General features: G+C 45.9%; 4 protein-coding genes and 1 pseudogene across 4 annotated transcripts; 3 read left to right on the plus strand and 2 right to left on the minus strand.

Annotated features, from left to right (window-relative positions):
- Positions 1 to 17,874: 17,874 nt before the first annotated feature.
- Positions 17,875 to 33,634, minus strand: LOC116968600 (histone H2B-like). The gene is made up of 2 exons (XM_033015366.1): positions 33,622 to 33,634; positions 17,875 to 18,309 (listed from the first exon to the last, which is right to left on the minus strand). The coding sequence occupies exon 2, from the start codon at positions 18,280 to 18,282 to the stop codon at positions 17,908 to 17,910; it is 375 nt and encodes a 124-aa protein (XP_032871257.1). The 5' UTR covers positions 18,283 to 18,309; positions 33,622 to 33,634; the 3' UTR covers positions 17,875 to 17,907.
- Positions 33,509 to 34,060, plus strand: LOC116968536 (histone H2B-like). The gene is made up of 2 exons (XM_033015303.1): positions 33,509 to 33,561; positions 33,622 to 34,060. The coding sequence occupies exons 1-2, from the start codon at positions 33,537 to 33,539 to the stop codon at positions 33,999 to 34,001; spliced, it is 405 nt and encodes a 134-aa protein (XP_032871194.1). The 5' UTR covers positions 33,509 to 33,536; the 3' UTR covers positions 34,002 to 34,060.
- Positions 34,061 to 34,994: 934 nt separating this feature from the next.
- On the plus strand, positions 34,995 to 35,593 carry LOC116968545 (late histone H2A.2.2). The gene has a single exon (XM_033015313.1). It carries the CDS (start codon positions 35,021 to 35,023, stop codon positions 35,402 to 35,404), a length of 384 nt encoding a protein of 127 aa, XP_032871204.1. The 5' UTR covers positions 34,995 to 35,020; the 3' UTR covers positions 35,405 to 35,593.
- A 13,996-nt stretch (positions 35,594 to 49,589) lies between these two features.
- LOC116968404 lies at positions 49,590 to 49,921 on the plus strand (annotated as a pseudogene).
- Positions 49,922 to 58,381: 8,460 nt separating this feature from the next.
- On the minus strand, positions 58,382 to 66,719 carry LOC116968405 (histone H4-like). The gene is made up of 2 exons (XM_033015181.1): positions 66,612 to 66,719; positions 58,382 to 58,606 (listed from the first exon to the last, which is right to left on the minus strand). The coding sequence occupies exons 1-2, from the start codon at positions 66,717 to 66,719 to the stop codon at positions 58,382 to 58,384; spliced, it is 333 nt and encodes a 110-aa protein (XP_032871072.1).
- Positions 66,720 to 72,089: the final 5,370 nt, after the last annotated feature.

Consider the following 72,089-nt stretch of genomic DNA (forward strand, 5'->3'; position numbering starts at 1 on the left):
GTGCCACCCTTTGCTCTCATTGAGATCTATGATTTCCGGGGACCATAAGTACAATCTTACTTGTATGCATTGACTATTTTTCCCAAGGAGGCCAGAGTCACATTCATGTCTGTTTTTTTGCCCTCAAGGCTGCTCCTGGCAGATCTTCACATCGCACTCTGCTGCTCATGTCAGTGTTAGGGGGCTTGCTCTAATCTCATTATCAAAGATATCATACTTCATCTGCTTTTATTTCAGTCCATGGGAGTAGGTAGAGTGGGCGAAGGCATTTACCTGCATTGCAGACATCTCCAAAGTACGTGCATCTGTGTCCTCACCTGGACCTCCCTGTCACCGCCTTCCGCATGGCTGTTGCACTGTAGTGCCCCTTGCATAAACGTCATGCTTCCTGTAGGCATTGTTCTTAACACTCATAGTGTGGTCTCACTAACTCTTGCATAGCTTAAAAATGGCATCCCAACTATTATAATCAAAACCTTCAGCGATAAAGGGACGCATGCCAAATATTGTCTTTACGTCTGTCTTGCCGCTTTCAAGCAATGTTGCCGCTATATCCCCGGGTCTCCTCTGCTCTACAACACTCCACTGAGCCCTGCCATTTACAGGCATGTTCTCTGGAATCATACTGGTGGTGTAGACAGATACCACTAGTAGGAAATATCTCCCTCATGTTAAATAGAAATGAACAATGGCACTTAGTAAACAAAAATTGGTACGTAGTACATAGAACAGAAGAGCACAATACAAGAACCGACCCTTCGGTCCACAATGTCTATGCCGAACATGATGTCAAGACGATCACTGATATACCTGCACATAACCCACATCCGTCCATTCCCTATAAATCCATTTGCCCATGCAAAAGCATTTTAAATGTGACTATCATAACTCCTACTTCAACAAGAACCTGGACCCAGTACAATTTGCCTACTGCCACAATTGTTTAATGGAGGATGCGATCTCACTGGCTCTCCACTCCGAACTGGAACACTTGCACAATAAAATCACATGCGTAAGGCTGTTTATAGAATACACTTCGGCATTCAACTCAATCATCCCTTCCAAGCTGGTTACTAAGCTCACAGAACTGGGTCTTTGCACATTCCTCTGCAACTGGATCCTCGACTTCCTCGTCAACAGAACACAACCTGTATGAATTGGCAGCAACACTTCCTCTTCTATAACTATCAGTACGGGAGCACCTTAAGGCTGTGTGTTCAACCCCCTGTTCTACTCACTCTACTCACGACTGTGTAGCCGGACACAGATCCTATTCCATCTTCAAGTTTGCTAACAACACCACCATTGTTGGACAAATTACAGATAACAATGAGTCAGAGTATAGGAGGGAGATCAATCTACTGACCAAATGGTGCCAGCATTACAACCTTGCTCGCAACATCAGTAAAACTAAGGAACTGATTATGGCCTTTGGAAGAGAAAGGTGGTGGAGAGAGTCACAAACTAGGTGTGTTTATCTCTGAAGATCTGTCCTCTACCCAGCACATTGATGCAATCATAAAGAAAGCTGAACAATGCCTCTACTTCCTTAGATTAAGGATATTTGGTATGTCAACGAAAACTTTCTTTAACTTCTACAGCTGTACAAAAGAGAGAATATTGACTGGTTGCGTCATGGCCTGGAACCCCCAGGAACGATGATGCCTGCAGAAAGTGGTGAACACTGGCTTGTCCATCATGGGTTCTGAACTCCCCACCATCGAAGGAATCTACAGGAGTCGCTGCCTCAAAAAGGCAGCCAGCATCATCCGAGACCCGCACCAACATGACCACACACTCATTTCACCCCTGCCATCGGGAAGAAGGTACAGGAGCCTGACAACTATAACGTCCAGCTTCTTCTCCACAGCCATGAAGCTATTAAACACTACAACTTCCAACTAAGCTCAGAACCACATAGATTTGCGGGCATTGTTGTTTTTTAATTTTTGTTTATTATTAGCGTGTTTACAGAGTACTACAGTGTGTTCACATGTTGTATTGTGCTGCTGCAAGTAAGAATTTCATTGTTCCGTTTTGGTATATCTGATAATAAAACACTTTTGACTCTCGATTTGTATTGCTTCAATCACCATTCCCAGCACTGCATTGCAGACATTCACCATGCTGTGTGAAAATCCTGTCCTGCATATCCCCTTTCAACATTACCTCTGTCACATTCATTCTATGCCCACTAGTATTTGATTTTTCCATCCTGGGAAAAGGATTCTGACTTTCTAACCCAACCTTACCTCCCTTAACTTTATATACTTTTATCAGGTTTCCCTGTAGTCTCTAGCATTCCACATAAAACAATCCATGTCTGTCTAACCTCTCCCTATCGCTGATCCCTCCTAAGTGAAGAAAGCGAATGGCATGTTGGCCTTTATAACAAGAGGAGTTGAGAATAGGAGCAAAGAGGTCCTTCTGCAATTGTATTGGGCCCTAGTGAGACCACACCTGGAGTATAGTGTGCAGTTTTGGTCCCCTAATTTGAGGAAGGACATTCTTGCTATTGAGGGAGTGCAGCGTAGGTTCACAAGGTTAATTCCCGTGATGGCAGGACTGTCATATGCTGAGAGATTGGAGCAGCTGGGCTTGTACACTCTTGAGTTTAGAAGGATGAAAGGGGTTCTTATTGAAACATATAAGATTATTAAGGGTTTGAACATGATAGACGGAGGAAACATGGTCCCGATGTTGGGGGAGTCCAGAACCAGGGGCCACAGTTCAAGAATAAGGGGTAAGCCATTTAGAGCGGAGACAAGGAAACACTTTTTCTCACAGAGAGTTGTGAGTCTGTGGAATTCTCTGCCTCAGAGGGTGGTGGAGGCTCATTCTCTGGATACATTCAAGAGAGAGCTAGATAGGGCTATTAAAGAAAGCAGAGTCAGGGGATATGGGGAGAAGGCAGGAAAGGGGTAGTGATTGGGGATGATCAGCCTTGATCACATTGAATGGCGTGCTGGCTCGAAAGGCCGAATAACCTACCCCTGCACCTATTGTCTATTGTCTATTGTCTAAACCAGGCAGCATTCTGGCAAACCTTCTCTCCCCCTTTCCAAAGTCTCCAAATCCTTCCTGTAATAGCATGCCAAGAACTGTCTCCTCTACACCCTGCATTTCCTCGCCCCTATCCTCCGTCCAGACACTAAATGGCAGTCGGTGTTGTCTTTTGGCCGCGAGGCGCCCCCCCCCCCCCCCCCCCCCGCCCTCAGTGGGGTCCCTCTATGCAGGGATTCTCCCTCTCTACATCGGGGAACTGGGGTGGAGGGTACTTGCAACCTGTTTCTCTCACGGTTTACAGACTAGTCAGTCGCCTGCCACTTTTGCGGGCTGGAAGACTCAGTGAAACACGTGTATATGGAGTGTGTGATATCTAATGGGGCTGCTCCTTGCCTTCTGGGTGAACATCACACCCATCATTCTCATCTTTGGACATTCTGTGCATAGGGGAGAGGGAAGAGCTAAAGATGTCCTGGTTGGGTTGCTCCCGGGCCTGGCCAAGATGACCATCTGTGAGTCACGCCATCAGGCGGAAGAGGGCTCTGCCCGAGCCGGCTGCTTGCCCCTTTTCCGGGGTTACATCTGCGCCCGAGTGGTGTTAGAGAGGGACTACACGCTGTCCATGGGCACCATGAGGGGTGGAATGTATCCTTGAAAAGGATTGTAAGATAGTTGTTTGATACTCAGTATATTTGATATTTAAGACTATTCGTTTCACTTTGTACTGTGTTGGTGGGTTTGTTGGTATTGTTTTGTACATATTATTCTTGGATTAATTGATTACATTTATTTTTGATTAAAAAAAAGGCACAATACTGAGATAATTTGGAACTGTTGTTTGGATGATTGTTGGTCGACACCAACACCAAAGAGTTCATTTCCATATTGGTAGTAATCATCAGTACAGAATATCTGGTAGGCTAACACATCCAAAGTCCCAAGATGCTGGATAATTGGTGCTGAATTGTATGAGTTGAGGTCATGTTATAATTAATGTTTAAAGCAGCATAAGGTACAAATTAGTCATAGAAACATACAGCACAGAAACAGGCCCTTGCCGATCAAAATGCCCCATCTACACAAGGAAAATTACAGAGGTCATATTGGAGTACGACAGTTTATAGTATTTTAAATCATATAACATCAAATGATGGCATTTGCTTTGTTTAAATAAAGTAAGTAAAATAATTTTGCATCGTGCTGCTCTGAAAGAGTTGACGAGCATTTAACAACATTGGCACTTTCAGCACAGTTTTGCACAGGGAAACTAACAAGGCTGTTCCTTGAACTTCACAATTAAAGATTTTCCTCCTTATATGATGTTTCAAAATAGTGCTACACTATCCCATAACAGCATTATAACACAACTACTGACTTAGTAAAGCTACCTAGAGGCCCAGATCCCATTATCTGTCTCCCATCTCTTAATCATTTGCCGACTTGTGTTACAAAGTTACACACTTTCCTCATTTTTGCTAATAATCTCTTGTATGACATCTAAATCCATTCCAGAAATCCACGTACACTCTGCCCAATCTACAATGCTACTAAACACCTAAAATAACACATTTACTGTTGAATAATTAGACATGATATCATCCTCACAAAGTCAATGCCAATTCTTTCCCATCAGCTCATGCTAGGCTAGGTGTTCAGACAAAACAGCGACATGTGAATATTGTCATAAGATAGACGTGTGACGTGTTGCATTTTGGAGCGTCTAACAACGGCAGGACCTGCATACTAAACGGTAGGCCTCTGGGTAGTGTTGTAGAGCAGAGGGATCTAAGAGTACAGGTACATGGTTCCTTGAAGGTCTAGTCGCAGGTGGATAAGGTGGTGAAAAAGGCTTTTGGCACTTTGGCCTTCATCAGTCAGAGTATTGAGTCTAGAAGTTGGAAGTTGGAAGGTCATGTTGCAGTTGTATAAGACGTTGGTGAGAACGCATTTGGAATATTGTGTTCAGTTCTGGGCACCATGTTATTGGAAATATATTGTCAGGCTTGAAAGGGTTCAGAAAAGATTTACAAGGATGTTGCCAGGACTAGAGGGTGTGAGCTATAGAGAGAGGTTGAGTAGGCTGGGTCTCTATTCGTTGGAGTACAGGAGGATGACGGGAGATTTTATAGCGGTGTACAAAATCATGAGAGGAATAGATCGGGTAGATGCACAGAGTCTTTTGCCCAGAGTAGAGAATCGAGGACTGGAGGACACAGGTTCAAGGTGAAGGGCAAAAGGTTTAATAGGAATCTGAGGGGTAACTTTTTCACACAAAGGGTGGTGGGTGTATGGAACAAGCTGCCAGAGGAGGTAGTTGAGGCTGGGACTATCCCATCATTTAATAAACAATTCTCAACCAGAAATGTTACCCATCCTTCTATCCAGAGATACTGCCTGTTCCGTTGAATTACTCCAGCATTTTATGTCTATCTTCAATGTAAACCAGCATCTGCAGTTCCAGCGTACACAATTTGTTTCTTTTTGATGCCTGGCACTAAGCAAAATTAAATCATATATTGCATATGTGTCAGAATGTAAACTTCTCGCAAATTGTCCACAAACTTTATTAAAAATACATTGATTTAATTAACTTGAGGAAACATAAATAGACCCCTCTATCTGCAGTTTCCTGTGGAAATCCTATCACTCCATAAAAGGAAAAGAAACTTACAGAAGTTGTATGTAGAAATCAAGAACGGAACATTCAGTGGCTCCACCAGTATCTAAGGTCAAAAACAATTTTACTTCGGAGTAACATGAGTGACTACGTGAAAAAGGCAGTCCAGGCGCCCGCGCGTCATCTCGTCAGACGCATTGCACTGCGACCGCGGTAGGAGGTGTGGAACCTCCAAGCGGTGAGTGAAAGAAAACCTGAATGTAAGTATTTTCTACTTTTACTTTCAGGCTGCTTTTCTTCGGAGACTGCGTGCAGAGACACAGGCAAGTCTTATGTATGGACAAAGGTGGGAGGAAGAATAGTAAGCGCACCGCAGTAAGCACTCAATAAGACAAAGTGTCTGAGAGTAGCGGGCGCCCGACTAAAAAGTTGATTGTAAAGAAATAACTATTTTACACAGGGTGGGGGGGGGGGTGTCCCGTTAAAACTCCCACAGGGAGCAAGGCCATAAAGAAATAATAGGCCTGGAAGACTCGGAGGAGTCTGAACTATAGAATTTATAAACTGGAATTCCTCATGGGTAATACAAACTTCAGAAGGAGTATAAAAAACCGCGGGCTTAAAGAGCAACCGCATGGAACACCCAGAAGAGGTTCTGGGAAACATTGGCACAATTTGAGCCAGCGACTGAAATGCCTGATGATAAAGATAAATAAATGGGCTGACCTGACATGGAGGCAGCACCAGAAATGTCTGAAAGACAATACAGGCGTTGGTCTACAGGAGACCCAGAATATGGAGCAGCACCCAAAAGTGGGCTGCCAATATACAGCTCAATGGAAGAGCTTGATGTACCCCAAAGAGGGACAAAAAAGCGTAGGCCTATCATAGAGCCATTGCATGTAATACCAGATATGAAAATCCAGGTGAAACTCATTATGAGGAGGAATATCCAGAATACTCTGATAACGAATCAGTTGAGGACCAGAGCCCAATGCAAAAAAGAAAAGTGCCAGGGCTGGCCCAAAAGTTCTCTAGTCCCACAAACAAGGGACAACCTCTAATAGAGGAGATAGCAGAGAGTATAAATTACCTGCTTTCCCATCAGTTGGAAGACCAACGATGGATGAAATTGAGAACAAATATAAAATCCCGCAGAACTGTGCGGTTAGGAGTTCCAGCTATTAACAAAGAAGTGTGGAATCATATGGGCACTGCAGTAAGGTCTCAAGAAATGAGACTACAGCGGGTATTAAAATTAATGTGGTCAAGCATTACGGCATTTGCCAGAGATCTGGAAGAAGGAAATGTGACAATGTTACAACAGGATGTGATGGGAATGATGTGTAATGCACATTTTGGAGTAAATCTGTGATAAGACCTAACATACATCCTAAGTTTGCAGGGTTGTGTAAACCATCTAATATATAATTGCCACACTTACTCTTTGGAGTGGTGCTTGCCAAAAAAAAACAAACAAAAAAAAAACTGAAGGTTCTCAACAACGAATCAATAACCATCGGGATGATGAAGCCACCGATGTTTGGCAGCACAGCTAGAAGGCAATATCCATACCGAAGGGGAACTGGTGAAGGAACAAGTCGCTCGTACTCGCATTCAAGATATGGGCATACAACCCCAGGACGTGGAGGATATGGTATTTCCACAAGGGGCTAGGTACGGAAAGTGACACCAGTAAACCCTGAGGTAGGTGGTTCTGGTTCTGAAAGAAACATATCAGATGTATCCTACTTATAAATTGGGGGTAGGTTACAATTATTTTTAAAAGAATGGAAGCTAATAACATCTGATGCATATATACTGTGCAGTATAATGGGGTTTAGAATTGAATTTTACCAGAATGAAAATCCCCCTACTCAACATACTCCAAAAAGAATATATTCCTTCTCTAAAGAAGAGATTAGAATAATTCAAATAGAAATTGAGATTTTGAGTAAAAAAGGGTTAATAGAGAAAACAACATAAAAACCATCAGTTGATATCTAGTATTTTCTCTAGACCAAAAAAGGATGGGGGTAGTAGGATAATTTTGGACCTCACAAGTCTTAACCCTTTTGTACAGTATAAACATTTCAAAATGGAGACATTTACTAATGCTTCACAATTAATTTCAACAGAATGCTATATGGCAAGCATAGATCTCCAATATGCATATTACTGTGGCCGTGCATGTTAAACATCGCAGATATTTAAAATTGTCTGGATGAGTCAATAGTGGCAATTCAAAGCATTGCCTAATGGGTTAACTTCAGCTCCCAGATTGTTTACAAAACTGCTGAAACCAATCTTAGGATTGTTAAGAGCTCAAGGCCATTTGATAATGGCTTATTTGGATGACATTTTAATTGTGGGAGATACTGAAGCCAAAGTAAAACTTACATTTCACAAAATGGGATTTGTGATTCACCCAGAGAAATCCAGATTGACACCTAACAAAATAATTGATTACTTGGGGTTCAATATTAACTCGGGCCACATGATAGTGAGTTTACCCAAGGACAAAAAGCTGCAATTGATTGAGGGTTGTAAGGAGCTAATTGCAGGCAAACAATCATCAATCAGGCAAGTAGCAAGTCTACTGGGCAAGTTAATTACTTCATTTCCAGCTGTTCAGCTTAGACCACTGCATTATCAGCAGCTGCAGAGAGCAGAGATTGCAGCATTGAAAAGACATGCTGGACATTTCGATAGACCTATGCAACTACCTAACACAGCAATTGAGGATATAAAATGGTGGATTAAAAATGTGGATTGCTCTTACAGGAAAATTCTGATTGAATCACCAGCTACCATTTTACAAACAGATGCAAGTGCACTGGGATGGGGAGCTGCGGATGCCATCTCAAGCTGTGGAGGTAGATGGAATGCAGAGGAAGAAACTTTGCTCGAGACACATGGCATTAATTATCTGGAATTACTAAGTGTATTGCATGGGTTGATAGCCCTTTGCAGAAAGGTACAACATTTTCATGTACAGGTTCAGATTGACAACACTACGGCAGTGGCATATGTCAATCACATGGGTGGAATCAAGTCAGAAGCATGTGACAGATTGGCAAATATGATTTGGCACTGGTGCATTGAGAAAGATATTTGGTTTTCTGCAATTTACCTACCAGGTAAATTCAACATATTTGCAGATACTAGATCAAGAAATTTCAATGACAATAAAGAATGGATGTTAAATCGTGACTTTTCCACAAAATTGTGAAAAGATTTGGGAAACACCAGGGGTGTTTACGTTAAATTGGGGTGGAATGTTTTGTATGCATTTTCTCCCTTTTGTCTCATCAATAGGTGTCTACAGAAGATCAAACAAGATTATGCTTCAGGATTGTTGGTGGTTCCAGATGGACCCACACAAACATGGTATCCATTAGGGTTAAAAATGGTGACTGAACCCATTATGGATGTCTTTAGACAAGAAAACCTACTTGTGCACCCTGTAACTGGTGAATTTTAGCTCTTAATCCTTTACATGATCGTATTGATTTATTGATTTGCAGATTCTAAAAAGTACCTAGAGCAGTACATTTCTTACATTAAGAAATGGGAACAGTTTCTTCAACACAAAATATTTCTTACCACACTGCAGACGCTTCAGATGGGGTAGAAATTTGTCAAAATTACATTTTGATGATAATTTAAGCTGTAGTGCGATCAACATAGCAAGGAATGCTTTGTCGGCATACTTATCGAGACCATCGGAACATCAAGTTCTAGGATCACACCCTTTGATTTGTAGATGCATGAAGGGCATCTTTAATGTTAAACCTCCCAGACCGAGATTTACGGAAATCTGGAATATGAGGGATGTATTATCACTACTTAGAGATTGTGACCCCATCTCAAATTTGTGGTTAGACAAAATTACGATGAAAGTAGTCATGTTAATGGCTTTAGTATCAGCTTAAAGAGTACAAACATGACACAAGTTAAGGATAGACAGAATGGGAATGAAAACAGAGGAATTTACATTCTATGTCTATGACCTGCTAAACAGAGCAGACCAGGTGTCTTGGGGTGTAAATTGATTTTCAGCTTATCCTGTAGTTACATATTTAAAATACTACATTGAGACTACCAAACATCTTAGAGGTGTAGAATCTGGATTATTCATCAGCCATAAAAGTCACACAAAAAAGTGACAAAACAAACAATTTCAAGATGGCTGAAGAAGGTGTTATTGGATGCAGGAATTGATACTGACAAATTTAAATCTCATTCCACCAGGGCGGCGGCAACATTGGCGGCCAAGGATTTGGACGTTCCAATAGACCATATACTTGCGGCCACAGGTTGGGAAAATGAAAGGATGTTGCACAAGTATTATCACAAAGAAATTGCAGACCCTGGTGTATTTGGTGGTACTGTTTTGAATTCAGTATTAAATGTCTCTAGAGATTAAAATGGGACACATAATGTTACCATAAAATAAACCATTAATTAATTAAACAAGTATGATGGTTTGCATGTTATTGACTGTTTTTCACTCATAGAGTCAAGCAAAATGCAGTGATACGCCGGAACCCAATCTACGGCCTGAAATCACAGAAGCTTTAAAATCTTCACGTAGTCACTCACGTGACTCCGAAGTAAAATAGTAAAATTAAACGAGAACTTACCAGTTTGAAGTTTGATCTTTATTTTAAGAGGAGTTACGTCGAGGGACTACGTGCCCTCCGCTCCCACCCTAATAAGATCAAAGGTAAGTTAAGTTTGTATCACGTAGCTTACTATTATGCTTCGGAGTGTATCATCTGTGATTTCACACCGCTGCTTTGAAGCTTGAAGCACGTGCACCTGGACGGCCTTCTTCACGTAGTCCCTCGACGTAACTCCTCATAAAATAAAGATCAAACTTCAAACTGGTAAGTTCTCGTTTAAGCTTACTATTAAAATGCACTTTCACCTGAAGAGATGCCTTCAGAATTCAATTATTGACTTTTGGCTGCTCATCAATAGAATTAGAATTCACCAGCCAATTTTCACTGCATATAAAGGCCATACGTGTCTCTTCAGGTGAAAAATACATAGACAGATACGGGTAATTGGACCAGAATATAGCAGTATCTTTGCATCCCCATTTTAAATTCACAAGCACATTTTCTATTTTATGCAGTTCCCTAGTTTAATATGATTATTCAAAGTTAAATTAAGTTTTATGTTTAACCAATCCATTTGGGAAGTAAATTAGTCTGTCTAATAATTGGATTCATTTGTACACATTTTTTGTGAGCAAATTACACACAAAAATATTTTATCCAGCATTGATCATGCAGGTGATCACTTCTGAGTGAAATGAACACTGTTACGAAATTGGCCTTAACACCTATATACAATGGCTGACACTTTCCCATTGCCGAATTATACATCACACATCTCCTCGGTGATAACGTAAATTGGGTTTTTGAGTACAACCTATGACAATTGTTGATCAGTGAAACTTAAAGTGCATGATAATATTTTCCTGCATTTGGTGAAGTGTCTCTAGCAGCCTCAAATCTCACTGCAAGCTTCTCTAAATGGAAGAGATTAACTTCAGTGGTCGACTTTGAATTGTGATGCTGAAAACATCTCTTCTCTAGGTCAGTGGGTGCAGGAGCGAAGGAATAGGCAACGTTTCGTGCCAAAACCCTTCTTCAGACTAATGTAGGGTGGGGGGGGGGGGGGGGGGAGAAGATAGGAGAAAGGAGAAAGGAAGAGGATGAGTCCGAGGGCTGAGGGAGAGCTGAGAAGGGGAGAAGACAGCAAGGGCTACCGGAAATTGGAGAAGTCAATGTTTATGCCGCTAGGGTGCAAACTGCACAAGCAGCATAACTGCCCAAGGTGCTGCTCCTCCAATTTCCGGTGGTGCTCACTCTGGCCATGGACGAGGCCCAGGACAGAAATGTCAGATTCGGAATGGGAAGGGGAGTTGAAGTGCTGAGCCACAGAGAGATCAGGTTGGTTAATGCAGACCGAGTGGAGGTGTTCGGCAAAACGATCGCCAAGCCTACGCTTGGTCTCACCGATGTAGATCAGCTGACATCTAGAGCAGCGGATGCAATAGATGAGGTTGGAGGAGATGCAGGTGAACCTCTGTCGCATCTGGAACAACTGCTTGGGTCCTTGAATGGAGTCGAGGGGGGAGGTAAAGCGACGAGTGTAGCATTTCCTGTGGGTGCATGGGAAAGTGCCCGGGGAGGGGGTGGTGCGGGATGGAAGGAAATAATTGACCAGGGAGTTACGGAGGGAGTGATCTTTGTGGAAAGCAGACAGTGGAGAGAGGGAGATGGTAAGATGTGGTGAGTAGTGCACCACTCGCCACATCTTCCCATCTCCCCCCCCCGTCTGCTTTCCGCACCCCACCACTCGCCACATCTTCTGCAGATTCTCATATATAGGACTGCTCTCAGGTTGACAAGTGGCATATGTGCCTGTAAGGATATGACTGACTCATTCATGCAGATAAATATATTTCCAGCAGAGTAAAATTGGATGAGGTCCTATATGGAAGAGCCCCTTTTAGAAACATAGAAAATAGGTGCAGGACAGGGCCATTCGGCCCTCTGAGCCAGCACCGCCATTCAATATGATTATGGCTGATTATCCAGAAATCATATTGAATTTCTGGATAATCAGCCATTATTATCCTGTTCCTGCTTTCCCCCCATATCCCTTGATTCCGTTAGCCCGAAGAGCTATGTCCAACTCTCTCTTGAATACATCATATACCATGCAACCATTGCAGTGTTGTTTCTAACATCCATTTCCAAATTCAACAATATCGTGAGGGCAATGAATGAACTTGAGTGATCTACATAACAAGTATGCAACGTACCCCCAAAAAACTGAAATCTAATTAATCCCCATAGATTTGATTGAAGCACAGAAACATCAGCAGGGAGAGATAAAAACTAAAGCACTCTGGCACCACCTATTGTCGAGAGAAGAAAACTAGGCTTTCAATATGGTGGAATAACACTAAGATTATGAGGGTAGTTCATACTCTTTACAGGCAACTTGGTGACTGTGATAATCAGATATTGTCACCAAAAAGACATGGAAACAACATATATTTAAACAGAGTATCTAACCAAAAAACAAGCTTCCCTGACTGTTGGTGCTTGCGTCTATCACTTAGATCTGTAATAGACAATAGGTGCAGGAGTAGGCTACTTGGCCCTTCGAGCCAATTCAATGTGATCATGGCTGATCATCCCCAATCAGTAACCCGTTCCTGCCTTCTTCCCATATCCCCAGACACCGCTATCTTTAAGAGCCCTATCTATCATCCCCAGACACCTGCAACTGGCCGTCCGCAACGACGAGGAGCTCAACAAGCTGCTGGGAGGGGTGACCATCGCTCAAGGCGGGGTGCTGCCCAATATCCAGGCCGTGTTGTTGCCCAAGAAAACCGGCGCAGCCTCTGGCACCAAGAGCAAGTAGATCAGCGAAACCTCAATCTAACGACCCAAAGGCTCTTTTCAGAGCCACTACAGTGTCTATCAAAGGGCTGAGCACCGGCTGGGTATTTCCGTTCAGAGGACCGCTTCGTATGTCTTGTGTGGACGAGCCTCCACTTGAGCGTCTTGTTATAGAAACATAGAAACATAGAAATTAGGTGCAGGAGTAGGCCATTCGGCCCTTCGAGCCTGCACCGCCATTCAATATGATCATGGCTGATCATCCAACTCAGTATCCTGTACCTGCCTTCTCTCCATACCCTCTGATCCCCTTAGCCACAAGGGCCACATCTAACTCCCTCTTAAATATAGCCAATGAACTGGCCTCGACTACCCTCAGTGGCAGAGAGTTCCAGAGATTCACCACTCTGTGTGTGAAAAAAGTTCTTCTCATCTCGGTTTTAAAGGATTTTCCCCTTATCCTTAAGCTGTGACCCCTTGTCCTGGACTTCCCCAACATCGGGAGCAATCTTCCTGCATCTAGCCTGTCCAACCCCTTAAGAATTTTGTAAGTTTCTATAAGATCCCCTCTCAATCTCCTAAATTATAGAGAGTATAAACCAAGTCTATCCAGTCTTTCTTCATAAGACAGTCCTGACATCCCAGGAATCAGTCTGGTGAACCTTCTCTGCACTCCCTCTATGGCAATAATGTCCTTCCTCAGATTTGGAGACCAAAACTGTACGCAATACTCCAGGTGTGGTCTCACCAAGGCCCTGTACAACTGCAGTAGAACCTCCCTGCTCCTATACTCAAATCCTTTTGCTATGAAAGCTAACATACCATTCGCTTTCTTCACTGCCTGCTGCACCTGCATGCCTACTTTCAATGACTGGTGTACCATGACACCCAGGTCTCGCTGCATCTCGCCTTTTCCTAGTCGGCCTCCATTTAGATAAGTCTGCTTTCCTGTTTTTGCCACCAAAATGGATAACCTCACATTTATCCACATTATACTGCATCAGCCAAACATTTGCCCACTCACCCAGCCTATCCAAGTCACCTTGCAGTCTCCTAGCATCCTCCTCACAGCTAACCCTGCCCCCCAGCTTAGTGTCATCCGCAAACTTGGAGATATTGCCTTCAATTCCCTCATCCAGATCATTAATATATATTGTAAATAGCTGGGGTCCCAGCACTGAGCCTTGCGGTACCCCACTAGTCACTGCCTGCCATTGTGAAAAGGACCCGTTTACTCCTACTCTTTGCTTCCTGTTTGCCAGCCAGTTCTCTATCCACATCAATACTGAACACCCAATGCCGTGTGCTTTAAGTTTGTATACTAATCTCTTATGTGGGACCTTGTCGAAAGCCTTCTGGAAGTCCAGATACACCACATCCACTGGTTCTCCCCTATCCACGCTACTAGTTACATCCTCGAAGAATTCTATAAGATTCGTCAGACATGATTTACCTTTTGTAAATCCATGCTGACTTTGTCCAATGATTTCACCACTTTCCAAATGTGCTGCTATCCCATCTTTAATAACTGACTAGCAGTTTCCCCACTACCGATGTTAGACTAACTGGTCTAATTCCCCGTTTTCTCTCTCCCTCCCTTCTTAAAAAGTGGGGTTACGTTTGCTACCCGCCAATCCTCAGGAACTACTCCAGAATCTAAAGAGTTTTGAAAGATTATTACTAATGCATCCACTATTTCTGGAGCTACTTCCTTAAGTACTCTGGGATGCAGCCTATCTGGCCCTGGGGATTTATCGGCCTTTAATCCATTCAATTTACCCAACACCACTTCCCGGCTAACCTGGATTTCACTCAATTCCTCCAACTCCTTTGACCCACGGTCCCCTGCTATTTCCGGCAGATTATTTATGTCTTCCTTAGCGAAGACGGAACCAAAGTAGTTATTCAATTGGTCTGCCATATCCTTGTTCCCCATGATCAACTCACCTGTTTCTGACTGCAAGGGACCTACATTTGTTTTTAAATTTAAATTAAATTAAATTTCTTTATTTATATAGCACATTTTTAGTCAACTTGAATTGACCCCAAAGTGCTTCACATAATTACATCCACACACACAGGCAAAGGTGGGTGAAGTGTCTTGCCCAAGGACACACACAGGCAAAGGTGGGTGAAGTGTCTTGCCCAAGGACACAACGACAGTATGCACTCCAAGCGGGATTCGAACCAGCTACCTTTCGGTTGCCAGCCGAACACTGGCCCATTGTGCCATCTGTCGTCCCGACTAATCTCTTTCTTTTCACATATCTATAAAAACTTTTGCAGTCAGTTTTTATGTTCCCTGCCAGTTTTCTTTCATAATCTATTTTTCCTTTCCTAATTAAGCCCTTTGTCCGCCTCTGCTGGTCTCTGAATTTCTCCCAGTATGCTGCTTTTTCTGGCTAATTTGTACGCATCATCCTTCGCTTTGATACTATCCCTGATTTCCCTTGTTATCCACGGATGCACTACTTTCCCTGATTTATTCTTTTGCCAAACTGGGATGAACAATTTTTGCAGTTCATCCATGCAGTCTTTAAATGTCTTCCATTGCATATCCACCGTCAACCCTTTTAGAATTAATTGCCAGTCAATCTTGGCCAATTCACGTCTCATACCCTCAAAGTTACCTTTCTTTAAGTTCAGAACCATTGTTTCTGAATTAACAATGTCACTCTCCTTCCTAATGAAGAACTCAACCATATTATGGTCACTCTTGCCCAAGGGGGCACGTGCAACAAGACTGCTAACTAACCCTTCCTCATTACTCAATACCCAGTCTAAAATAGCCTGCTCTCTCGTTGGTTCCTCTACATGTTGATTTAGATAACTATCCCGCATACATTCCAAGAAATCCTCTTCCTCAGCACCCCAGCTAATTTGATTTACCTAATCTATATGTAGATTGAAGTCACCCATTATAACTGTTTTGCCTTTGTCGCACGCAATTCTAATTTCGTTTGATATCATCTCCAACTTCACTACTACTGTTAGGTGGCCTGTACACAACATCCACCAGCGTTTTCTGCCCCTTAGTGTTTTGCAGCTCTACCCATACCGATTCCACATCCTCCAAACTAATGTCCTTCCTTTCCATTGCGTTAATCTCCTCTCTAATCAGCAACGCTACCCCACCTCCTTTTCCTTTCTCTCTATCCTTCCTGAATATTGAATATCCCTGGATGTTCAGCTCCCAGCCTTGGTCACCCTGGAGCCATGTCTCCGTGATCCCAACTATATCATAGTCATTAATAGCTATCTGCACATTCAACTCATCCACCTTATTATGAATGCTCCTTGCATTAAGACACAAAGCCTTCAGGCTTGTTTTTACAACACTCTTACCCCTTATACAATTATGTTGAAAAGTGGCCCTTTCTGATTTTTGCCCTGGTTTTGTCTGCCTGCCACTTTCACCTTGCTACCTATTGCTTCTACCCTCATTTTACACCCCTCTGTCTCTACGCTCACACATTTAAGAAACCCTTTCCCTTTAACTCCATCCTCCACTATCCCATTCAACACCCCACCCCCCTTATTCAGTTTAAAACCACCCGTGTAGCAGTGGCAAACCTGCCTGCCAGAATGCTGGTCCCACACCTGTTAAGATGCAATCTGTCCCTTTTGTACAGTTCCCCCTTACCCCAAAACAGATCCCAGTGATCTAAGAATCTAAATCCCTGCCCCGTGCACCAGTTCCTCAGCCACACGTTCAGGTCCCGTATCTCCCTGTTCCTGCTCTCGCCAGCACGAGGAACTGGAAGCAAACCGGAGATAACAACCCTGGAGGTCCTGCTTTTCAGCATTTCTCCGAGCTCTCTAAAGTCACGCTGCAGAATATTCATCCCCTTCTTTCCGACATCGTTTGTGCCGACATGCACTACCACTTCCGGATGTTCACCTTCGCCCTTGAGGATTTTCTGCACTCTGTCCGTGACATCCTAGATCCTGGCACCAGGAAGGCAGCACACCATCCTCGCATCCCGTCTGTTGCCGCAGAAACCCCTGTCCGTACCTCTCACAATGGAGTCTCCCAGTACAATGGCGTTGCCTGCCTTAGGCCTTTTTGGTTTTGGCTCAACAGCCCTATTCGCATCACAAGCCAGTCCGCCGCCCAGTGTAAACATCTCTTCTGTCCCGACAGCTTCTAAGTGGGTGAACCTGTTCACAAGAGGTACAACACCCGGGGATGTTGGCATTCCATGCTTCCCTCCCGTTCTCACTGTCTCCCACCTTCTCTCTTCCAGTACCTTAGATGTAACAATCGTACTGTAGGACTTGTCGAGGAACGACTCCGTTTCTCGGACGAACCGGAGGTCATCCACTTGCTTCTTCAGTTCCCCAACACGGCCCTTCAGGAGCTCTACCTGGAACCACCCGGGCTAACTCTCGCCCCCCATTACGTCCTCATGAATAAAGCCAGCATCTACAGCAAACAACGACCCACTACTGTCCGGGTTCCAGAATCACAGATGTATAGAGATGTGTTTATTGTTAAATAAATGAGGACAAAAGTTAATAAACCGCAATCCCATCAACAAATAAAACAGCAACAATAGCACTAATCGGCTCCCCGTGGACACAACTATGATGACTGGCACAAACTGATTCGAAGGGGATGAAGCTTCATGTCTGGTTGATGGCCGGGAATGTAACCGAGACACCAGGAATGTCCGGGGTACTGAAACCACATTTAATCAGTAAACAGCATCTGAAATAACTAAGATAACATTCAGAAAGTATTCTGCTGTAATTCAATGTCGAAATATTACTGCAACACTTGTAAGTGAAAATGTGAGTGGCTCTTAAAAGAGCCTTTGGGTTTTCAGTGTTTCGTCAGCATTGAGTGGATGTTTACTTGGAGCTGGTGTACTTGGTTACAGCCTTTGTCCCTTCCGACACGGCGTGCTTAGCCAGTTCCCCGGGCAGCAGCAGGCGCACGGCGGTCTGAATCTCCCTGGAGCTGATGGTCGCCCGTTTGTTGTAATGGGCCAGGCGGGAAGCCTCGCCCGCGATGCGCTCGAAAATATCGTTCACGAACGAGTTCATGATGCCCATGGCCTTAGAGGAGATGCCGGTATCCGGGTGAACCTGCTTCATCACTTTGTAGATGTAGATGGAGTAACTCTCCTTCCTTGACCTCCTGCGCTTCTTGCCCGCCTTGCCTGCAGCCGGTTTCGCCAATGCTTTCTTGGCGCCCTTCTTGGCTGTTGGTTTCGGTTCAGGCATTTCCTCGGTGAATTTCAAACACAAAAGTAACCAAAGATACTTCGCTCTATGATCCTCTATGAAGTGACCAGAAGCCGTTCGGAGCGCGAATTAAATAGGCAGCGGCGTCACCCTATGCTAATGAGGGATGGAGCAGGAGCGGATCGTCATTGGGTGGTCGGTGACATGAATCACACTTCGCTATAAACCTTCTGATTGGATATCTGCGGTGAAACATTGCAATCCCTCGCTCCCCCAATCAGAAGCCGCTTCCACTGCCCCGTTCGCGTCACACCAAGCTCCAGTATCTTTGGCGTGACACTACATTTACATGGATAGGAAAGGTTTATAGGGATACTAGACGAAGTGGGACCCGTTGGGTCCCATGTTCACACTGGAGGGCTGGTCCCCCAACGCAATATTCCACCTCTCCACCAATTCCAATATTGGTGGTCAGTGGGGAGGGGGCTTTCTGGAGCGCTAGTATGGGTGTTGTGGGCTGAAGGGACTGGTTTCCAGAGGGCTAGTATGGACATTGTGGGCCGAATGGATTCTTGGGCTGGCAGCTCAGTCACTCAGGCCTGGTGGGCTGGCAGCTCAGTCACTCAGGCCTGGTGGGAAACTGCCAGAAATTCTGCCAAAACAGATGAGAGACTCCAGTCAGCATGCTCTCTACTGTGCACCTTTAGAAGTTCGAGAGAGTCCTCTTTCACATACCGACACTCCGTAATATTCTCAGGAAGTAGAGGCACTGATGTGCTTTCTTTATAATTGCATCAGTGTGCTGGGACCAGGAAAGAACTTCGGAAATATGCACGCCCACGAATTTGATGTTCTTGACCCTTTTCACCATCGTCCCGTTGATATAAACAGGATTGTGAGTCCCTATCCTACCCCTCCCTAAGTCAGTTCCTTGGTTTTGCTGGTGTTGAGAGCCAGGTTATTGTGCTGGCACCATTTGGTCAATAGGTCGATCTCACTTCTATACTCTGACTCGTCACCATCGGTGATTCCTCCCACAACAGTGGTGTCATCGGCGAACTTGATGATGGAGTTCGCACTATGTCCGGCTACGCTGTCATGAGTATAGAGTGAGTAAAGCAGGGGCTGAGCACGCAGCCTTGAGGTGCTCGCATGCTGATTGTTATCGAGGATGACACATTTCCACCAATATGGACATTCCGTGGTCTGTGGATGAGGAAGTCGAGGATCCAATTGTGGAGGGATGCGCAGAGACCCAGATCTGAGAGCTTGGTAACCAGCTTGGAGGGGATGATGGTATTAAATGCCGAGCTGTAGTCAATGACTAACAGTCTGACATATGAGTTTTTGTTGTCCAAGTGGTCCAGAGCGGAGTGGAGAGCCAGTGATATCGCATCTACCGTTGATATGTTGTGGCGGTAAGCGAACTGCAGTGGGTCCAGGTTCTTGTTGAGGTAGGAGTTGATGTGCACCATAATCAACCTCTCAAAGCACTTCATCACCACACACGTTAGTGCCACTGGTCGATAGTCATTGAGGCACGTCACCTTGCTCTTCTTGGGCACCGGTATTATTGATGCCCTTTTAAAGCAGGTGGGAACCTCAGACCGCAGAAGTGAGAGGTTGAAAATGTCCGTCAAAACTCCAGTCAGTTGGTCCGTACAGGTTTTTAGAACACGACCGGATATGCCATCAGGCCCAGGCGCTTTCCGAGGGTTCACCCCCCTGAAGGATCTTCTGACATCGGCCTCTGTGACTGTGACTGAAACACCACCACTGCGAATGGGGGCTCGGGAAGGCACATCAGTGTTCTCCCTATCAAACCGTGCGTAAAACGCATTGAGCTCATCAGGGAGTGATGCTTCGCTGACAATTGAGCTGCCTCCTGATTTTGCCTTATAGAAGGTGATGGCATTCAAGCCCTGCCACAGTTGCCGAACATCCGTCTCATCCTCCAGCTTGGAGCAGAAGTCCCTTTTGGCCTTTTTGATGTTCTTACCAAGGTCGTATCTGGACTTCTTGTAGACCTCTGCATCTCCAGACCTGAATGCCCGGGATCTGGACTTCAGAAGAGTGCGTATCACATGATTCATCCAAGGCTTCAGGTTAGGAAACACTCAGAAGGTTTTTGTAGGGATGCAGTCCTCCACACATTTATTTATGAAGTCTGTAACGACTGTAGCGTATTCATTCAGGTCCATTGCCAAGTCCCTGAACATTGCCCAGTCTACAGACTCCAAACAGTCCTGGAGTTGTTCCTCTGTAGTTCAGGAGAAAATGTGTATTTTGCCCTGTGACTAGGATTTGTGATCAGTGTAGAGATATCTCATTGGGATCACGTGGAGACCTGGTAAGACGGCATCTTGTATGTTATGTCCAGGTCTATCATAGGAAGAATGTGTGTGCAATAGAGGGAGTGCAGTGACTGTTCACACAGTGTGTCTGGTCTGTGGGGTTGGAAATTGAAGGGGTTTGAAGGACAGTTGATCTGAAGAAATCTGAATATTTTATGATGTTTGTGCATCCAAGATGGTTGATTTGCACATTGGCGCATAGTGTGACAAATCAGGTTGATCTGAGGAGTGAAAACATGGCATCTGTGTGACGTGCAAGTTTATCCCAAGACTGTGTCAGTGACAGGATTGAGTACAGTTGTTGACAAATGCTTTAGTGCCCGACGGCTGCTGGCAGTGGGACTCACTGGGAACTTGTGTCATGGCCGTGCTGTTGATGAGAAGCGACAACTCTGATGTCAATGTGAAGAAATGTTGGACATGGTGGAAAACTCAGCAGGTCAGACAGCATCTGTGGAAAGAGAAATGGCTGACATTTTAACTCTGACATGCTTGATTGGAACAGAGGAAGAAAGAAATGTGTCTCAGCAGCAGAGAGGGCTGGGGAGGGCAGTGGGTGGAACAGAGTGAAGTTCGCTGATAGTTGCACCAGGGCTACTCAGTAGTTAATCTAGTGATGCAGGGGGCTGGGATCCACAGTGACTCTGATCAGGTGGGCTATGTAGATAATGGGACAGTAAAATCCAGTGGGATGAGTAGACAGAGACAGGAGGGGAATCTCGCGAAGGGCCGGTGAGGTTAACTGCATTTACTTGAATGAAAGGAGCCTCACGGGTAAGATGTGTGAGCTGAGAGTTTGTGGATCAGCACATGGGAGAATACTGTTGTTGCAATCACAGAAACATGACTGAATGAAGGGCAGGACTGGCAGCTCCATGTCCCTTTGAGGAGAAGTTAAATTCTCCCTGGGTGAATTCAGAGCCGGGTGCAAAAGGGCAGAAGCTTTGCATTTCTAATCAGGGAGAGCATTACAGCAGTACCAAAGATCCTATAGAGATCCTATAGCGGAGCAAGATAGGCTACTCCTGCGAAATGCAATGGACTGACGTGTAGTACGCTATGGAGGGGATCATGGGCATTTTTCCACGCCCATTTTAGTAACCTGAGCCTACCTGACCCGACCTGACTCGCAGTGTAATCAATGTTGTGGGGCAACAGTTTGTGTGGGTTAGATTCATAAATCTGTCAGTTCATACTTCTTGTCAACAATAAAATTTGATTCTGGTAATTGTCTTTTTTAATGTTTTTTAAATAATTTCTTTTTAAATGGTTCACAAGCAGTGTTTGAGTTGATTTTGTAGTAACCGGAACCGACCCGACTCGCAGGGTAATTGACATTGCGGGGGAAGTTTTTGTGCGTGATATAGGGTTAGATTCATAATTCTGTTAGTTCATAATTCTGTTAATTCTTGTTAAAGAATAAAATGTTTATAAACACACATACATGAAAATTATATAAATGTATATAATCATATAACACACACAATTATATTTCTTCTGATCCAATAATGAACTTTATTTCAGACTAGACAAGGGACATTAAATAAGAAACATTGTAAACCTCCCCTCAACTTCACACACACTAGGCCTTATCCCTCCCGGCACTCCCTCGCCTGCCCCCACACTACAATGTCTCCCCCCCTCCTATGCCCCTCTCCCCGCTGCCCCGGTCCCCACACTTTCTCTCCCCGCTGTCCCGGGTCCCGCACTCTCTCTCTCCGCTGCCCCGGGCCCCACACTCCCTCTCCCCACTGTCCCGGGCCCCACACTCCCTCTCCCCCGGGCCCCACACTCCCTCACCCCGCTGCCCCGGACCCCACACTCCCTCTCCCCGCTGCCCCGGGCCCCGCACTCCCTCTCCCACTGCCCCGGGCTTTTTAATGTTTTTTAATTGGATCCCGCACTCCTTCTCCCTGCTGCGGATCCAATCTTTGGCCGGAACAAGATGGCGGGGGCTGGTCGCTAAAATGAATCATATAATCACCCATGAATCCGCCCATGAGCGGACTACACATTTGCGTGAGAGTAATCCATCTTGCTCTGCTATAAGATCTGCCAAAGATGGATTACTCTTTGGCAAACGTGTAGTCCGTTCATGGGCGGATTCATGGGCGATTATATGATTCATTTTAGCGACCAGCCCCCGCCATCTTGTTCCGCCATCTTGTTCCGCCATTTTGCTTCCGGCCAAAGATTGGATCCGCAGCGAGGAGAGAGAGTGTGGGGCCCGGGGCAGCGAGGAGACAGAGTGTGTGGCCCGGGGCAGCGGGGAGAGCGAGTGTGGGGCCCGGGGCAGCGAGGAGAGAGAGTGTGGGGCCCGGGGCAGCGGGGAGAGGGAGTGTGGGGCCCGGGGCAGCGGGGAAAGGGAGTGTGGGGCCCGGGGCAGCGGGGAGAGGGAGTGTGGGGCCCGGGGCAGCGGGGAGAGGGAGTGTGGGGCCCGGGGCAGCGGGGAGAGGGAGTGTGGGGCCCGGGGCAGCGGGGAGAGGGAGTGTGGGGTCCGGGGCAGCGGGGAGAGGGAGTGTGGGGTCCGGGGCAGCAGGGAGAGGGAGTGTGGGGCCCGGGGCAGCGGGGAGAGGGAGTGTGGGGCCCGGGGCAGCGGGGAGAGGGAGTGTGGGGCCCGGGCAGCGGGGAGAGGGAGTGTGGGGTCCGGGGCAGCGGGGAGAGGGAGTGTGGGGCCCGGGGCAGCGGGGAGAGAAAGTGTGGGGACCGGGGCAGCGGGGAGAGGGAGTGTGGGGCCCGGGGCAGCGGGGAGAGGGAGTGTGGGGCCCGGGGCAGCGGGGAGAGGGAGTGTGGGGCCCGGGGCAGCGGGGAGAGGGAGTGTGGGGCCCGGGGCAGCGGGGAGAGGGAGTGCAGGGCCCGGGGCAGCGGGAGAGGAGTGCGAGGCCCGGGGCAGCGGGGAGAGGGAGTGCGGGGCAGCGGGGAGAGGGGCATAGGAGGGGGGGGAGACATTGTAGTGAGGGGGCAGGCGAGGGAGTGCCGGGGGGGATAAGGCATAGTGTGTGTGAAGTTGCGGGGAGGTTTACAATGTTTCTTATTTACAATGTTTCTTATTTAATGTCCCTTGTCTAGTCTGAAATAAAGTTCATTATTGGATCAGAAGAAATATAATTGTGTGTGTTATATGATTATATACATTTATATAATTTTCATGTATGTGTGTTTATAAACATTTTATTCTTTAACAAGAATTAACAGAATTATGAACTAACAGAATTATGAATCTAACCCTATATCACACACAAAAAGTTCCCCCGCAATGTCAATCACCCTGCGAGTCGGGTCGGTTCCGGTTACTACAAAATCAACTCAAACACTGCTTGTGGACCATTTAAAAAGAAATGATTTAAAAAACATTAAAAAAGACAATTACCAGAGTCAAATTTTATTCTTGACAAGAAGTATGAACTGACAGATTTATGAATATAACCCACACAAACTGTTGCCCCGCAACATTGATTACACTGCGAGTCGGGTCGGGTGTCGGGTCGGGTCAGGTAGGCTCAGGTTACTAAAATGTGCGGGAAAAATGCCCAGGATCCCCTCCATAGCGTACTACACGTCAGCCCATTGCATTTCGCAGGAGTAGCCTATGTTGCTCCGCTATAAGATCTTTGGTACTGGGGATATCCTGGAGCGATCGACTCATGGGACTTTATGGTTAAAACTTGGGAATAAGAAATGGACAATCACTATGATGGGATTATACTATCTGCCTCTCAATAGTCAGCATGCATGAGGAGACCAGACATGTAGGCTGAATGAGGAATGATGTGAAATCAATGTGTTTGTGGTTGTGGGTCATTTTAACTGTTGGGTGAGGATAAGCAGTGATGTTGCAACAGAAAGCAACATCCAGGTCTGTGCTACTAGGACTGGCTCTGTGGTACAGTGGGGATGAATGAGACCAGTCAGGCGACAATGATAGGATACTTGATAGTCAGGGGAAAAGAAGGAAATTCTGTGAAGATGGGACTGATGAATGCATGGCTGAAAAGTTGGAGCAGGAAGTCAGATTATTGGATTATAGCATTTAAGTAGGAACTGCAGATGCTGGAATTGGATTATAGGGATCTTTTCTGCGGCAGCAGTGACCTGCACAAGAGGGACGGGTTACACCTGAACTGGAGGGTGACCAATATTCTGGCGGGCAGATTTGCTCAGGATACCAGGGAAGATTTTAAATTGATTGGCAGTGGTGTGGGATCTGTGAGATGTAACTCGGTGCTCACAATCACGATGCCAGAGACAAAGTCGTGGAAACAAGAAATTCTTTTATTTACGAGTCTGCAGAGCCGGGTGCCTCCCAATCCGAGACACACCGAGACAAGGAAAAACCCCGCTTTTTATACAGTACATTTCACTGAATCCCCCTCCCCTTCTGGCTCCTTCCAATCAGAGCGCTGACGTGCACAATCTTCCGTCCCGCCCATGTTACCTCCCAGATCATACATCGCATGTTCATGGTAATGAGCAGTTTTCCGATCAGGGGCGTATCTGTAATATTCATTTTCCTCATTAAGCAAGCGCAAAAGTTACCTTGCAGGATTCATTAATCATTTCTTTTGCTGCTTTGACAGTTTCTCTCAATTATAGCGGCCTGTACCCTTTATCTCTGTTCTAGTGCCGTGCTTATCAGTGTTTTACCAAGGGCGGTGGTATTTAATTATCCCGCCCTTCACAATGTGGTTTGATCATCCTGTTCCTCACGATTGATGTGGTTTAATCATCCTCTAACCAGCTGTGGTAGCCAGCATTACCTCATCCTGTTCCTCACGGTTGATGTGGTTTAATCATCCTGTTCCTCACAGATCCAAAGCAGTAGTGAGGCAAGTGGAAGCTGCAAGTTGATTGCAAAGTCAGCAACACCAAGTTCAGTATATGTGTCATGCAGCAACAGGGCAGGGAGCAAGCAAAGGGTGTCAGATTAAATGACATTTATTTCAGTTAAAGAGGCCGGACAGGTGAGGTCATCGAACACTGGACGTGAATAAGTACATGGGATTGGGACATCAAGAAGGCCAAGCACTGCCATAAGCTCAGGATTGAGGAGCACTTCAACAACAACTCCGACCCCCGACGCATGTGGCAAGGCATCCAGGCCATCACGGACTATAGACCCTCCAACACCACCCCCACATCCAGCGACGCCTCCTTCCTTGAGGAGCTTAATCACTTCTATGGCCGCTACGACAGGGACAATCTAGAGACAGCCATCAAGGCTGTGCTACCTGCCGATCACCAACCCCTCACACTCACCCCCTACGACGTATACGTGGCACTGAGTAGGACTAATGCACGTAAGGCTGCTGGCCCTGACGGCATCCCCGGTCGCGTGCTCAGGGCCTGTGCTGCGCAGCTGACAGACGTCTGGACTGACATCTTCAACCTGTCACTTGCCCAAGCAGTTGTCCCCACGTGCCTTAAAACCACCTCCATCGTGCCTGTGCCAAAACACTCCACTGCGGCAAGCCTCAATGACTTCCGCCCAGTTGCACTTACCCCCATCATCACCAAGTGCTTCGAGAGGCTGGTCCTGGCACACCTCAAAAGCTGCCTACCCCCCACACTGGATCCCTATCAGTTTGTCTACCGCAAGAACAGGAGTACGGAGGATGCCATCTCAACGGCACTTCCCACCGCGCTCTCCCACCTCGACAACAGAGACACTTACGTAAGAATGCTGTTCATCGATTACAGCTCAGCATTCAACACCATTATACTATCTAAACTGATCACCAAACTCGGTAACCTGGGCATCGACCCCTCCCTCTGCAACTGGATACTGGACTTTCTAACCAACAGACCACAGTCTGTTAGGTTAGACAAGCACACCTCGTCAACCCTCACCCTGAACACCGGCGTTCCACAGGGCTGTGTGCTGAGCCCACTCCTCTGCTCCCTCTTCACCTATGACTGCACACCTGTACATGGTACTAACACCATCATCAAGTATGCAGATGATACAACGATGATTGGCCTCATCAGCAACAACGATGAGTCGGCCTACAGGGAGGAGGTCCAGCATTTAGCAGCATGGTGCGCTGACAACAACCTGGCCCTTAACTCCAAGAAGACCAAGGAGCTCATTGTAGACTTCAGGAAGTCCAGGGGCAGCACGCACACCCCCATCCACATTAACGGGACGGAGGTGGAACGTGTTTCTAGCTTCAGGTTCCTGGGGGTCAACATCTCCGATGACCTCTCTTGGACCCACAATACCTCAACTCTGATCAAGAAGGCTCACCAGCGTCTCTTCTTCCTGAGGAGACTGAAGAAGGTCCATCTGTCTCCTCAGATCCTGGTGAACTTCTACCGCTGCACCATCGAGAGCATTCTTACCAACTGTATCACAGTATGATATAGCAACTGCTCTGTCTCCGACCGGAAGGCATTGCAGAGGGTGGTGAAAATTGCCCAACACATCACCGGTTCCTCGCTCCCCTCCATTGAGTCTGTCCAAAGCAAGCGTTGTCTGCGGAGGGCGCTTAACATCGCCAAGGACTGCTCTCACCCCAACCATGGACTGTTTACCCTCCTACCATCCGGGAGGCGCTACAGGTCTCTCCGTTGCCGGACCAGCAGGTCCAGGAACAGCTTCTTCCCGGCGGCTGTCACTCTATTCAACAACGTACCTCGGTGACTGCCAATCACCCCCCCCCCCCCCCCCCCCCCCCCCCCCCCCCCGGACACTCCTCCCACAGGAAAAACACTATGTCTGTATATGTGCTAATGTAAATATTTATTCAAATCATATGCTATGTCGCTCTTCCGGGGAGATGCTAAATGCATTTCGTTGTCTCTGTACTGTACACGGACAATGACAATTAAAGTTGAATCTGAATCAGAATCTGATATAACAGCTGCTGCAGAAATATAGTTAATGGAGGGTTGGGCTGGTAGCTTAATGTTCCAGGGTACCAGTGCGATAGGCGAGATGGAGCAGGAGAAAGAGAGGAGAGGTAGTTGAGTTTTTGATGAGGGGGAACATCACGCAGTTATCTAAAATGAAAGTATTGAGGATTAATGAATGGAGCATTGACATATAGGGGTGATCTTGTTGGGAATTAGAGGAGCAAAGATGCAGGATGATTGTATTGTATTGTATTTAATTTATTGTCATTATCTCATATTGGAGACAACAAAATGAATTTTCCTTACATTTAAGTATCATAAAAAATGATACTTGACTGTAAAAACTTGATTGGAGAAAGTTGCAAGAATAACAAAGGCTGTGAAGTGGATTTTACGTTTCTGGATATAGACCTGGACAGCCATGGTGCAAAGGGCTCCGATGGGGTCAGCAAAGCTTAACCTATTCTTGTTAAAACTATAGATGGGGAGGCACTTTAGTTCTATTTGTGTTGATACAGTTATGGTAAAATGCAGAACTGCTCCTCAAGCTAAAGTTATAAACTGCAACTAGACAAATGTTAACAGTATATGACAGAATCTTACAAAAATGACAGGAGTATGTTGTTTGAGTATAAAGGAACGTCCAGCAAGTGAGATAGTGAGCGGTCAAGTTCTGAATATTCCTGTTGGTGTGAAGGGCAGGGCCAGCAGGAGGAGGGAGCTCTGGGTCACAAGAGGTATGGAGGCTCTGGTCAGAAAAAGGGAAGGTGTGTTCAGGTACAGCCAGCTGCTATCAAGTGACCCCTCGATATGTACAGGAGAAGCAGAAGTATGCATGGGATGGAATAAGGGAGTTAAAAAAGGGGGAATGAGATGAAAACACGGAGGTCTTGCTGCAGCTGTACACAGTATTAGTGAGACCACATTTGGAATACTGTGTACAGTTCTGGGGTCCATACTTAAGAAAGGATGTACTAGCCCTGGAGGCAGTGCAGCGAAGGTTTACAAGATTAATTCCTGCAATGAGGGGATTGACATATGAGGAAAGGTTAAGTAGGCTGGAACTCTACTCTTTGGAGTTTAGAAGAATGAGAGGCGATCTCATTGAAACATATAAGATCGTGAGGGGCCTTGATAGGGTGGATGCACCGAGGATGTTCCCAATGATCGGGGAAACTAGAACTAGGGGACATAGTCGCAGAATAAGGGGGGGCTCTTTTAAAACTGAGATGAGGAAGAACTTCTTCACCCAGAGGGTGGTTAATTTATGGAATTCACTGCCCCAGGGAGCAGTGGAAGCAGAAACGTTAAATATATTTAAGTCTAAAATAGATGTTTTTTTAGCTGCCAAGGGGATAAGGGGCTACGGGGAGAGGGCAGGGATATGGACCTAGGTATGGTTAGTATAGTAAGACCTGAGTGATCTCCTGGACAAGTGTCGATCGCCTGGATTGGGGTCGGAGAGGAATTTTCCGGATTTTTTTCCCGAATTGGACCTGGGTTTTTATCCGTTTTTTTTGCCTCCCCCAGGAGATCACGCGGTTCTTGGGGTGGAGAGGGGTGATAGCGGTATAAAGGGGAGGGTAGTGTCTTGTGTTCTGTGTCTTGTGTCTACTGTTTGTGGGTAAGTGTGTCTGTTTAGTGTTCAGCCATGAGCGAATGGCGGTGCGGGCTCGACGGACCTGGTGGTCTACTCTCGCACCTACTTTCTATGTTTCTATGTTTCTATGACTTTGGCATAGAAGTTTAAGGAGATAAATGGAAAAAGTAACTGGAGAGAATGTGGCTCCGTCAAAGACCAAAGTCTATGTGTGGAGCTGCAGGAGGTTGGCAAGGGCCTTGGAGAGTATTTCTCCTCTGTTTTGAATATATATAAAAATACATGACGGTGACGAAGCTTGAAGAATTCACGGGGAAGTCTTCAATATGGTAGAGCAGGTCCTGGATGTATGAAGCAGATCATTCTTTAAGGACTTACAGAAAGAACTGCAGATGGTGGAAAAATCGAAGGTAGACAAAAATGCTGGAGAAACAGCAGGTGAGGCAGCATCTATGGATCGAAGGAATAGGCGCCATTTCGGATCGAGACCCTTCTTCAGACTAATGAACTGATCAGCCATATTCAAGGATACTGTGCAAAGCTGGGGAAGAAATTACATGAACCCTAGCTGAGATTTATCGATCATGATTCCACACGGCAGAGGTACTGGGACACTGGATACTGGTGTCAAGTTGGGAAAAGGAGATGTACAACGGGATCTAGAGGTCCTTCTGCAGTTGTATAGGGCCCTAGTAAGCTTTATGCGTGGGCCAGATATATTGTCAGTGCAGAGGGGCTAGGCACAAGGACAAGTGTGCATCCAGAGTCAAGGTCTGGAATAGTACTAGGTGTGCAGTCAAAGCTGGGACAATGGGAGTGTTCAGCACTGGGAACCTAAGCAGGTAAGCAGATATGATCAGGGTAGAATAGGGGGCCAGGTGCAAGGCTGAACTCAGGGTCAGGACTGAGAGAAGGTATGCAACCGGAGTCAGGATCAGGGGTAGTACCAGGTGTGCAGTGAGACCCAGGATGGTCAACTTGGGCCAAGTGCTTGATTATAATCTGATGTCCATACATGAATACACTAAGATCATTCATGTGCTGCACCTGTTGATCACAGCATGGCTTTACTGTGGAATGTAATTAGGAATGTAATTTAGCCTAACCTTATTCATAGCTAATCCAACTTAAAGCATAAATATTGCATTCAAATGTAGGTTAAAAGACTGGCTACAGTATGCACCAGATTGCACAATTTCAAGCTGAAAAATGCAAAAGCTCCATAACAATGGACGGGGGACACCCCCCTCCCACAGTCTAACCCCATTAACCTCCCACCCACCCCCTCCCACAGTCTAACCCCATTCCCCTCCCCCCCCCCCACCCACCCCCTCGGTGGCTACGCTCCCTCGGACTTTGTCTCTCACAATTTCTCACTCCCAACTCTCACCCAATGTTTACAGCCCTGCTATGCGTCAGAGTATAGAAGTGAGATCGACAAATTGACCAGATGGTACCAGCACAATCACCTGGCTCCCAATACCAGTAAAACCAAGGAACTGGTTGTGGACTTTGGAAGAGGAAGGATGAGGACCCACAATCCTGTTTATATCAATGGGACGATCGTGGAGAGAGTAAAAAACTTCAAATTCCTGTGCATGCATATTTCCGAAGATCTTTCCTGGACCCAGCACACTAATGCAATTATAAAGAAAGCACATCAGTGCCTCTACTCCATAGTCCTACTCTACTCTCTAATTTTAGATAGCCCTTGCTTTCTCCATCCTTCCCCTCCCCGTTCCCAGCTCTCCCACAAAGTCTACTGTCTCCGCCTCTTCCTTTCTTTGCTCTTACCCCCCCCCCCCCCCACGACATTGGGCTGAACAAGGGTCTCGACCCGAAACGTCTCCTATTCCTTCTCTCCATAGATGCTGCCTCACCTGCTGAGTTTCTCCAGCATTTTGTATCTACCTTCAATGTTTCCAGCATCTGCAGTTCTTTTTTAATCATCAGCACCTCCACTTGCTGAGAAGATTACGGAGATTTGGTGTCAAAGGGGATTGTTATGTCAAAGACCAGTGGAAGTGGATTGGGAGCAACGGCTAGAGGGGGAAACGATCTGGTGTGTGGGACGCATTAAACAGTAAGGGAGTACGAGGTCGGAGTCAGCAGGTCCCTGTGAGATAAATAAGCAATTGTGCTTATCTTGGTTTAGTTCTGACTCTCTCCATCCCTCCCCCACCCTAATTCTCTGACTAGTTGCACTGTTGTTCTGATAATTTTACTGATTTTATGCCTCCATGTCACCTTAGCTAACAATGCGCTGGGCCCGGGATATTAACACTGGTGGAACATCTCTAGAATTTCATGGAGCTTTATAGCACAGAAACAGGCCGCCTGGTTCACCTTGGCCATGGTGACCATGTATGCATTCTGGGTCAGTTCCACTTGCCCACATTTGACCCTTAGTTTCTAATCCCTTCCTATCCCAATGTTGGTCAAAATATATTTTAAACATTGTAATTGTACCTGTTTCCTCAACAGCTCATTCCAGATATGAACTACTCTCAGTTAAAATGTTGCCCTGAGGTCCCTCTTCAATCTCTCCTCTCACCTTGGGCCAATGCTTCTAGTTTTAGAATCCTTTATCCTGGGGAAAATAAACTGAGTGTTGAATATTCATGCCCCTCATGATTTTTCACACTTTATTTAGGTCACCCCTCGGCCTCCTATGCTCCCAAATCAATCCTTGCCTATCCAGCCTCTCCCTATAATTCAAACACACGTCCCCAAAACATCTTGGTAAACCTCTTCTGCACCATTTCCAGCATAATGGCATCCTGCTACAGCTGAGCAACTAGAACTACATACACTATTCCAGGTGTAGTCTCACCAATACAAAGCTGCATCATGATATCCAAATCTTTGTATTCAATACCCTTCCCATTGAAGGCAAGTATGGCAAAACCTTCACCACACCATCCGTATTACGATGTTCTAGAAACCATGCACCTGTAATCCGAGATCTCTGTTCTGCAACACTCTCCAATGTTCTACCATTTACTGTGCAAGTCCTACCCTGGATTTGCATATCAGTTTGCAACACCTCACATTTGTCAGAGTTAAATCATATTTGTCATTCCTTGCCCCACCAAACCAACTGATCTAGATCAACATTGTTGGTGTCATCTGCAGATTTACTCACAATGTTACCTGCATTGTCATCCAAAACATTAATGTAGGTAACAAACAACATTGAATTCTGCACCGACACCTGCAGCACAGAACTGATTACAAAATACAACCCTCCATTTATCTTGTGGACCAGGGGTTCCCAACCTTTTTCGTCCCGTTTACCCCTCCAACTTTAATTGCACATAACAATGTTATTTCAGTTATTTATTAACAACTAATGGTGAACAACAATTGTATACCAGAACCAAACACAGTTAGTCAATGAGAAAAAATATGTACAGATCCAGAATCAACAAATGTACCCCCTGGGGGTAAATTTACCCCAGGTTGGGAACCCTTGCTGTGGAATCTTCCCAACAAGTCAATATGATGAGGGTCCACCCTCTCCCACCTATTCAGTGACTTCCTGACCCCACCGTCTTCTGGGTAACATTTCTCTTATCGCCTCTTCTCCCCCCCTCCCCCTCCTCCTCAATTAATCGAATCAACTATGAGAAATGAAAATCTGAAGAATGCTCCCACCCGAAAACATCGTCTGTCCGTGGTGTGCGGTAGCTTTGCTGTCTTACAGCGCCAGAGATATGGGATCGATCCTGACTACGGATCTTTGTACGTTCTCCCCGTGACCTGTGTGGGTTTTCTGTGGGTGCTCGGGTTACCTATCACATTGAAGACGTTCAGGTTGGTAGGTTAATTGGCTTGGTACAATTGTAAATTGTCCCCAGTGTGTAGGATAGTGCTCGTGTAGGGGGATCGCTGGTCGGCGAGTATTCGGTGGGCAGAAGGGCCTGTTTCCGCGCTGTGTCTCTAAAACTAAAGGATGACAAACGACAGCTTTCTGGGACCGGACAGGACACGAACAGTGAGTGAGAGCGGCTTCTGATTGGCGGAGCGAGCGATTATGATTAGATATCATAATATCTAATGTGGTGAATCTCTGGAACTCTCTGCCACAGAGGGTAGTCGAGGCCAGTTCATTGGCTATATTTAAGAGGGAGTTAGATGTGGCCCTTGTGGCTAAGGGGATCAGAGGGTATGGAGAGAAGGCAGGTACGGGATACTGAGTTGGATGATCAGCCATGATCATATTGAATGGCGGTGCAGGCTCGAAGGGCCGAATGACCTACTCCTGCACCTAATTTCAATGTTTCTATGTTTCTATCCAATCAGAGCGTTTACAAGAGAAGTGTCATTAAACATCTCACCGACCGTCCAATGACGATCCGCTCCTGCTCCATCCCTCATTAGCATAGGGTGACGTCACTGCCTATTTAATCCGCGCACCGAGCGGTTTCTGGTCACTTCTGTGCAACGATCGTGTTTTGTTTTTGTGTTTGAAACCCACCGACGAAATGCCTGATCCGCCGAAAACCAAAGATGCTGTAGGATCTTTGCCGAAAACCAAAGATGCTGTAGGATCTTTGCCGAAAACCAAAGATGCTGTAGGATCTTTGCCGAAAACAGCCGCCAAGAAGGGCGCAAAGAAAGCTTTGCCGAAATCCGCAGGCAAAGGGGGCAAGAAGCGCAGGAGGTCGAGGAAGGAGAGTTACTCCATCTACATCTACAAAGTGATGAAGCAGGTTCACCCGGATACCGGCATCTCCTCCAAGGCCATGGGCATCATGAACTCGTTCGTGAACGATATTTTCGAGCGTATCGCGGGTGAGGCTTCCCGCCTGGCGCATTATAACAAGCGGGCGACCATCAGCTCCCGAGAGATTCAGACCGCCGTGCGCCTGCTTCTTCCCGGGGAGCTGGCCAAACATGCCGTGTCGGAAGGGACAAAGGCGGTGACCAAGTACACCAGTTCCAAATAAAGATCCACACATTGTTGAAAAAACACCCAAAACCCAACGGCTCTTATAAGAGCCACCCACATTTTCGCAGAAAGAGTTGTACTAATGTTTCGACATTGAATCGCAGCAGAATTGTTTCAGAATATTTCTATTTGGCGAATTAATTTCACATTCTGTTTAGTGATTAAATTAAAGTCCAATATACGCGGGATATTCCCGGTATCCATGTTGCATTCCTGTCCATCAAACAGAAGTAAAACTCCTTTTCCTTCACGTCAGCTTGTCCCAGTCATCATAAATTGTGCCCACGGCCAGTCGACTAGTGCTGCTGTTACTGTTTTATTTGCTGTGTGTATTGGGGTTTATGAACTCCTGTCTTCATCTCTGTACCTGTTCTGAATTGCATTTCTACTCGGCAATTCGTCCAGTTTTTCCAAGGAGGAACATTTCACACTGTCGCCCAAACTCCGACTTTTATAAACATAAACATATAAACAAGACTATAATCCGACACCGTTTACATAGTGACCGATCGCTAATTGATGCCGATGGTCGATTTTTATTGTAATCGGTTACCGGCCCAAATAAATCGTAAATTAAATGTGTTGTGCTGTATTGCCCGGGGTTCAAGGTGGTCAACAATCAAGAGTATTTAATTGTCCTATGTATCGTGTGCGGAACAATGAAATTCTTACTCGCAGCAGTATAATTAACATCTTAACGCAATGCGCTTACATAAACAATGATAATCAAAAAAGCAATGATTATGTGATGTAGCAAATTGTATTGACATACAGATTTATAGTTTGGCGGCTATTTCAAAGTTCGAGTTTTGGAGGGACTGGCAGTTATTTTCAGCGCTTTTCTGTTGTGGGTTTTGATTGGTAGATAAAACAGTTCTGTGATTGGGTCATTCTTCACACCAATGAGATTATGTCCTTTTTCACCAATCACCAGCGGTTCTCTGGATTCCTCAAACAGGTATAAGAAAGGCGAGTCTGTGACCATTTTCTCATTCTGCGTGTACAAAACATCAGGAGATGTCTGGACGAGGAAAAACCAGCGGCGGCAAAGCTCGGGCCAAGGCCAAGTCTCGCTCGTCCCGGGCTGGACTGCAGTTCCCGGTCGGTCGTGTTCATAGGCACTTGAGGAAAGGCAACTATGCTCAGCGGGTGGGTGCAGGAGCCCCTGTCTATCTGGCTGCTGTGCTCGAGTATCTGACGGCTGAAATCCTCGAGCTGGCCGGCAACGCGGCCCGGGACAACAAGAAGAGCCGCATCATCCCCAGACATCTGCAGCTGGCCGTCCGCAACGACGAGGAGCTCAACAAGCTGCTGGGAGGGGTGACCATCGCTCAGGGCGGTGTGTTGCCCAATATCCAGGCCGTGCTGTTGCCCAAGAAAACCGGCGCAGCGAACAAGTAAGCGAGAGAAACTCAACATAGTGACCCAAAGGCTCTTTTCAGAGCCACTCACCATGTCTGTGGAAGGGCAGATCATCGATTATGTTTAGTGCGGGACAAGTGTTCCTTGTTGTCGAAAACCGACTGCACATTGAGTTGTCTACACGGTGGCGGAGCGGTAGACCAACTGCCTTACAGCGCCAAGACCCTGGTTCGATCCTGACTACGGGCGCTTCCCTGTACACAATTTGTACGTTCTCCCCGTTTTCTCCCACACTCAAAAGATGTTCTGGGTTGTAGGTTAATTGGTTTGATATAAATGTTTAAAAATATGTTTTTCAAACACTTATCATTTGTAGCATAGTGTTCATGTGTGAGGATCGCTAGTCGGTGCGGACTCGCTGGTCCGAAGGGTCAGTTTCCGCGTTTTACCTCAAAACTAAACATGAAACAGCGGTTGGCTGATGCGGAAAGATACATTTAAGCAGATATTCCTCAGAACATTGGCAGCGACCTACAGTAAGATCCTCCTCGAAACCAACTCCGTTTAGAAACATAGAAAATAGGTGCAGGAGTAAGGCGCTTCGGCCCTTCGAGCCTGCACCGCCATTCAATATGATCATGGCTGATCATCCAACTCAGTATCCTGTACCTGCCTTCTCTCCATACCCCCTGATCCCTTTAGCCACAAGGGCCACATCTAACTCCCTCTTAAATATAGCCGATGAACTGGCCTTAACTACCTTCTGTGGCAGAGAATTCCAGATTCACCACTCCGTGTGGAAAAAAAATTGTCATCTCGGTCCTAAAAGACTTCCCCATATCGTTAAATGGTGACCCCTTGTTCTGGACTTTCACAACATTGAGAACAATCTTCTTGCATCTAGCCTGTCCAACCCCTTAAGAATTTTGTAAGTTTCTATAAGATCCCCCCTCAATCTTCTAAATTTCAGCGAGTACAAGCCGAGTCTATCCACTCTTTCCTCATATGAAAGTCCTGCCATCCCAGGAATTAGTGTGGTGAGCTTTCTCTGTTCTCCCTCTATGGCAAGAATGTCTTTCCTCAGATTAGGAGACCAAAACTATACGCAATACTCCAGGTGTGGTCTCACCAAGGCACCAAGGGGTAGGGGTGACCTATACAAAAGGGACAGCTACACCTTAACTGGAGAGGTACCAATGTTCTGGCAGGCAGGTATGCTAGTGCTACACGTGTGGGCTTATACTAAATAGCGGGGGGAGGGGGGAAGGGAAAGTGGTCGACAAATTGGTAGTATACAGATGAAGTTAAAGGGGAAGTGAGTACAGGGAAAGTTACAAAAGACTCCCAAATTAATGGAAGGAAAGTTCGAGAAGGGTTAAGAGAGTAAGGTCAGGGATAATAGTGACCGGTGTGAGAGGGGAGGTGAATACCGAAGTTAAATTGTTGAATATGAATGCGCGAAGCATAAGAAATAAAGTGGATGAGTTTTGAGGCTCAATTAGAAATTGGCAAGTGGGGATTACAGAGGCATAGATGCAGGACGTACAGGGCAGGGAACTGAATATTCAGGGGTATACGTCCTATCGAAAAGACAGACAGATGGGCAGAGGGGGTGGGGCAACTCTGTTGGTGAGGAATGAAATTCAGTCGCTTGAGAGGAGTGACATAGAATCAGGAGATGTAGAATCAGTATGGATATAACTGAGGAATTGTAAGGTTAAAAAGTCCCTGATGGGAGTTATCTACAGGCCCCCAAACAGTAAGCTGGATATAGGGTGCAAGCTGAATCCAGTGTTAAAATTGGCATGTAGCAAAGGTAATGCTACGGTGGTTATGGGCGATTTCAACATGCAGGTAGACTGGGAAAATCGGGTTCGTACTGGACTCCAAGAAAGGGAGTTTGTGGAGTACCTCCGAGACGGATTCTTAGAGCAGCTTGTACTGGAGCCTACCTGGGAGAAGGCAATTCTGGATTTAGTGTTGTGTAATAAACCGGATTTGATTGGGGAACACAAGGTAAAGTAGCCATTAGGAGATAGTGACCGTAATATGATAAGTTTTAATCTACAATTTGAGAGGGAGAACGGAAAATCGGAAGTGTCAGTATTACAGTTGAGCAAAGGGAGCCATGGAGGCAAGAGGGACAAGCTGGCCAAAGTAGACTGGAAAGAGACCCTAGCAGGGATGACAGTGGAACAACAATGGCAGGTATTTCTGGGAACAATTCAGAAGGATCAGTTCATTCCAGAGCGGAAGAAAGAATCTGAGGGGACTATGAGGTGAGCGTGGCTGACAAAGTAAGTCAAGGACAGTATAAATATAAAAGAGAAGAAGTACAATGTAGCAAAGATGAGCGGGAAGCAAGAGTATTGGGTAATGTTTAAAGAGCAACAGAAGATAACTAAAAAGGCAATACGGGGAGAAAGGATGAGGCACGAAGGTAAGGAATATATAGGAGGATAGCAAAAGCTTCTTTCGGTATGTGAGGAGGAAAGAATTAGTTAAGACAACTGGGTCCCTTGCAGACAGAAACAGGTGAATTTATACTGGAGAACAGGGAAATGGCAGATGAGTTGAACATGGTACTTCACTAAGGAAGACACAAACAATCTCCCAGATGTACTGGTGGCCAGAGGACCCAGGGTGATGGATGAAATGAGGGAAATTCACATTAGGCAGCAAATGGTGTTGACTATGGGACTGGACTATTAGGCAGGCCTGTTGACTATTAGGCAGGACTGCTGGTACTGAAGGCTGATAAATCCCCACGGCCTGATGGTCTGCATCCCATGGTACTTAAGTAAGTGGCTCTGGAAACCGAGGACGCATTGGTGATCATTTTCAAATGTTCTATAGATTCAGGATCAGTTCCTGTGGATTGGAAGGTAGCTAATGTTATCCCACTTTTGACGAAAGTAGGGAGAGGGAAAACAGGGAATTATAGACCAGTTAGCCTGACATCGATGGTGGGGAAGAAGCTGGAGTCAATTATAAATTATGACATAGAGGCACATTTGGATAGCAGTAACAGGACCACAGCTATTTACAATATACATTAATGATTTAGTAGATGAAGGGATTAAAAGTAACATTAGCAAATTAGCAGATGACACAAAGCTGGGTGGCAGTGTTAACTGAGGGGAGGATGCAGGTTGGGTGAGTGGGCGGATGCATGGCAGATGCAGTTTAATGTGAATAAATGTGAGGTTATCCACTTTGGTGGCAAGAACCCCACGAAGGCAGATTATTATCTGAATGATCTCAAGTTAGGAAAAGGGGAAGTACACCGAGATCTGGGTGTCCTTATTCAGCAGTCACTGAAAGTAAGCATGCAGGTACAGTATGCAATGAAAAAAGCTAATGGACTTCATAACAAGAGGGGTTGAATATGGGAGCAAAGAGGTCCTTCTACAGTTGTACAGGGCCCTAGTGAGACCACACCTGGAGTATTGGTGCAGTTTTGGTCCCCAAATTTGAGGAAGGACATTCTTGGGAGAGCAGCGTAGGTTCACGAGGTTAATTCCCGGGATGGCGGGACTGTCATATAGCAACATAGAAATTAGGTGCAGGAATAGGCCATTCGGCCCTTCGAGCCTGGACCGCCATTCAATATGATCATGGCTGATCATCCAACTCAGTATCCCGTACCTGCCTTCTCTCCATACCCTCTGATCCCCTTAGCCACAAGGGCCACATCTAACTCCCTCTTAAATATAGCCAATGAACTGGCCTCGACTACCCTCTGTGGCAGGGAGTTCCAGAGATTCACCACTCTCTGTGTGAAAAAAGTTCTTCTCATCTCGGTTTTAAAGGATTTCCCCCATATCCTTAAGCTGTGACCCCTTGTCCTGGACTTCCCCAACATTGGGAGCAATCTTCCTGCATCTAGCCTGTCCAACCCCTTAAGAATTTTGTAAGTTTCTATAAGATCCCCTCTCAATCTCCTAAATTCTAGAGAGTATAAACCAAGTCTATCCAGTCTTTCTTCATAAGACAGTCCTGACATCCCAGGAATCAGTCGGGTGAACCTTCTCTGCACTCCCTCTATGGCAATAATGTCCTTCCTCAGATTTGGAGACCAAAACTGTACGCAATACTCCAGGTGTGGTCTCACCAAGACCCTGTACAACTGCGGTAGAACCTCCCTGCTCCTATACTCAATTCCTTTTGCTATGAAAGCTAACATACCATTCGCTTTCTTCACTGCCTGCTGCACCTGCATGCCCACTTTCAATGACTGGTGTACCATGACACCCAAGTCTCGCTGCATCTCCCCTTTTCCTAGTCGGCCACCATTTAGATAATAGTCTGCTTTCCTGTTTTTGCCACCAAAATGGATAACCTCACATTTATCCACATTATACTGCATCTGCCAAACATTTGCCCACTCACCCAGCCTATCCAAGTCACCTTGCAGTCTCCTAGCATCCTCCTCACAGCTAACACTGCCCCCCAGCTTAGTGTCATCCGCAAACCTGGAGATATTGCCTTCAATTCCCTCATCCAGATCATTAATATATATTGTAAATAGCTGGGGTCCAGCACTGAGCCTTGCGGTACCCCACTAGTCACTGCCTGCCATTGTGAAAAGGACCCGTTTACTCCTACTCTTTGCTTCCTGTTTGCCAGCCAGTTCTCTATCCACATCAATACTGAACCCCCAATGCCGTGTGTAAACTAAGTTTGTAAACTAATCTCTTATGTGGGACCTTGTCGAAAGCCTTCTGGAAGTCCAGATACACCACATCCACTGGTTCTCCCCTATCCACGCTACTAGTTACATCCTCGAAAAATTCTATAAGATTCGTCAGACATGATTTACCTTTTGTAAATCCATGCTGACTTTGTTCAATGATTTCACCACTTTCCAAATGTGCTGCTATCCCATCTTTAATAGCTGACTCTAGCAGTTTCCCCACTACCGATGTTAGACTAACTGGTCTGTAATTCCCTGTTTTCTCTCTCCCTCCCTTCTTAAAAAGTGGGGTTACGTTTGCTACCCGCCAATCCTCAGGAACTACTCCAGAATCTAAAGAGTTTTGAAAGATTATTACTAATGCATCCACTATTTCTGGAGCTACTTCCTTAAGTACTCTGGGATGCAGCCTATCTGGCCCTGGGGATTTATCGGCCTTTAATCCATTTAATTTACCCAACACCACTTCCCGGCTAACCTGGATTTCACTCAATTCCTCCAACTCCTTTGACCCGCGGTCCCCTGCTATTTCCGGCAGATTATTTATGTCTTCCTTAGTGAAGACGGAACCAAAGTAGTTATTCAATTGGTCCGCCATATCCTTGTTCCCCATGATCAACTCACCTGTTTCTGACTGCAAGGGACCTACATTTGTTTTAACTAATCTCTTTCTTTTCACATATCTATAAAAACTTTTGCAGTCAGTTTTTATGTTCCCTGCCAGTTTTCTTTCATAATCTATTTTTCCTTTCCTAATTAAGCCCTTTGTCCTCCTCTGCTGGTCTCTGAATTTCTCCCAGTCCTCCAGTATGCTGATTTTTCTGGCTAATTTGTACGCATCATCCTTCGCTTTGATACTATCCCTGATTTCCCTCGTTATCCACGGATGCACTACCTTCCCTGATTTATTCTTTTGCCAAACTGGGATGAACAATTTTTGTAGTTCATCCATGCAGTCTTTAAATGTCTTCCATTGCATATCCACCGTCAACCCTTTTAGAATTAATTGCCAGTCAATCTTGGCCAATTCACGTCTCATACCCTCAAAGTTACCTTTCTTTAAGTTCAGAACCATTGTTTCTGAATTAGCAATGTCACTCTCCATCCTAATGAAGAACTCAACCATATTATGGTCACTCTTGCCCAAGGGGGCACATACAACAAGACTGCTAACTAACCCTTCCTCATTACTCAATACCCAGTCTAAAATAGCCTGCTCTCTCGTTGGTTCCTCTACATGTTGATTTAGATAACTATCCCGCATACATTCCAAAAAATCCTCTTCCTCAGCACCCCTGCCAATTTGATTCACCCAATCTATATGTAGATTGAAGTCACCCATTATAACGGTTTTGCCTTTGTCGCACGCATTTCTAATTTCCTGTTTGATACCATCTCCAACTTCACTACTACTGTTAGGTGGCCTGTACACAACACCCACCAGCGTTTTCTGCCCCTTAGTGTTTCGCAGCTCTACCCAAACCGATTCCACATCCTCCAAACTAATGTCCTTCCTTTCCAGGTCCCGTATCTCCCTGTTCCTGCTCTCGCCAGCACGAGGAACTGGAAGCAAACCGGAGATAACAACCCTGGAGGTCCTGCTTTTCAGCATTTTTCCGAGCTCTCTAAAGTCACGCTGCAGAATATTCATCCCCTTCTTTCCGACATCGTTTGTGCCGACATGCACTACCACTTCCGGATGTTCACCTTCGCCCTTGAGGATTTTCTGCACTCTGTCCGTGACATCCGGGATCCTGGCACCAGGAAGGCAGCACACCATCCTCGCATCCCGTCTGTTGCCGCAGAAACCCCTGTCCGTACCTCTCACAATGGAGTCTCCCACTACAATGGTGTTGCCTGCCTTAGGCCTTTTTGGTTTTGGCTCAACAGCCCTATTCGCATCACAAGCCAGTCCGCCGCCCAGTGTAAACACCTCTTCTGTCCCGACAGCTTCTAAGTGGGTGAACCTGTTCACAAGAGGTACAACACCCGGGGATGTTGGCATTCCATGCTTCCCTCCCGTTCTCACTGTCTCCCACCTTCTCTCTTCCAGTACCTTAGGTGTAACAATCGTACTGTAGGACTTGTCGAGGAACGACTCAGTTTCTCGGACGAACCGGAGGTCATCCACTTGCTTCTCCAGTTCCCCAACATGGCCCTTCAGGAGCTCTACCTGGATGCACTTCTCGCATTTGTAGCAGCCAGAGGCACCGGCGGTGTCCTTGACCTCCCACATACTGCAAGCATCGCACTGAATCAGCTTGCCTGACATCTCCTTCTTTCGTCTCCTCTCCGAAGACTCTCGAGCCAAAGACTCACACTTTTCTCACAGGGCACTTCCCTCACAAGGCCGCTCATTCACTGCCGCTCGCTAAGAGCAGTCTTGATTAAATTGACTGATAAATTGCCTGATTTACCAATTTACAAACCAAATTCCTCAGTTTTCAACTGTTTTCCCTGCACTGACTCACTTCTCTCCTCCCACTTGGGCTAGAGCCAATCAGTCGTATCTCTTGCTAAGCTCCTGCTGCTGTTGTTGCTCCCAAACCTACAGCAGTTCTGAGTCAAGTCTGCCTGTCCTTGACCTGTACTTTAACTGTTTTCACTTCTCTCCTCCCACTTGGGCTAGAGCCAATCAGTCGTATCTCTTGCTAAGCTCCTGCTGCTGTTGTTGCTCCCAAACCTACAGCAGTTCTGAGTCACCTATATGTTGAAAGAATGGAAGGACTGGGTTTGTATTCACTGGAATTCAGAAGAATGAGAGGGGATCTTATTGAAACCTATCAGGTTATTAAGGAATTGTACACGCTAGAGGCAGGAAACGTGTGCCCGATGTTGGGGGAGTCCAGAATCAGGGGCCACAGTTTAAAAATAAGGGGTAGGCCATTTAAAACAGAGATGAGGAAAAACCTTTTCAGCCAGAGAGTTGTGAATCTGTGTAATTCTCTACCTCAGAAGGCAGTGGAGGCCAATTCTCTGGATGCTTTCAAGAGAGAGTGAGATAGAACTCTTAAAGATAGCGGAGTCAAGGGATATGGGGAGAAAGCAGGGAAGGGGTACTGATTGTGGATGATCAGCCATGATCACAGTCAATGTGGTGGTTCAAAGGGCCGAATGGCCTAGTCCTGCAACTATTGGCTATTGTGGGAAGGCAACGCTGGATCTAGTATTGGGAAATAGGGAAAACTGGGAAGGGCAAGTTAATGAAGTGTGTGTGAAGTAACCTGTTGGGACCAGTGACCACAGTTAGATTAGGTTTAAGATAGTTATGGATAGGGACGGAGAGGGTCCAAGTATTAAAATGCTCAACTGGGATAAGCCCAACTTTGAGGGTCTGAGAGAAGGTCTCGCTCAAGTTGACTGGAGCAGGTTGTTAGAGGGGAAAGGAAGATCGGCCAAGTGGGATGTTTTTAAAAGTGTACTGAAGAAAGCTCAGGATGTTTACATCCCCGTTAGAGTGAAGGGCAAAGCAGACAAGTGTAAGGAAGCTTGGCTGATGAGGGAAATTGAGACGTTAGTAAAAAACACGAAGGATGCATGGTACAGGTATAGGCAGCTGGAATCAAGTGGATCCCTGGAGGAGTTTTGGGAACTAAGGAGTAAACTAAAAAAATAAATCAGAAATGCAAAAAGGGGCCAGGAGATGGCTCTGGTGGTTAGCATTAAGGACAATCCCAAAAGATTTTATCAATACATAAGGGGGGAAAGGGCAACTAGAGGGAGAGTGAGACATGTGGAACCACAGGAAATGGGCAAGGTCCTAAAAGAGTATTTCTTCTCTGTATTTACCGAGGAGAAAGACAGTAGGACGGAGGAAATTGGAGCAGGCACTGGAAATGTCTAGAACAGTAAGGGTTACTGTCGAAGAAGTACCGAAGATACTGTCGTGTTTGAAGGTAGACAAATCTCCAGGGCCTGATCTGATCTATCCGAGGACATTGAGGGAAACTAGAGAGGAAATTGCTGGAGCCATGGTTGAAATTTATGAGTCGTCCTTCAATACAGGACAGGTGCCGTAAGACCGGAGTGTGGAAAAATGTTGTGTCTCTTTTCAAGAAAAGGCGTCAGGGAAAATGCTGGGAACTATAGGCTGGTGAGCTGAACATCTGTAGTTGCTTAGTTACTGGAGAGTATTCTGACGGATAGGATATACAGGCATTTGGATGGGCAGGGGCTGATTAGGGATAGTAGACATGGTTTGTACCTGGGAGGTTATGTCTCTCAAATCTGATTGACATTTTTGAAGACATGACCAAAATGGTTGATGAGGGCAGAGCAGTAGGTGTTGTGTACTTACATGCACTTCAGTAAGACGTTCGACAAGGTTCCACATGATAGGCTGCTCTGGAAGGTTAGATCACATGTGATCCAAGGAGAGATAGCTGAATGGATAGCAAATTGGCTCATTGGAAGGAAGCAGAGGATAGTAGTGGAAGGTTGCTTCTCAGACTGGTTGCCTGTGGCGAGTGACGTGCCTCAGAATACGGTGCTGGGCCCATTGTTGTTTGTCATCCATGTCAAGGATTTGGATGAGAACATACACGGCAAGATTAGCAAGTTTGCTGATGATACAAAAGTTATTGGTTTTGCAGATAGTGAAGATGGTTGTGAACGATTGCAACAGGATCTGGATCGATTGGCCAGGAATGATGGATGGAATTTAATACAGAGAAGTGTGAGGTGTTGCATTTTGGGAAGTCGAACGAGGGTAGGACCTACACAATAAATGGTAGGCCTCTGGGTGGTGTTGTGGAGCAGAGGGTTCTAGGAGTACAGGTGCATGATTCCTTGAAGGTCGAGTGGCAGGTAGATAAAGTGGTCAAAAAGGCTTTTTGCACTCTGGCCTTCATCAGTCAAAGTATGGAGTTGGGTGGTCATATTGCAGTTGTATAAGACGTAGGTGAGACTGCAATAAGAGTATTGTGTTCAGTTCTGGGCACCATGTTATTGGAAAGATATTGTCAAGCTTGAAAGGGTTCAGAAAAGATTTACGAGGATGTTGCCTGGACTAGAGGGTGTGAGCTTTAGGGAGAGGTTGAGTGGGCTGGGCCTCTATTCAATGGATCGCAGGAGGATGAGAGGAAATCCTATAGCGCTATACAAAATCATGAGAGGAATAGATTGGGTAGATGCACAGAGTCTTTCGCCCAGAATAGGGGAATCGAGGACCAGAGGACGTAGGTTCAAGGTGAAGGGGAAGATATTTAATGGGAATCCAAGAGGTAATTTTTTTCACACAGTGTATGTATGGAGCAAGCTGCCAGAGGAGGTAGTTAAGATTGGGACTATCCCTTCATTTATGAAACAGTTAGACAGATACATGGATAGGACAGCTTTGGAGGGATATGGACCAAGCGCAGGCAAGTGGGACTAGTGTAGCTGGGACATTTTTGGCCGGTGTGGGCGAATTGGGCCAAAGAGCCTGTTTCCCACAATGTTTCACTCTATGACTATAATATTCCCTGCTCCCTTCCCGCAGACCAATTTATAACACTCTGAAAATAAAAAAACAAAATGCAAAATCCAGAAATCTGAACTAAAAATAGAAAACCATAAAAAGATTGAGTGGGTCAGGCAGCATATTATGGAATCATTGTTAGTCAGTGTGGAAATAGGCCTTTCATCCCAACGTTTATGCTGACCAAGGGACTACCTGAGCGAGTCGCATTTGTGTACCCTTGGCCATTTCCTAACGATCTAGCTGTCCAAACGTGCTTCTGTTTTTCCCAACAAGGACATTTCTACATTCAGAGCGACAGAAGGCTGCAGCCCAGAAAGGGGAACTTTGCCCTCCATGTCCATCTCTTTTCCTCATCTATATTAATCCCATCAGCCTTCTTTAGGACTGTGGCCTATAGGACCTTCCTATTTAACTGTCTAATTGCCTCAAACACGGTGATGGCACCTGATTCCACCATCTCCTCTGGCAACATGATTCAAGTGTCAACCATCAAAACACAACTCTGCTCTCTTGTTTTTAATACACATGGAAGGGGGAATAAATGTTGATGATCTCATCTATCAGTGGATATTACAGCCCTATATACTTTCATCTGGTTAATAATCAATCTCCTTCACTGCAGGGAAAACAAAACAAGAATCTGAAATGTTTTCTCACAACTGAATGTCTCTGGTCCAGAGTGAATCACCTCTGCATTCACTCCAACCCAACCACATTCTTCCCATAGTGTGGTGACTAGAACGGTACACAATACTGCAGATGTGGATGAACCAGTGTTAAGTGAAGTTGCAATATAACATACCATTACTTATATTCCTTCCCTAACCTCGGAAGGGAAGCATGCCACAGACCTTCTTCACCAGCCTATCTACTCAATGCAACTTTCATGGAACTGTGTACTTTACTCCATAGGTATGTTGATGCATCGAGGATAAAATATGCCAGATCTCTGCGCACTTACCTACAATACAATACAATTTATTTGTCATTTGGACCCCGTTGAGGTCCAAACGAAATGTCGTTTCTGCAGCCATACATTACAAAACGAAAAAGATCCGAGACACAACACAATTTACACATACATCCATGGCAAACAAACTTATCTCTCCACTGCACTCCCCCCCCCCGATGTCAAAGTCAAAACCCCCGACGGGCGATGGTGATTGTCCCGCGGCCATTAAAGCCACGCCGGGTGATGCAAGGTCGCGCACCAGGTCTTGGTGTTAGAGCCCCGGCGTGCACTAGCAAAGTCCCGCGGCTATTCCAAGCCGCGCAGGGCGGTGATGTAAAGCCCCGCTCCAGGTGCTCTTCAACCCCGCAACTCGGGCGGGAGAAGTCGCCGCTGTGGAAGCCCCGAAAAGCGGCCTCCCACCAGGGACCCGCGGGCTTCCGGTGTTGCCGTCCGCCAGACCCACGGTTGTAGCCTTTGAATCTCCGGGGGTTGGGTCGCAGCAGCGCTCCACCACAGCTCCACCCGCTCCGGACTCGGCCAGCCCCGTGACGGTGAGTAGTCCGCAGCTCCGCAACTGGAACCCCAGGTTGTTCCTGCTGGAGGCCGCTCCACGTTGCCCAGCCCCAACGACAACGGAGACCCGACAAAGAAAAGGTCGGGTCTCCCGTGCAGGGGAAAGATTTTAAAGTTCCCACCCCCACCCCCCCACACACATACCCCGACAAAAAAATAATAATAAAAACTACATAGAAACGAGACAAAAATAATAAAAAGACAGACGGACTGCAGAGGCCGCTGCTGACGCACGCCGTCTACCTAACCTAGATACACTCCATTGTATTCTTAAGTCCCCTTCACGATGTACTTTACAACTTCTCTTTGCATCATCAATGTTCAGTAACCAAATATTCAATCTTCAGAGGAGTCAGTGACATTACTTGTAAGAGGTTTGGGCGCAGTCCCTGATTGCTGTGACACACCACTAATGTCAGTGGCCAACCAGACAAGGATCAATTTACCATATGTTCATACTCTATCAGACAATCTTCGGTTCACACCAGCTTGTCATCTCCCAAATTTTCCATAAAACCTTTGATCTGAATCTAACCAAATGCCTAATGCATATCAAAAATGCTGGAGAAACTCAGCGGGTGAGGCAGCATCTATGGAGAGAAGGAATGGGCGACGTCTCGGGTCGAGACCCTTCTTCAGACTAATGAAGTACATGACTTCATCAGTCTTCATCAGACTGCCAGTACATGATCTATCATCTCTGTTTGCTTCGTTGTCAACGTTTCCTAGCTAACAATGATCTATTCTACAACTGCATGCACTTCTTTCTTGAACTGCATCTCACATCTTACCCTTCTTTATCTCTGTGTCTCCTGATTCCCAGTCTGAAGAAGATCTCGACCTGAAACGTCACCCATTCCTCTATCCAGAAATGCTGCCTGTCCCACTGAGTTATTTTGGCATTTTGTGTCCATCTTCATTGTTCACTTCCCTGAATTTCCCAGTTGACATCACTTTGTAGCGGCACCTAGTGGTGAAGCTGTGTATTCACAACCCTCGTCATTGGTCGGGACGGTCACGTGACCGGGGGTACGTTCGCCATGAAACAACCAGTCACTATGTTCTCCACTGTAAACCTGTAGAAGTTAAATCACGTATTTGTTGGCATTCTGGATTTCCCCAATCTTAGAAGTAGAAACATTGATTCACTTTCTTTATGAGATTCGGATCTTTGGTCTGGACTCTGCTAGTAGTGCAATGTCATCGGCAACATCTAGGTCTATCCCCATCGCAGGGGACAGACTTCTGACCGACATACACTACAAACACACTGACTCGCATGGCTATCTGGACTACACGTCTTCCCACCCTGCCCCCTGTAAAGACTCCATCCCCTACTCCCAATTCCTCCGCCTACGCCGCATCTGTACCCAGGATGAGACGTTCCACACCAGGGCATCGGAAATGTCCTCGCTCTTCAGGGAACGGGGATTCCCCTCCGCCACCATATTTGAGGCTCGCACCAGGGTCTCTTCCATACCCCGAAACACTGCTCTCTCTCCCCATCCCCGCATTCGCAACAAGGGCAGAGTCCCCCTAGTCCTCACCCCACCAGCCGGCAAATACAACAAATAATCCTCCGCCATTTCCGCCACCTCCAAAGTGACCCCACCACTCGCCACATCTTCCCATCTCCCCCCATGTCTGCCTTCCGCAAAGACCGCTCCCTCCGTAACTCCCTTGTCAATTCTTCCCTTCCCTCCCGTACCACCCCCTCCCAGGGCATTTTCCGTTGCAACCGCAAGAAATGCAACACCTGTCCCTTCACCTCCCCCCTCGACTCCATTCAAGGACCCAAGCAGTCGTTCCAGGTGCGACAAAGGTTCACCTGTATCTCCTCCAACCTCATCTACTGCATCCGCTGCTCTAGATGTCAGCTGATTTACATCGGTGAGACTAAGAGGAGGTTGGGCGATCGTTTCGCCGAACACCTCCGCCAGTCCGCAATAACCTACCTGAACTCCCGGTGGCTCAGCACTTCAACTCCCCCTCCCATTCCCAATCCGACCTCTCATCTCTGGGTCTCCTCCATTGCCAGAGTGAGCAACACCGGAAATTGGAGGAACAGCACCTCATATTCCGCCTGGGTTGCTTGCGTCCGGCTGCATGAACATTGAATTCTCCCAATTTTGCTAGCCCTTGCTGTCTCCTCCCCTTCCTTAACCCTCGAGCTGTCTCCTCCCATCCCCCCGCCTTCGGGCTCCTCCTCCTCCCTTTTTCCTTCCTTCTCCCCCCCCCCCCAACCCCCATCAGTCTGAAGAAGGGTTTCGGCCCGAAACGTCACCTATTTCCTTCGCTTCATAGATGCTGCTGCACCCGCTGAGTTTCTCCAGCATTTTTGTGTACCTTCGATCTTCCAGCATCTGCAGTTCCTTCTTGAACATCTAGGTCTGTGGGGCGTCTTCCTGGTGCAAAAAAAAACGAGGGCGGAGCTGGAAGATGAGAGACGTCCCTCTTTCTGTCTGTCAATCTGATTTCCCCGGCATGTCGTATAAAAGAAGACAGCAACAGTCAGCTTCAAAGATCTTAGATCTTTGGTCAGCTTGTCACTGAGCAGCGACTCGAGTGAATCAGCATCATGTCTGGCAGAGGGAAAGGAGGCAAAGGATTAGGCAAAAGAGGAGCAAAGCGGCACCGCAAAGCAAAGATCTCCGCTATAAGATCTTTGCCGCTAAGTGCTTCGCGATAACATCCAGGGCATCACCAAGCCAGCTATCCGCCGCCTGGCTCGGCGTGGTGGGGTCAAGCGGATCTCGGGTCTGATCTACGAGGAGACCCGCGGGGTGCTGAAGATTTTCCTGGAGCAAGCGCAAGACGATCACTGCCATGGGTGTGGTGTACGCTCTGAAACGACAGGGCCGGTTCGGTGGCTAAATAACTACATATAACAATTACAGCACGGAAACAGGCCATCTCGGCCCTACAAGTCCATGCCGAACAACTTTTTTCCCTTAGTCCCACCTGCCTGCACTCATACCATAACCCTCCATTCCCTTCTCATCCATATGCCTATCCAATTTATTTTTAAATGATACCAACGAACCTGCCTCCACCGCTTCCACTGGAAGCTCATTCCACACCGCTACCACTCTCTGAGTAAAGAAGTTCCCCCTCATGTTACCCCTAAACTTCTGTCCCTTAATTCTGAAGTCATGTCCTCTTGTTTGAATCTTCCCTTTTCTCAAAGGGAAAAGCTGATCCACATCAACTCTGTCTATCCCTCTCATCATTTTAAAGACCTCTATCATGTCCCCCCTTAACCTTCTGCGCTCCAGAGAATATAGACCTAACTTATTCAACCTTTCTCTGTAACTTAGTTGTTGAAACCCAGGCAACATTCTAGTAAATCTCCTCTGTACTCTCTCTATTTTGTTGACATCCTTCCTATAATTGGGCGACCAAAATTGTACACCATACTCCAGATTTGGTCTCACCAATGCCTTGTACAATTTTAACATTACATCTCAGCTTCTATACTCAATGCTCTGATTTATAAAGGCTAGCATACCAAAAGCTTTCTTTACCACCCTATCTATATGAGATTCCACCTTCAAGGAACTATGCACGGTTATTCCCAGATCCCTCTGTTCAACTGTATTCTTCAATTCCCTACCATTTACCATGTACGTCCTATTTTGATTTGTCCTGCCAAGGTGTAGCACCTCACATTTATCAGCATTAAACTCCATCTGCCATCTTTCAGCCCATTCTTCCAAATGGCCTAAATCACTCTGTAGACTTTGGAAATTCTCTTCATTATCCACAACACCCCCTATCTTGGTATCATCTGCATACTTACTAATCCAATTTACCACACCTTCATCCAGATCATTGATGTACATGACAAACAACAAAGGACCCAACACCGATCCCTGAGGCACCCCACTAGTTACCTGCATCCAACTCGACAAACAACCATCCACCATTACCCTCTGGCTTCTCCCATTCAGCCACTGTTGAATCCATCTTGCTACTCCTGCATTTATACCCAACAGTTGAACCTTCTTAACCAACCTTCCATGAGGAACCTTGTCAAAGGCCTTACTAAAGTCCATATAGACAACATCCACTGCTTTACCCTCGTCAATTTCCCTAGTAACCTCTTCAAAAAATTCAATAAGATTAGTCAAACATGACCTTCCAGGCACAAATCCATGCCGACTGTTCCTAATCAGACCCTGTTTATCCAGATGCTTATATATATTATCTTTAAGTATCTTTTCCATTAATTTGCCCACCACTGAAGTCAAACTAACAGGCCTATAATTGCTAGGTTTACTCTTAGAACCCTTTTTAAACAATGGAACAACATGCGCAGTACGCCAATCCTCGGGGACTATTCCCGTTTCTAATGACATTTGTAATATTTCTGTCATAGCCCTGGCTATTTCTACACTAACTTCCCTCAATGTCCTAGGGAATATCCTGTCAGGACCTGGAGACCTATCCACTTTTATATTTTTCAAAAGTGTCAGTACTTCTTTTACTTTGAAACTCATAGTATCCATAGCTACTCTACTAGTTTCCCTTACCTCACATAATTCAATATCCTTCTCCTTGGTGAATACCGAAGAAAAGAAATTGTTCAATATCTCCCCCATCTCTTTTGGCTCTGCAGATAGCTGTCCACTCCGTCTCTCCAATGGACCAATTTTATCCGTCGTTATCCTTTTGCTATTAATATAGCTGTAGAAACCCTTTGGATTTACTTTCACCTTACTTGCCAAAGCAACCTCATGTCTTCTTTTAGCTTTTCTAATTTCTTTCTTAAGATTCTTTTTACATTCCTTATACTCCTCAAGCACGTCATTTACTTCATGCTGCCTATAATTATTGTAGATCTCCCTCTTTTTCCAAACAAGATGTCCTATTTCCCTTGAAAACTAGGGCTCTTTCCACTTTTTACTGTTTCCTTTCAACCGAACAGGGACATAAAGATTCTGTACTCTTAAAATGTCCCCTTTAAATGTCCTCCATTTCTCTTCTACATCCTTCCCATAAAACAAAATGTCCCAGTTCACTCCTTTTAAATCATTTCGCATCTCATCAAAGTTAGCCTTTCTCCAATCAAAAATCTCAACCATAGGTCCAGTTCTGACCCTCTCCATAATTATATTGAAACTAATGGTATTGCGATCACTGGACCCGAAGTGCTCCCCAACGCATACCTCCGCCACCTGTCCCGTCTCATTTCCTAACAGGAGGTCCAACACTGCCCCTCCTCTAGTAGGTACCTCTATGTATTGCTGCAAAAAACTATCCTGCACACATTTTACAAACTCCAAACCACCCAGCCCATTTACCGAATGTGTTTCCCAGTCTATGTGTGGAAAGTTGAAATCTCCCACAATCACTACTTTGTGCTTACTACTAATATCTGCTATCTCCTTACATATTTGTTCTTCCAATTCCCGATCCCCATTTGGCGGTCTATAATACACCCCTATAAGTGTTGCTACCCCTTTCCCACTTCTCAGTTCCACCCAAATAGCCTCCCTAGATGAGCCCTCCAATCTATCCTGCCAAAGCACTGCTGTAATATCTTCCCTGACTAGTAATGCAACACCTCCACCTCTTGCCCCTCCAATTCTATCACACCTGAAGCAACGAAATCCTGGAATATTTAGTTTCCAATCACAGCCCTCCTGCAACCTTGTTTCACTGATCGCCACAACATCATACTTCCAGGTGTCTATCCAGACTCTAAGCTCATCCACCTTTCTTACAATGCTCCGAGCATTAAAATATGCACATTTAAGAACCCCCCGCCTCTTATTCTCTATTTCCTTTTTTTTCTTTCTCCTCGTGCCCGAGTGCTTCCCTTTTCTGCTTCCTGCCTCCCATTCTGTCTACTAGCTTTCTCTATTTGAGTCCCTCGCCCCAACCGTTCTAGTTTAAAGTCTCCCCAGTAGCCTTTGCGAATTTCCCCGCCAGGATATTGGTCCCCCTCGGGTTCAAGTGCAACCCATCCTTTCTGTACAGGTCCCACCTTCCCCAAAAGAAGTCCCAATGATCCAGAAACTTGAATCCCTGCCCTCTGCACCAGTCTTTCAGCCACGCTTTTATCTTCCACCTCGCTCCATTCCTACTCTCACTGTCGCGTGGTACAGGCAGTAATCCTGAGATTGTTACCTTTTTGGTCCTTTTCCTTAACTCTCCTCCCAACTCCCTAAATCCTCCCTTCAGGACCTCTTCCCTTTATTTACCTATGTCATTGGTACCTATATGTACCACGACCTCAGGCTCCTCTCCCTCCGATTTCAGGATATCTTGGACGCGTTGAGACACATCCGAGACCCTGGCACCAGGGAGGTAGACCACCATCCTGGTCTCCCAACTGCGTCCACAGAATCGCCTATCCGACCCCCTAACAATTGAGTCCCCAATTACTATTGCCCTCTTCTTTTTGTCCCTACCTTCAGGAGTAACAGGGCCGGTCTCTGTGCTGGAGGCCCGTCCGCTCTTGCTACCCCCTGGTAGGCTGTCACCCCCATCCGTACTCAAACAGGAGTACTTATTTGCAAGGTGTACCGACATTGGAGTACTCACTCGTCCCTGCCTCTGCCCATTGCCCTTCCTAACTGTGACCCAGTTTTCTGTCTCCCGTGGTCTTGGAGTGACCACCTCCCTGTAACTCCTTTCTATGACCTCGCTCTCCCTGAGCAGACAAAGGTCATCGAGTTGCTGCTCCAGGTTCCTAACACGGTCCCTTAGGAGCCCCATCTCGACGCACCTGGCGCAGATGTGGACGTCTGGAGGGCACTCAGACTCCATGACCTCCCACATCTGACCTCCAGAACAGTAAACTGCCCCGGCCTTCATTTCCCCCCTTGTCCTGGATACAATAAAGCCTTACCCGGGATACAAGCCAATCAGCTGCTTCCTCTAGTCCGTTCGACCAATCAGAGGCTTCCACCAGACTCCTTCTCTGAAAGTGAGATGGAACGTTGCAGTTTTGGGTTTCTCACAGTTCCGGGTAACTCACTCACAGTTCCGGATAACTCACTCACAGTTCCGGGTGACTCACTCACAGCTCCGGGTAACTCACTCACAGCTCCGGGTAACTCACTCACAGCTCCGGGTAACTCACTCACAGTTCCGGGTGACTCACTCACAGCTCCGGGTAACTCACTCACAGCTCCGGGTAACTCACTCACAGCTCCGGGTAACTCACTCACAGCTCCGGGTAACTCACAGTTCCGGGTAACTCACAGCTCCGGGTAACTCACTCACAGCTCCGGGTAACTCACTCACAGCTCCGGGTAACTCACTCACAGTTCCGGGTGACTCACTCACAGGTCCGGGTAACTCACAGTTCCGGGTGACTCACTCACAGCTCCGGGTAACTCACTCACAGCTCCGGGTAACTCACTCACAGCTCCGGGTAACTCACTCACAGCTCCGGGTAACTCACTCACAGCTCCGGGTAACTCACTCACAGCTCGCACCAACGACTCCCCGGGCCTCTGTAGAAGCAAGTCCCGCGCTGTTTTTATACTCACAGCTCCAGGTAACCCTTCCTCGCACCAACTACCCCCTTTATTCCAACACAAAACAAAGGCTCTTTTAAGAGCCACCCACAACCTCACAGAAAGAGCAGTGATTAGGGAATTAGAGTAGAGGCAGATTGAAATGTGTTTTATTAAACTAGTTATTCCACCACTGAACATAACAGTTTTTAGCTTGATCACCGCGGTCATTAGAATGCAACGCCGACAGTAAAAGATCATAAACAAGACAAGGCGATGTCAGTTTCCCTTTTACCGATATACCTCATGATTAATGCAGCAACAGGAGGGTCGACTCCAAACCGTTCCCTGGGTAACAGTCGCTTATTTCCAGTCACGAGCAGAGCTGAATTCCGTCTGCACAGGGATCCGGTCTGTAAATCCGCGCCGCATATTCAGTCATGAATTAAGCGAGAAGTTAAAGTGGATTTGATATTTAGTTGACAGAAACTGAATTCATCAGAATCATATATAAAATACAGCCCTCGGTTCCCGGCTGAAATGAAATTGGCGGGCAATTTGAAATTCAACCCGCAACCAATGATACTGCAGTCCGTGCTGTCTGTTTGGCCGAGCTTCCCCCACCCCACCCGCCGGTCACAAATCTCTGTATTTCCCCCCGAGGAGCGCGCTTAAACCTCACCTCTCCACCAAGAACAAACGGCTCTTTTAAGAGCCACTAACCGTCAGAAGAGCTGCGCCTTTCTGTCTAATGTCCTCTTACACTAACGTTTTTTCTGCGGGCTTTTATCTGAATTGATGCCGCAGAGACTGCTGCTGAGTGGAGTCTGACCAGTCATTCAAGTGGAACTGGTTTCGATGTAAATGCCAACACGGCTCATAATGGTGTGTACACGACCAGCCCCTGTTCGCTCTGCGCCCCCTTTTCTCACGCGCTCCGGGTTCAAGGACAACAAACGCCTTTATTACGCACTTTCCACGCGCGCCCCTCAGTCGCTGATCAGTCCTTCCACAGACACTGAGTTACATCATCTCCATAATGATGAGGCCGGTTGGAGGGACAAAGGCGGCGACCACATACTCCAACTCCAAGTAACGACCCACACAGCGCTGACGCTGCTAACGGAAATCCTAATGGTTCTGCTCACGCACGGTCTCACTGAAAGTGTTGTGTTGATATTTGGACACCGCATTGATGCAACTGGTTCGATATTTCATTCGCAGGCGATAGTTCTCATTCTGTTTAATTTGATCAAATTAGCCGTCCAAACCCGGTATAATCCAAGACGGCGCTCTGCATTCCTGCCCACTGCATTGAAACGGAAGCTTCACCCAACTTCCCCGTTAGTTTGTCTCAATCTTCATACACTTCTCTCAGTGATCCATCCCTTCAGATTGAATTAATTTAAACAAGATGCCTGTGCGTTGTTGCTGCTGCTGTTTTAATTGTGAAGTGACTGACTTTTAGTGACTGCAGTCTGTTGTTTTGAACGAGTGATCCGGTATTCTATCCGAGAAACAAACTTTAAGAGTACACATTGCTGCGACGGCTCCGAGAGTCATTAGACTATTGAGCTTTATGCAATGAGCGATCTCTAACAAGTTCTGTGGATCGCGTTTGTCCCGATAGGTGAGCGGTTTAAAATAGTAAGAACGCATTCCTAGGAATCTCTCACCTTGGAACTAATTCACACTGGATGTGCATTGTAGGTAGTTCAACATAGAATAACTGGGGATGCGGGATACATTATCACACACAGATGTGTCGTTAATTTTTTTAAAAGTCTAAGGTATTGTTGAAAATATATTTTCTTTTTGTGCGGGCTTTTCAAATTTCACTTATTTTGGGGACTGTTATTTTCAGTATTATGTTGACATATTCTGTTGTGCTGCAGCAAGCAAGAATTTCATTGTCCTATCTGGGACACATGCCAATAAAACTCTCTTGACTCGTGACAATAGATGCAAGAGAAGGCCATTGGCCTTTTCGAGCCAGCACCGCCATTCAATGTGATCATGGCTGATCAGCCCCAATCAGTACTCCGTTCCTGCCTTCTCCCCATATCCCCATGACTCCGCTATCTTTAATAGCTCTATCCAGCTCTCTCCTGAATGTATCCAGAGACGCTGTTGGTGTCTGGTCATTGGAGAAAGAGGCAGCTGTACGATTGGCCTAGTTCATATTACAAATCAGAAGTAGCGCTGCGCCACCAATGGTAAGCGTCCCATCGCATTCCTCCAGAAGTTACAAGAAGGGCGAGTGCAGGAGGATTTCCTCATTCTTTGTGCCCTTTATCCCCGAACAGCTCCGTCACAGAGGACTCTGGGATTTACGGACTGTTCCCAGGGACACATTCAGAGACTGACATCGAGTGCTGCTGGAAGGTCATCAACTCGGTGAAAGACGCTGTTGTTCACCACCCAGCAGAGCGAGATGTCCGTCAGGGAATGTTGCCGATTTGCCCGCTGCAGACTGAAGGAGTACGTGCTGAGGGACTCACTGAAGCTCGATGCAGCCAACGCCAAGGCTCTGTGGGGGAGGACCACAGTCTAGGGTCCTTCCGCTGCTGGACATGGGGAGCACGATATGGTGGAGACACATCTCAAAATAATGGAAGGTATCCCACGCCAGGGGGCCACATGAGTGGCACGGGTGGGGGACAAGTTTGAGAAATGTATAGACTGTATTGAACAATTTGTATAGGGAGGTTTCACGGCAATCGGGTCACGACCCATGACCCTTACTGTTGCTACACTACTCCAAATGGATTACACGCGATGAACTGCAGGTAGGCACTTACCATTGTTTCCAGCGTAGCGGGCCCGTTAAAACCCGCTGAAACTCAATTTTTGCGCTGTAAATAATTATGGAAATCGAGATAAGCGTGTGAGACATTTAGCCTACTTCACAATTCCAAAAGTGAGGAGAAATGACAGTAGATAGAAGCGAGAGCTGAAGGGACAACAACAGCCAGAGTGCTTGGCGAACATTGGCCGTTTGCTCACTGCATTTCATCAACTAAGGCATTATTTGTGTTTTTTCTTGATTCCTTTGGCATCTAAAAAGTTTCAGAAGTGATAAATCTGGCTGTAAATTTTTTAAATCGCACATGGTTCCCAAGTGGGTTTTTACATACAAAAAAAAACGCATCTGAAGAAAAATTTACAGCCAGATTTATCACTTCTGAGAATTTTTAGATACCAAAGGAATCAAGAAAAAACACAAATACTGCCTTACTTGATGAAATGCAGTGAGCAAACGTGATAATTCCCAAAATTTTCAATGTTCACCAAGCAGTTTAGCTGCTGTAGTCCCTTCAGTTCTCGCTTCTCTATACCTTCATTTCGCTTCACGTTTGGAATTCTAAAGTTGGGTACATGTCTCTCACACTTACCCCGACTCCCACAATTTTTTTCAACGCAAAGATTCAACATTTTGGCAGTTTTTAACAGATAGGAAAGTACGCGTTTCTAGCATTAATAACATATACCGGAAGTGACGAATGTCTTCCAGTTGGATTTAGCGGCTCCGTGCGTCGAGCCCTATGACCCGGTGACCTTACGTGCAACCTCCCTATAGCCTCCGAAAATGTCGGATGAATTTTTTTGACATGAGTTTAGACACCACTCCGCAACAGTACAACCGATCACCAATGTAACAAAATATTAATTTACAGGAACATATTGACTGTTGCAGGATGAAATATAATTAGTTGAAAATCTCATTGGCCCCATTTAACTTTTAATAAATTATAATTAGTCACATCTCGTGGTCACTGCTCCCTCTGTGAGGCTGTGGGCGGCTCTCAGAAGAGCCTTTGTTTTGTGTTGGAATAAAGGGGGTAGTTATTTAGCCGCCGAACCCCTAGAGAGTGCGGCCCTGTCGTTTCAGAGCGTACACCACATCCATGGCAGTGACCGTCTTGCGCTTGGCGTGCTCGGTGTAGGTGACCGCGTCCCTGATCACATTCTCCAGGAAAACCTTCAACACCCCGCGGGTCTCCTCGTTGATCAGACCCGAGATCCGCTTGAGTCGTACGGCGGATAGCTGGCTTGGTGATGCCCGGGCACAAACAATCTCCCTGATGTACTAGTGGTAAGAGGATCTAGGTTGACGGAGGAACTGTAGGAAATTCACATTAGACTGGAAATGGTGTTGGGTAGACTGAAGGCAGATAAATCCTGATGGTCTGCATCCCAGGGCTTGATGGTCTGCATCCCAGGGTACTTAAGGAAGTGGCTCTAGAAATTGTAGACGTATTTTCCAATGTTCTGTAGGTTCAGGATAAGTTCCTGTGGATTGGAGGGGAGCTAATGTTATCCCTTATTTTAAGAAGGGCGAGAGAGAGAAAACAGGGAATTATAGACCAGTTAGCTAGACATCGGTGGTGAGGAAGATGCCAGAGTCAAATATAAAAGATGAAATAGCGGCACAATTGGATAAGGGTTGCAGGATCCGTCCGAGTCAGCATGGATTTACGATGGGGAAATCATGCTTGACTAATCTTCTGGAATTTTTTGAGGATGTAACTAGGAAAATGGACAAGGGAGAGTCAGTGATGTAGTGTACCTGGACTTATTTGCAGGGTTAAACAAGAGTCAGATGTACCATGGGCTGAGGAGATATTGTGGAACAGAGAGATGTTGATGGACATGCAAAATACTCCTGAACGTGGCGGCACAGTTAGGATGGGTGGTGAAAAAGGCCTGTGGGATATTTGTCTTTATTGGTCAGAACACACGTCTTACAAGAACCTTTTAAAACTTTGGTGAGGACACAGCTGGAACAATGTGGACTTCTCTGGTGCCATATTGTAGGAAGGACGAGATTACACTGGAGAGGAGATTCACCAGGATGTATCCTGAGGGACAATCATTCAGTTATATGGAGAGACTGGATAGGCTGGGCTTGATTTCCTTGGAGCAGTGGAGACTGACCAGGTTAAGACGTATAAGATTGTGTGTGGTCATTGTATACTCCTACGTGGTTTAACTTTCAAAATGCATCACTACACACTTGTCCAAATTAAGTTACATTGCCATTCCCATGCCCGCTTTCCCAGTTGATCAGTATTCAGTGTAAACTTAGATACCCCTCTTCACTCTCCACTCTACCACTAACTGTGGAGTAATCTGTAAACTTTATAATTATGCCACTTATTTATATAAATATACATGACACACAACAGCAACCAACACTGATCCCTGCAGCATCTAAAAACAGAAGAACATAGAACATCGCAGGAACAGGCCCAAATGAATCCGACTACGGATGCTGTCTATACGGAGTTTGTCCGTTCTCCGCATGACCGTGTGGGTTTTCTGCGGGATTTCGGTTTCCTCCCACTCTCCAAAGACATACAGGTATGTAGGTTATTGGCTTGTCTTGGTGTAAGTATAAATTGTCCCTCGTGTGTGTAGGATAGTGTTAATGTGCGGGGATTGCTGGTCGGTGCAGACTCGGTGGGCTGAAGGGCCTGTTTCCACGCTGTATCTCCAAACTAAACTAAACAAACACGATGCCAAGTTTAATTAATCCCCTCTGCCTGCATGTGATTCATATCCCTCTATATCCATGTGTCTATCCAAAGCCTCTTAAATGCCACTATTCTATCTGCCAGCACATTCCAGACAACACATTCCAGGCATCCTGCCCCCCTGTGTAAATCAGCGGTCACACACATCTCTTTTAAACTTTGTGTCTCAAACCCAAAAGCTAAGCCATCTCGTTTTTGACAATTTCAGCCAGAGAAAAAGGATCAGACTATCCACACTATATATGCCCTCCTAATTCTATCTACTTCTACCTCAGGCTCCAGTGAAAACAATCCAATTTTATGCAACCTTGCCTTATAGCAAATGCCGTCTAATCCAGGCAACATTCTGTTAAACTTATTCTGCACTCTCTCCAACATTCCTGTAATGGACAATACACCAAGGCTGCAACTTGGCTTCCTGACCCTTTTACGCAATACACCGACTGACAAAGTACATTTTACTTCGGAGTCACGTGAGTGACTACGTGAAGAAGACCCCGTCCGTGCGCATGGGCGTCATATTGTCGTTCACATGGCAGATGCACCGGTCTGACAAGCATGTCGCCTGCTTGCCAGCGGTAAGTTAAACTAAGAAGGTAAGGTTTTTATTTCATACCTTTTCTTAGATTTCGTGCAGGAACCTCTGTTATAGAGGTTTCCTGCCGGTACTTCGCGAGGCTGACGAGGGAACCAGTATAGCTGGTAAGTCGGGTCTGCAATTTTTAATGTTTTAAGAAATTGCTGATTTGCAGTGCCAGAGACCCGGGTAATTATGGGTGCTTTTTAAATTAAAGAGTTATTCTCAGAGGAGTGGATTCCTCTGGAGGCTCCGTTTAAAGAACGGATAGACCTATTGCCGTGAGAGTTCCCCTCCGGTAATAGAGATAGATGGTGGGGTTCCCCGAGATAGTGGGGTAAAACCGTTTAGACGGCTAACCCTAATACCGGCAGGTTTTCCCTCCGGTAATAGAGATAGATGTGGGGTTCCCCGATATGGGGAGGTAAAACCCATTAGATGGTCAGCCCCAGTACCGGCAGGGTTCCCCTCCGGTAAAATATACAGATGCTGGGGTTCCTAGGGTAGGAAAATCCAGTAGCAATACGGTTTCCAGACTACAGTGGTCCCCAGGATATGGGTTCAAAACTAAACCTCAAAGGTCAGCATTAGTGCTGGGAGGGTTCCCCTCCAGTAAGTTATAAAAATCTTTTGAGGTTGGTTAGGAGAATAATAATGGAGAAGATACTCCATCTAGACACACCAGGAAGTGTGTCAGCGTGGCTGCACCTTTGGAACAGGGCTGCTTATTTGAATGCCTAGTCTATGGCAGTGTGGGCCTATGGGAGAGCCCGCGCCGGCAGCACCTTGGAACAGGGCTGTTTGACGCCTAGTATATGGCAGCGTGGGTCTATGGTAGAGCCCGCACCAGCAGCGCCTTGGAACAGGGCTGCTTGAGGCTTAGTCTATGGCAGCGTGGGCCAATGGGAGAGCTAGTGCCAGCAGCACCTTGAGATAGGGCTGTTTGATTCAGAGTCTATGGCAGCGCAGGCCTATAGGAGTGCCCAAGCCAGCAGCACCTTGAGATAGGGCTGCTTAAAAATGCATGCATAGTCTATGGCAGCGCAGGCCTATGGGAGAGCCAGCGCCAGCAGCATCTTTGGACAGGGCTGTTTCATTGTTGATGCCTAGGCTAAAGACAGCGTTGGCCTATAGGAGAGCCAGCACCAGCAGCGCCTTATAACAGGGCTGCTTTAAATGCATGCTTATTCTATGGTGGTATAGGCTTATGTTAGAGCCAGCACCAGCAGCTGTTTTATGTTTCCCTCTAGGGGAAGGAGCAAGGGTTTATGGAAAAGCCCGTACCAGTAGCACCTTGTAATAGGGCTACTTAATGTGTCTCTTTTATAGAGCAGGGAGCATGCCGGGTCAGTACAAATCTGATGCAGAGTTTGAGGTTGAGCTATGGAGCATATCCAAGGGACAGGGCATGTGTCTAAAGTACCATGCCTGGCACAAAGGTTGCCATCCAACACATGCAGTGATTAAAGACAGCCGCTAAATCTACTATTCAGGTAAAACCCATTTAACAGGGAAAACCAGGAGGACAAAGCACAAGCTGTTGGACCAGTCATGGTCAACAAGAGGCAAAACCTCATTTGCATCAGCAGTAAGCGCTTCACTGAAGCTAGAGGCAGCATTAATGCAGCCAGAAGCTCCATATATTCTGCAACTAAAGAACACGTACAAGTTGGTAAGATTTATACTTGATTGCAAAATTCACGAATGATTAAAATATAATCATCTCCTTAGATGCATCTAACCATGTAAAGAAGGTTGGAATTGGGCCAGAATTGTGTTTAAGGCAGGCTCATTATTATGGCCAGGATTGCCTTCAAAACAGGCCTGGTAAAATGGCCAGTTGTTTGCAACGCAGGTCGGGGCTAGAGACAGTCTCGAAAATTGGGCCAGATGTAAGGAGTGGCCTGGTCATTATGAAAAATGGCTAATTAACAACTGATTTTATAAGGTGTTCCCATTTACAGGGATCGTTTGGAGTCTCAAACTATTTAAGAGGTTGGTCTCTTCTATACAGTTAAATTCAGTTGTTACCAAATAGACTGGTTGGCCATTGAAATTTAGCTTTAGCTTTAGCTATTAATTGCCCTATGACGCAGCTCTGGGAAACATATTATAGAAATCTGTAATAGCCCTGTGGTTAGTATCAGCCGCTAGTCATTAGACTAATTGGCAATATATAGCTGTGATTCAGCTGTGCAAGTGGGAAAATTGACATCATGTTAAATGGCAAATTCTAAAAGTGCCATGTAAATCATGGTTAATATACTGACACTATTACTACTGCTGCTGCTGATAAATTCATTTCACTTGCACCTATGTGCAACGTGAGGAATAAAACTGTATTATATTGCATTGTATTGTATTGTACTAGCTGAAGCTACCAAAGCCACTATGATGTACAAACAGTATGCAGCATTATTCTAGCAGTTGGTCAGAAAATATTACAGTAATATGGCCTAACGTAGGATATTGCAAAGGTCATCTCCAGTTTGGATGTGGAGGAGATTTGCATGATTATCAATTCTTGAGCTATTTGTATAACTATTTATAGATCCTACATGCATTCGATGGGAAGAGTGATTGAGCAATAAGCTTATTCTGCGTCTTCAATTTCAGGTTGATACACTATGATGGTGGCATATGTTGGTCACATGGGTGCAATCAAGTAAAATAAAATAACCTGTAGTGGTTTAACTAATTTTGTTTGCCACAGGTGTATTATCAAGTACAGATCATGACAACACAGAATGGGTATTGGACCACACAGTATTGATGATTTGGGTTCAATGGAACACCGTATACTGATATGTTGCTGTCATGCTTATTTACAGGTTGGGGAAAAAAATAAAAAAATATGCGGCATAAGAATGGCAAAAAATACATTCTCGCTACAAGGAGGAGGAATGGTTTATTTTCTTCCATTTTGCCTGACCAGTCGGGTCTTCAAGTAAAGTCATCAAGATCCCGCTTTAGATTTCCTACTGTCTGATTGGTCTATGCAGCTTAAATTCCCAATTGGCGGGGATAATAAGACAACCTTATAAGAGGCTATGGCTAGGGAAATCAGCCGTTGCATGTTAAAATCAATTTATGCTCTGCAGTATCTGAATTAGACTGCCCTACGGCTGGAGTTGGCACACTTACCCAAGTATGGGTTCACTCCAAAGTGCTGATATAGCACCAAAAAACAGTACATTTCTTTGCAGGAAATGGGAAGTGTTGTTTAATGCTAATGTTCCATTTAAAATGGTACAGACTATGGACGTCTTGGAGTTTATTGTTAATTGGTCTTTTGACAATAATTTAAGTGATAAGGCCATTAATTGTGTCAATGTGTTCCCCATCATGTTTCCCATTGTTCCCGATGTTGGGGAAGTTTGTTCCCGATGTTAGGGAAGTCCAGAACAAGGGGTCACAGTTTAAGGATAAGAGGGAAATCTTTTAGGACCGAGATGAAGAAAACTTTTTTCACACAGAGAGTGGTGAATCTCTGGAATTCTCTCCCGCAGAAGGTAGTTGAGGCCAGTTCATTGGCTATATTTAAGAGGGAGTTAGATGTGGCCCTTGTGGCTAAAGGGATCAGGGGGTATGGAGAGAAGGCAGGGACAGGATACTGAGTTGGATGATCAGCCATGATCATATTGAATGGCGGTGCAGGCTCGAAGGGCCGAATGGCCTACTCCTGCACCTATTTTCTATGTTTCTATCATATTTACTGTAGCAAATGGGACTTACTCTGTTGGTTCAACTCGGATATCAAGTTTGTAAAGATATCTTTAACAAAAAGTTCCCAGGACAACAACAAGACAGTAAGGGATACTGAAACTGTTAACACTGTTTCATAAGAGAGCTCCAGTTACATGCTTAGTCTGGCCGGCTCTCATAAGGTAGTTATCCTACTGGCGCAGGGAGCGCAACAGGTGCTGTTGCTACATATTGCGAAGGTACAGGATGATTACATCTGTAAATAAAATATAATATTTTATGTTTATAATTACTTCAGCACAGCAGAAGGAGTGTCAAGTCTGAAAATAGTTCAAGGCATACCCAGGGACCTTTGGCTATATGAGGGCACACATATACAACTATATGTTAAGGTTACCAAGAGTTTTAAGGCTCTGAACTTGCTATGCTTGTTATAAAAAAAAAAAAGAGAGAAAAACCGTATCCGGTCAGATGATGTCCAGGGATAAAACGGGTTCATCTATGTAGGAGTAGATACTGATTTCAGATCTCACTGCACCAGGGCTGCTGCAACATCAGCAGCAAGGGTTGTTTACGTTCCGTTGGATCACATCCTAACAGCTGGAGCATGGTAAAAAATGAATAGGTTCGTTTTTTCCAAACATTTATAATAACCCAATGCCAGACCAAAGGTATTTGGCAACTCTATTTACATGCCTTATTTATAGAACCACCCGGGAGGTGTTACTATGATTATTACTTCATTAACAGCATCAGCATGTTTTAAATTAATGTCATGACTGTATGCATTATGAAGGTTTTCCCTCATTGTCATAAAGCAGTTGTGGTTGTGTAGACTCGTTTCTCACGGCATGAAAATCACAGAGCTTTGAAATCTTCACGTAGTCACTCACGTGACTCCGAAGTAAAATAGTAAGATTAAACGAGCTTACCAGTTTGAAGTTTGATCTTTATTTTATGAGGAGGTACGATGAGGGACTACGTGAAGAAGACCCCGTCCGTGCGCATGCGCATCAATCTTCAAAGCAGCGGTGTGAAATCACAGACAATAATTACCGAAGCATAATAGTAAGATACGTGAGACAAACATAACTTCCAGCTGATCTTTATGAGGGTGGGAGCGGAGGGCACATAGTCCCTCATCGTAAGATGATGTAATTATCTCATTAACTGCCATCTTTACCACACTCTTTACTTGTGATCCCACTTTTAAGTTGCCGTAGTAGACACGTCAATGCTGTTGAGAATCCGGACATTAACTATATACTTTCCCTTTACATTAGACCTTCCAAAGTGCAACTCCTTTCATTTGCTCCAATCAAACACCATCTCCCATTTCTCATTCCATTTCTGAGGCTGATCTGTATCCTGTTGTATACTTTCACAACCTTCTTCACTGACCGTAACTTCACCAATTTTGGGGTTGTCAACGAACTTACAAACCAACAGTTCTACATTTACGCGCTGTGCTGGATGAACTCAACACGTATATGCTGCATTTATGGAGGGAATGTTTCAGGTTGGGATTGGAGCAGGGGAATTAAGTTATTTACACTCAAGAAAAGACCAAGTAATAATTCCTGCAGCACACCACTGGTCAGAGTCCTCCAATCTGAAAAGGGAAGGGACATGACATTGACACAGGTGGAGGAGAGCATAGATTTCAGAGGACCAGAAGAGTGGAGGAGGTTACAGAAAGGGTGAGGGCAAAGAAGGGATTTGAACACGAGGATGGCATTGTTAAACCTGAGGCAGAGACTGGTGGAGTAAGGTACAAACACACACTCACTGTTCACTCACCGACAATCAAGAAGAGAAGGCCCCGATGTCTATGGTGGAGGAGCGCTCATGTCCACAAGATTCCACTAGGCAGGTCCCAGATCCACATGGGATGGCACGTTCGATGCAATCGTCATCTTGTTCATCCCTACGGGTCAGTCTACAAACCACAAGAGAAGCCGTGAGATCACATCTCATTCTTCTAAACTTTAGCAGTACAGACCAACCCCAGTTCATTTCAGTCTTTAACCTCAGCTTCCATTTTTTAGATGGGAAAAAAATAAAATCTGTAGATGCTGGAAGTCCAAGATAAACATAACACATGCTGGGAGTTCTCAGCAGCCCAGGCAGTGACTGCGGTGATAGAAACAGAGCTGAGACCTGGAACCAAAACTCTGCTTTTCTCCCCGTAGGTGCTGACCGACCTGCCTAATGTTTCCAAAATGTTCTACTTTTATTTCTCAGTGGGAGCGCCTGTCGACCATTCTTAGACTTACCTGCTGCAGGGAGCAGTTTCTCTGCATCGACCGTTTCAGTTCAGTCAAGTCAATACTTCCCCTTCCCATCCCACGACCCTTGGTCCCAGGACGTGGAATAAACCTCATGGTCCTGCATCCTCGGGCCGAAGATCAGGACCAGGGCCCACACTTCCATCCTGGGACAGCTGCGGCCGGACCCATGTTTTACCTCAATGATAACTCAAGGTAAAGGAGCCATCAGGAGGTAGTGACCATAATATGATACGTTTTAATCTACAATTTGAGAGGGAGAAGGGAATATCGGATGTGTCAGGATCTTTAGGGATGTGAAGAGGTAAAAATTAGTCAAGACCAAAGTTGGACCCTTGAAGACTGAAAAAGGTGATTTTTTTTATGGGGAACATGGAAATGGCAGACGGGTTGAACAGGTACTTTGGATCTGTCTTCACTAAGGAAGACACAAACAATCTCCCTGACGTACTTGTGGCCAGTGGATCTAGGGTGAGGGAGGAACTGAAGGAAATTTAGGAAATGGTGTTGGGTAGACTGATGCGACTGAAGGCTGATAAATCCCCTGGGCCTGATGGTCTGCATCCCAGAGTACTTAAGGAAGTAGCTCTAGAAATTGTGGAAGCATTGGTGATCATTTTCCAATTATAGACCAGTTAGCCTGACATCGGTGGTGGGGATGATGCTGGCGTCAATTATAAAAGATGAAATAGTGGCACATTTGGATAGCAGTAGCAGGATCGGTCCGAGTCAGCATGGATTTACGAAGGGGGAAATCATGCTTGACTAATCTTCTGGAATTTTTTGAGGATGTTACTAGGAAAATGGACATGGAAGAGCTAGTGGATGTGGTGTACCTGGACTCACAGAAAGCATGATAAGGTCCCACATAACCTGAGATTAGTGGGCAAAATTAGAGTACATGGTATTGGGGGTAGGGTATTGAGATTAATAGAAAATTGGTTTGCAGACATAAGCAAAGAGTAGGGATTAACGGGTCCCTTTCAGAATGGCAGGCAGTGACTAGTGGGGTACTGCAAGGCTCGGTGCTGGGACATCAGCTATTTACAATATACATTAATGATTTAGGTGAAGGGATTAAAACCAACATTAGCAAATTTGCAGATGACACAAAGCTGGGTGGCAGTGTGAATTGTGAGGAGGATGCTATGAGGAGCCAGGGTGAGTTGGACAGTTTGGGTGAGTGGGCAGATGCACGGCAGATGCAATTTAATGTGGATAAATGTGAGGTTATCCACTTTGGTAGCAGAAACAGGAAGGCAGATTATTATCTGAATGGTGTCAAGTTGGGAAAAGGGGAAGTACAAGGGGACATCTGGGGGTCCTTGATCATCAGTCACTGAAAGTTAGCATGCAGGTGCTGCAGGCAGTGAAGAAAGCGAGCGGCATGTTGGCCTTCATCCAAGAGGAGTTGAGTATAGGAGCAAAGTAGTCCTTCTCAAATAATTTAAAGATTTAGAAGTTACAAAATGGATTCTGCTGTAGATTTAGAAGTTAGAAAATGAATGCCTAACCTTTCTCCTACTACACTAGCGACATTACAGCACAATAACATGAATGTTTTGCCCTTCTATTGCACAAGCTAGATGTTCAGACAAGTTCTTTCCCTCTGCTCTATAGATTGCAATGTACATACAATTAATCAACAAGGTGAAAAAAACAAGAGTGCTTGAATCTGCAAAAAATAGCACCTTCAGCATAACCATATATGGGTTAACCTTTCCTCTATTGGAAGAACCTGTCAATCTTCTGATTTTATCCGTGTATGGACAAGGCAAGAGGCTGTACAATGCTATGTAAGATAAAGAATTGCTGAATTGCTGATTATTAGGGTGTAAATATATCTGATTGAACATTACCTCTGTGTGTGTAGAGAGAAACTCTGTAGTGTGTATTTTACATACTGTGAGAGTTGACTCCCACACCCGACTGGCGAAGTAAAGTCGTTATTGTATTACTAACTTTTGTGTTGTTATCTATTATAATCAAAAATAACTTTAACAATTCTGCAGTTGTACAGGGCCCTAGTGAGACCACACCTGGAGTACTGTGTGCAGTTTTGGTCTCCAAATTTGAGGAAGGACATTCTTGTCATTGAAGCAGTGCAGTGTAGGTTCACAAGGTTAATTCCCGGATAGCGGGACCGTCATATATTGATATAATGGAGCGGCTGGGCTTGTACACTCTGGAATTTAGAAGGATGAGAGGGCATCTTAATTAAACATAAATGATTATTAAGGGATTGGACACGCTAGAGGAGGGAAACATGTTCCAGATGTTGGGATAGTCCAGAACCAGGGGCCACAGTTTAAGAATAAGGGGCATGCCATTCAGAATGGAGATGAGGAAAAACTTTTTTACACAGAGTTGTGAATCTGTGGAATTCTCTGCCTCAGAAGGCAGCGGAAGCCAATTCTCTGGAGGCTTTCAAGAGAGAGTTAGATAGAGCTCTTAAAGATAACGGAGTCAAGGGATATGGGGAGAAGGCAGGACAGGGGTACTGATTATGGATGATCAGCCATGATCACAGTGAATATCGTTCTGGCTCGAAGGGCCGAATGGCCTACTCCTGCACCTATTGTCTGTTGTCTATTGTGCAATTTGGCTCCAGTCCCCTCGCAGCTCTTCTCTTCTCCTGCGCGCTAATGTCCAGGCTCCATCCGCCCCTTCTCACCCTTGCTCCCTTCAGTGCGGCCCCGGGACAAGCTGGACCCGCGCTTGGGCACCGAGGACACGGGCCCCCGGTCGTTCAAACACCTCCGGCCTGGGGGAACTCTCGTCCACCCCCGGCCCCAGGCCCCTCTTCTGTGGGCCTCGCCATCGGTTGCCGAGGGAACGACGTCAGCGATGCTGCAAGATCTTCGTGACGTCAGATCGCAATTGGCTGGGTGAGGTCGTCTCGCGTTACGTGACAGGCGCGGCCGCAGTCCGGGCGAGAGCGTAATTTAGAATATTGTGATATACTTTAGAACTGTATTGTATCGAATGCTTATTAATTGAATGTTTGTATTTTATATTGCAGTGTGTTTTGCATGATAATAATAATAATAATACATTTTATTTATGGGCGCCTTTCAAGAGTCTCAAGGACACCTTACAAAAATTTAGCAGGTAGAGGAAAAACATGTAAGGGGAATGAAATAAATAGTAGAGACATGACTAGTACACAAAGTAAAGACAGAATTCAATTCAAAACACAATACGAGGCAATTAATGCACAGATGAAAAGGGACGGGGACGTGGGGCTAAGGATAGGCAGAGGTGAAGAGATGGGTCTTGAGGCGGGACTGGAAGATGGTGAGGGACACGGAATTGCGGATCAGTTGGGGGAGGGAGTTCCAGAGCCTGGGAGCTGCCCTGGAGAAGGCTCTGTCCCCAAAACTGCGGAGGTTGGACTTGTGGATCGAGAGGAGACCGGCTGATGTGGATCTGAGGGACCGTGAGGGTTGGTAGGGGGAGAGGAGGTCAGTGAGATATGGGGGGGCCAGATGGTGGAGGGCTTTGTAGGTGAGGACCAGGATTTTGTAGGTGATCCGGTGGGAGATGGGTAGCCAGTGAAGTTGTTTGAGGACTGGAGTGATGTGATGCCAGGATTTGGTGTGGGTGATGAGTCGGGCGGCTGCGTTCTGGACCAGTTGGAGTCGGTTGATTTAGGTGGAGCTGATGCCAAGGAGAAGTGAGTTGCAATAGTCCAGTCGGGAGGAGATGAAGGCATGGATGAGTCTTTCAGCAGCGGGAGGTGTGAGAGAGGGTCTGAGTTTGGCGATGTTGCGGAGATGAAAGAAGGAGGTTTTAATGACATGGCGGATGTGAGGCTCAAGGGAGAGGGTGGAATCAAAGATCACGCCAAGGTTGCGGGCCTGGGGAGATGGGGAGACAGTGGTGCCGTCGATGGTGAGAGTGGGGTTATTGATTTTGCTGAGTATTAGTATTAGCATTATGATAGGTATTAGTAGTATTATTTCTTGTTTAAATGCGATTTTGCTTGCGTGTTGCAACCTTATCTGCTTTTGTTTGACAATAGACAATAGGTGCAGGAGTAGGCCATTCAGCCATTCGAGCCAGCACCGCCATTCAATGTGATCATGGCTGATCATCCCCAATCAGTACCCCATTCCTGCCTTCTCCCCATATCCCCTGACTCCGCTATCTTTAAGAGCCCTATGTAGCTCTCCCTTGAAAGCATCCAGAGAACCTGCCTCCACCGCCCTCTGAGGCAGAGAATTCCACAGACTCACCACTCTCTGTGAGAAAAAATGTTTCCTCGTCTCCGTTCTTAATGGCTTACTCCTTATTCTTAAACTGTTTGGATTGAAGTGTGTAAGTGTAGGAGATTTGCTGCTGAAGTGTGTTTGATTGTTCCGTTGAGAAGGTGGTCCCCACCTTGAGCTGAGAGTGTTTACCGATTTAAAAGTTTGTGTGATTTCTGTGTGTGAGATTTGCGTGAAAAATTCTTCGGTACCAGGTTGAAAGGAGGTAGATTGATTGTGCGAGAGACATACTGCTGCGTTGAAGAACTTTTGGCCATTGTTTTGTGAGCGAACTTGTTCAGTCATGTGTTAAATTTGTAAAATTTTGGGAGTGAAGTGTGAATAGCTTGAGCTATTGTTTCCATTGTAAGTTGGTTAGCTTTGGTTTAGGAGATGAAGAATATTTGGAAGATTGGGAGAGTATTTGAAATAAGAGAAGTTTGCAGCCTCCACCAAATTCCCCTTGCACTCCCTATATGCCACCTCCACATCCAACACCTCATGTGCCTCACAGACCAACTCCTGTGCCTGCAACACCACTCACATTCCCTACTGATCCTATAGTATCACCTGCTCACCAGACAGCAGCACCAGCACTGAGTTCTTTGACCCCAACAGCTCCAGCACTAACAGATATTCCAGTAGTGCTCAGTACAAGGAGCAAGACAAAGAAAATAGCTCCCGTGTTTAAAGACAGAGTGCGATCACCAGAACCATTTTACGAACCTAAACCTAGGAGAATAAAACGACCACCTAGAGAGACAAGATATGCCTTCAAAAAATACCGCCTTCCCCCTAGTGATGAGGATGATACATCGAGGGTAAAGTAGTCCCTGGGGACACAGAGAGTGAGTCAGACATAGGAAAAATTATGAATACAATACAATACAATACCTTTTATTGTCATTTGAACCTCACGAGGTTCAAACGAAATTTAGTTTCTGCAGCCATACAAAAAAAAGGACTCACTGTGATGGAAGGCAACACTTAAACATATCTCTCCCCTGCACTCCCCTCTCCCCCCCATGTCAGAGTCAAAGACAGAGTCAAAGCCCCCGGCGGGCGATGTTAAATGTCCCGCAGCCATTAAAGCCACGCCGGGTGATGCAAGGCGTGGTGTTGGAGCCCCGGCGGGCTCTTGATGTTGGAGCCCCGGCGGGCGCTGACAAAGTCCCGCGGCCATTCCAAGCCGCGCGGGGCGGTGATGTAGGCCCCG

Source organism: Amblyraja radiata, chromosome 45 (genome assembly GCF_010909765.2).
Source record: "Amblyraja radiata isolate CabotCenter1 chromosome 45, sAmbRad1.1.pri, whole genome shotgun sequence".
NCBI classification, from domain to species: Eukaryota; Metazoa; Chordata; class Chondrichthyes; order Rajiformes; family Rajidae; genus Amblyraja; species Amblyraja radiata.

Coding starts and splice junctions, on each gene's coding strand:
- LOC116968405 (XM_033015181.1), bottom strand. CDS start 66,719: ATGAGGTTTATTCCACGTCCTGGGACCAAGGGTCGTGGGATGGGAAGG. Junction 58,607..66,611: donor GAAACTGCTCCCTGCAGCAG/GTAAGTCTAAGA, acceptor TCTTACCACTAG/TACATCAGGGAGATTGTTTG.
- LOC116968536 (XM_033015303.1), top strand. CDS start 33,537: ATGCCTGATCCGCCGAAAACCAAAG. Junction 33,562..33,621: donor TGATCCGCCGAAAACCAAAG/ATGCTGTAGGAT, acceptor CGAAAACCAAAG/ATGCTGTAGGATCTTTGCCG.
- LOC116968545 (XM_033015313.1), top strand. CDS start 35,021: ATGTCTGGACGAGGAAAAACCAGCGGCGGCAAAGCTCGGGCCAAGGCC.
- LOC116968600 (XM_033015366.1), bottom strand. CDS start 18,282: ATGCCTGAACCGAAACCAACAGCCAAGAAGGGCGCCAAGAAAGCATTG.